The 72,089-nt window shown below is 48.6% G+C and overlaps 1 protein-coding gene across 1 annotated transcript; it reads left to right on the top strand.

Moving 5' to 3' along the window:
- Positions 1-33,048: 33,048 nt before the first annotated feature.
- LOC122375694 (serine-rich 25 kDa antigen protein-like) lies at positions 33,049-34,294 on the top strand. Its single transcript, XM_043355184.1, has 2 exons — positions 33,049-34,099; positions 34,284-34,294. Exons 1-2 carry the CDS (start codon positions 33,049-33,051, stop codon positions 34,292-34,294), a joined length of 1,062 nt encoding a protein of 353 aa, XP_043211119.1.
- Positions 34,295-72,089: the final 37,795 nt, after the last annotated feature.

Raw genomic sequence — 72,089 nt, 5'->3', positions numbered from 1 at the left:
TAAGTTGAGTCTAGGAGTCTAGATATGGAGTCGTATAGACCTCCGCAACTGCATGTGCGGAATTACGATGCCGTCTCACCAAAACAAGCCTGCCTTTAGCCGAGTCTATGAAACCACTTTAGCACAACGCCCAGGTACAACGTAAATACACTCTAGTATATAAATGTCTTCCTTATGAAAATCCGATGGACACGGTCCGCACTTAGGCTCTTGGCTACGACTGTTCCTCCCATTCTGTGATGAAATATCACCCTGTTTGTCGATAGCCGACTCAGCACGATGCTATAATGTTTGTATGAATGTGGAGGCGCCGCCCTGGCCGCTGCTGCGCCGCCACTGCCGCTGCCGCTGCTAATGCTAATGCTGGCAACCAATCAGCAAGTCAGATCTGTTCGACGGTAGGATAACGGCGCGTTCGATGGCTGATTTTGAACAGGAAGAGATAGGATGACGGGAAATTGGCTACCGGTGGAGAGGCCTTGTATGGGACATGAATTCACTGATATTCATTTCGTAAGTTCGTCAACAGGGGTAGCACGAATTTTGATTTTTTTAAGTGAAGGATTACATAGTGTCTTTAAATCCAATTTTATAACGCAACATACTTAAATGTCGGAACTATCCAGCATTCATACGTAAGTGGTTAAGCGATTTTCCTGGTAAATTGGCTGCTGGCTCAACGCAATATCCAACTAGTTACTGCCGTCGTTATTTTGAGCCACCTTCGTTGTTTTCAACAAGCGGGTACCAAGTCAACTTCCATCCTAAATTACTGCGTATGCAGCTATCTTGTCAGCAGACAGCGCTTGCACAGCTGGGGTTCCGGCCACAAGGCGCCCGCTCTAGTACATGGCGATGCATTGCGCAACACTCCCTATCTGCGAGGGTTGCAGCAGAGCGAACTCACCACTGTGAGAAACGGCGAGGAGCGGTGAGAAGTGGTGGAGAGGTCAGATGTCACGAGATGAGAGGGCAGTCAGCGGCTCGGCAGGGAGAAGGGAGAAACCACCGCGATGTGGCTCTGTGGCTTCGAGAGGAAATAAAGCGGTTTTAGGCTACTTAATTGCATTTGTAACGCAGGTATTATTAAAATGATGTAATTTAAGTGCAATTTGAGAACATCGCTTTTTCTACGGATGATGATGACATGCAATGAACATTAACATACACGAATGATGTAAATGTGCCGGGATCCCTGAACACGCAAAACTCTTAAAAACGGCACAAAAAGCTACAGGGTGGTAAGTGGTAACGGAGTGGTTGCCGAGTTGTTCGTCCAAGCAAAGCACCAAAGCACGACCGTGGAAGCTACATACCAGAACAATCCAGCCCCCAGTCGTATACACTTCCATGCCGGAAGTCGGGACGGCTCCGCTCAACTGCACTATGCGCAAGTCTTCCGGGGAAGAACACGCGTTCTTACTTACGATCTGCACTAGCGGAGTGCACCACGCATTTGTGAAGGTGCATACAAGAATACAAATAAGATGGGTTGCGGAGAGCGAAGCGACGACGATGGAATGTGCTTGAAGCGAACCTGGGCTTTGAGTGAGGATGAAAGTTACCGATTGATTGGAATTAATCGGCTGCGTGTAATAAGTCTACTGCGTGAAAACGAAGTGTGAATTTAGGACCGATGAAATGTTGATCATTTGATCATCACAATCTGAATGATCCATGTATCTGGAACATCAATTGTGTTCATTTTGTGTCTCAGCATGCATTGAACATGAACATACAGTCATACACGAATGATATAAAAGTGCCGGGATCCCTGAACACGCAAAACTCTTAAAGACGGCACAAAAGGCTATAGAAAAGTAACGGAGTGGTTGCTGGGTTGTTCGTCCAAGGAAAGCACCATATCACGACCGTGGAAGCTACATACCGGAAAAAATCCTGTGTTAGAGGAAGGTCTTAATCGTGCCAGACCAAAATATATCTAGCATATATCTACCGTAACTGATGTGATACAGTTGAAGATTGTTGCGCATAGTGAAAAATATTGATGTCAACATTGTAATCTACGTCTTCCTCAGTACATGAATGCTCATTGCTGAAAATGAGAATAGGTACATTATAAACATAGGCTTCTAAAATGCTCCAACTTTGAATGAATGCAATTCGATCTAACATATACCCTGTGTTGATTCCCAGCAAGTACCGAACTACTCCTCTCACCAACAAACTTCTCGAGCGCCAGACGTGTCCGGTTAAAATCACCACGCCTGTATAGCTGGAAATTCGTCTCCGTCGCGTCACTGCACGCCACAGTGAACTCACCAAACAAACCACATCGGAATAGTGCGGGCGTGACATTTTTCCAGGCGGCCGGATCGGCCGACTCGGAGCGATTTACCCGACGTCAGCCGAGCGAGAAGGTCTGACCAGATGTTGAGTTGGTCAGTCTGGGACAGTGTTTGTGGTCTGATCGTGCAGCTGCTGTTTTTAGGAGGGGACAAAGCCAGATGACAAGACTGCGTGGATGCATTTATGACTGTGTGTGCTTTTGATGTCCTTGTTTTATTTCTGATATCACGACGGCTCTAATATGATATAGAACATACTTTTGAAGAAAATGTTTATACGTGTTTTGCTTTGAATGTTGCAGTGCGTGTCATCTGTCAAATTTGTGTCACATTTCAAAATGTTATCCAATGTTGAGATAAGTTAACCGTCAACAGTCTGATAAAGTGTGTCGGATGTTTCGTGTCACAGAAAACCCGGCCCGGGGTATTTTATCTGTTATGGCCACTGGTCAGCCGTTCGTAGTAATAAAACCCTGTTGGCTGTGCGGTCACATCGAGTCTTAGGTTATAAAATGCTGAGGCCATCCAATGACAACCCATTTGTGGTCAATAGAATGCTGTTAAGCCATGCTATGGCCTTTGGTTATATCGTTCTGGGAGGCTTTGAAATACTCTGCAGCTTTCAAATACGATGTCATTCTTTTTATAGAAGCACTGCTTTGTGTTTAAATGCTAGAAGACAAAACGTATTGCACAACCATCCGACATTTTAATTGTTTTAGTGCTCAGCTATAGTCATTTACATGGGCATTATAATAGTTATAATGTTCAACGCATACTGTACGGATCTGCTTCAACGCATACGAAGCGATGCATTTTCGTCGACTACACTTAATAAGCTTTGCGACCAGCTGTCCATGGAATGTAAGGTCGAAAACGGGGAGTGTCACATTGGCGAATATGGTGTTGAGATGAGGCTTTGAATCCGTTATTGCTGGGCTGGCCCTGTCATTGACTAAACATTGACAGTTGCAGCCCCTGGCATTGACTCTTCTGTTTATAGCTTACCGCTAAATTCTAACAATTAGCAATCATATGTCAAACTCCTAAGTCAGCAATATTTGTTTTAAAGTGTCAAATCTGCTATCCAGCGAGGTCTAAAAAATCGTTGGTAAGGCCATGGCACCTTGTTTTTTCCTGTGACTCAACTTTACTTTAATCAGTAATCACGGTTCTATTCGAATTGTCCTCCCCTTGCCCTCGACTTTTTATTCAAAGCAGTGCAGTAGAGTACTGAGTAGTGCACCTACGTCATTTGTGAGCAGTTTACTGCATCCTCTGATGGTGACTTATCTTCTCCCCACCCTCCTCTTAACCTCTGATCTCTAACCAGTGCTCTGATTTCCTGCTAATCCCTGGCTTATTCTGTGCTAAGGTGCTTTTGAGTGCCACAATACAGATTTAAACCTGGATTGCGGAGCGCGATGATTTAGCAAAGATCAATGGGTTTTTATGTGTTGCTTTGCTTAGCACTTTGAATTCAATTGATGCAATGGTGTTTGTTTTGTTATAAATTGCGTATAAATCTACAAATCATCGAAAATAGTGAGAAGATAGTAAGTGATTTATTGGCACGCCAATGTTTACCCGAAACAATAATGTCGTTTCTTCTTCTTGACAAAAACTGCACAGGGGAACATCACCAAACATGGGAGAAAGCGTTCAACGCTGTTCCTGTGCGTTTTTATGCATGTCGCTGCAGCCTGCGCGACCTTGCTGCTGCCTGAGTGCCCATCCTCATATCCTAACCAAATATGATGGCACCACCATACCCATGTTCCTGCCATTCATGAGCGAAGGAGACGTACCATTGTATCCATTTCGCCTTAGAACACAGCTGGCGCGACGCCCAAAAATGAAATTCATCTCCCATACTGAGTTTTATCGCCTTTTCAGAGGCGGCGATGTGGTCGAATAACGCTGCTCTTCGTTCAGTAGTTTGGCGAAACAGCCGAGCCGTGACTAATATAGAGAGAAAAGAGTGTCATGAAAAGTCGTCGAGGATGTAGTGGAGACAGTTTGCCATGTGAAACGGAGATGCGCATTGCACATGCAGCAGCCTGTTCTGTACTTCACTCAGTAGAGGCATACCCATGGTTGTGACTTGAGCACACTTCACCAATAATATGCTTATGTATGGAAGAACACCTTACCACTGTTTTGGTTTATGAGGCTAGTTTAAGTCGTCATTGGGTAGAAATTTGAAAGACGTTTATTTACTAATGGAGCTGTGCCATGTGCAACTTCTTTCGTACTTCAACAGTTAAACAATTCAATTCATGTTAAAAAGGTGTATTATAACACAAACAGCAATGAATTAATCTGCAATCAACTCATCCATTCCGGTATAGGTCCCGACCCAACCAGCTCCTTTCCAGATCTCTTTTCTTCATCATCCCTCCCTCCCACCAGTGTCCTCCCACCCCCACCCCACCCCATGTCCGCCGTCTGCAGCTAATATCCGCGTTCACACAGGCTCTATGTGCTCAGCCACGTCACCAAACACACCGACACTCTGGGACAAACACGCCGCAATGTCGGTAATGCGGCGAAGACGGCGCGCCAGCTGTTTGCGCTACACATCATCGCTGCCAGCACCCTGCCATCCCAGGCTCTGTTCCGTCTGTTCTGTGGGCGATTCTTTTGCGCCAGATACGACGTTATGCGTAATTTGTAATTTATTTCTGTTGTGAGTAAGGCAGACAGCTATTGTGGTGCCAATTTAATGTTGATTGCTCCGATTTTTCATTTTTAGCATATTTACAGAATATTGACAGTTTTATTTTACTTTGGCTTTTATTTACCTATTGCTTCGTGTTGAAGTCAAAATAATCGAATAGCAAAGCGTCCATCGTCATCAGCATTTTATCTTGGTGATGATTTGTATTGTGCATGCTCCCTATATAAGAACCGTTTCCGCATCATTCTCATTCACCATTCACATGTTTTCTGTGCCAGAAGGCAGAAACCACGAGCACTTCGTCTTCCTGTGCATAAATGCAAAAGACGGGACATAAGGTCTGCAATTTTCTCATAATCCGTCTCCTAATTGTTTTTACACCACAATAAACGATTCATTCGTGCCACAATTCCTAACCTCATTTTCTTCCGTCCCCGTTTTATGATGATGTTATTCCTCCAGCGCGCGGGTTGCTACGGCAAAGTTGCTCCTTTCGCATAACTCAGCCTTTACATGAGGCTGAAACTCGTCAACAGCGAGATTGTTGTCAACAGCAGACGCACAAACGGAGAGAGGAAACGTGACTCAGTCTTCCGGGCACTACTTGTATGCCGAGCTCGCTTCTGTGGATGACGGGTGGCTTACCCTGCTTCCGTTCTTCCTTCATATGCAGTCATAACACAAACATAATGTTACAAGGTCAGATGCCGTTGAGGCAAATGGAAAAAACTTACCTAGTTCTCGGCTTTGATAAACAATCGGCCGAGTTGGCGTTCAGAAGCATGGTATGTACGTAAAGCTTTGCTCCCAAAAATGCGTCAACACTCGTCAAAACCATATAATACATTGCAAATAAACTAAGTAAGGTTTGATAAACGTGGCCAAATTAACTAACTACGAGCTAATCCGCCAGAGCTCATCAAGCTGCTATTGTGTCATTGGCAAATGATTGGTTAAAGTATCACTTTTGTGAGCTTCCTAAAAAATGTCTAAACGCACCTACGAAGCAGCGGTAAACAACGCAAGCTACATAGGGGAGAGTGGGGTAATTTGGCCGGTGGTGTAAATTGGCCGCCCCCACCTGTACGAAAGCTGATAAAAGTGAATGAAATAACTTTAATCTCTATTCATTTGTCATCGGCAGAACTAACTCGAGAACAAATGTCAAAACTTTCCCCCTCTTAGTTTTATTCAAAATTAATAAAAGGTGAATTTCGTTAGAAAATGGTAATATATATTCCCGACCGGGGCTGGGAAAATGCGTTTTATTCACCGAGGTTTTTGTGCGGAGGACCGAGTGCCGGTAGGCACGAGGTCCGTAGCCAAAAACCGAGGTGAATAAAACTGCATTTTCACAGCCCAAGGTTGGGAAGATATTTACCACATGCCGTACCGGCGCAACAGTTAATATCATATTCATTTGGTATTATATATTATATTCTTAATATGGTGTTAATAATCTATTAATACTATGTTAATATTTATAGTCACCGCGATTATTTTTTGTGTTTTTCATTATTGGGCGGCGCTGGCCGTTGAGTATGAAAGATGAATTTATCTTATTTAGGGCTTGAAAAAGCTGAGGATGAAGATGGTGAAGCGCCAGAAGTTAGAATAAACTATAAAGATATGGAGTCCAGCAGGAGTGAGGAAACCGCGAGGAAAACTGAAAATTGGGTGAAACGCTGAATCAAACGCGTCTTAGATCCCAGCTGGAACAATATCCAAATGTTTCAATGTGGCTCGTCAAGATGCTTCGCGCATTTAAAGTGTTCGTTTTTTGCGTGCATTATGTTGTAATAATGAGTAGGTACTCTGACTATGTTCTGCAGCAATAAATACATTGGCATTGGAACGATACCTAACCTTGTTTAGTTGAATTACGTTGACAACAAAAGTAAGTGAAAACGCCGTCACTTAATTTTGCTCACTTCTGCTGTTGCTGTTAGTGAACACACAATCCGTAAATATCTTCTTTGGATTTGGTTCTTCCGCTCAGAATATTCAGTAAAACTTTGTCTGGGAAAATCAAAATGACCACGGTCCGAAATCGTTTCCCAAATACCTTCAACATTAGCCACAGCCGGTCCGAAAGCTTTTCCCAAAATCACGTGCTAATGCTAAAGGGATACCTCGGCATGTGGTAACTTTTACTTCCGTTTAAAAATTTGTATAACATGAAGTATTTGGGCTGTAAACGAATTCCAAAATTAAAGTGCCATTTTTGAGGGTGTTCAGCGGTTCCAAGAGCAATTTCATCTAGTTCTGTACAGCCATGACGACTTTATAGACAAACATTTTCAGAATGGCAATGTGGGGTTATTTGGCCGGGACTAGCGGGGCAACTTGGCCGGCGCGCTCAGAGTCACTATGCTGGGATGGCCGTGCTGTCATGGTCAATTATACCATAAATGACAAAATTCATGACCAAATTTGACTACCTTGATGCCATATTTCCTATTGGACAGCTGTAAGGGCATGTTACGTCATCAAAGTTTACCTAACGCTTGTTTGCTAATAAATACTTACAGAAAAAAGATACAGCCGCGCAAATGGTGTCATTGTGTTTAGCTCGTCAAGGCGCATCGAAAGATATACATGATGACCTTGGACTCACGTAACCTTGAGGTCAAGCGACCTGAGGTAGCGTGACCTGAAGCCAGCCTTTGACCTTGACCTCCCGAGGTCAACACATACATGTTTCGATGCGGAATGACGAGAGAATTACGATGGTACTTTTAGTTTTGGCCTAGCTTGATTACTTCAAAAGCTATTCGTAAAAAACTGTCATCGCATCTAAAGCCGCTTTTTTGACTATTTGCGACCCCTGTGACGGCTGAGTCAACCTCCAAAATGCTTCAAATGCGTCGTAGGACACACGTCATTGCTGAATGTGAAGCTGACTCCCCTATAACAAAAATCAGGGCCTCAAACTAACACCGGCCAAATTGCCCCACACACCCGGCCAAATAACCCTGCTAGTGGGGCAATTTGGCCGCTTTGCAGACCTTTGTAATACGTCACAATTTCAATATAGGTAGTTAATCTATCATTTCAAGTTTACTGTCCAATAAAGTAAAATGTATGCCACACCTGTCAGCGTTGAGAAAATGCAGAAATGTGTTGTCAATTTTTAGTTACATCGTTTTCTAAAAAAAGCGGCCAAATTACCCCACTCTCCCCTACATACAGCGCAAGCTACATCGCCTCCATTTGAGCGAAAGCTTAATTTACGCCATTTCAGCTACGGCCATTCATTGCAGCGCTCAACATTTACAGTAGGTACCTACAGCTGTAAGCTCATACCTTTAACATGTAACAATGCTCCTTCTTCAACACTTGAATATGAGGCAACCACCCAAGCAACAGCATCCCTAATGAGAATTATTTACGTCCGGAAACATTTGCATCTGCATTTCTGGTTAATCCTGGTACTCGACCTATCTCTCAACAGTCTCTTTCTACGCCCGATCCAGGCCTTTTATTTTAATCTCCTAAAAGCACCGTGCAGATCTCCTGGTGCCATTTTAATGAGACACCGACCGTTAAACGAAGGCCTCTATGGAACGCTCGCTCGGCACTGGCGTTGAAGCCAGGCAGATCACAAAAGTGGTCGTATTTTGCAGCGGAATCAGGCCCAAGCCGCGAATGGCACGCTGGGATTTTATGGACGGTACTTAGATGGATGCGTCGATATTGCTAGTGATGATGGCTTTATATGAGCCACAAATAATCCGTGCAAAATACGACGAGTTATTGTACTCGTAGTAGCGTTCCGTTCAACCCTCTTGCCAGTTGCACTCGTAAGTGAAGACAATCTCAGTGAGTATTATGGGAAATTAGGTTGTTTTGATTTTATAGTTACAACATACCCCAGATGATATCGGGTGCACATTTTTCTAAATCTGTTTAAAAGCGTGTTACTCTGTTGAAATCACTGTTACGGTTATGTAGTTTGGAATAGTTCTCAACCACCGGCATATGATCGTTTAATTCAACAGTCGCCTCACCTATGCTGCCGAATTTAAAGACATTCAACTAATAACCCATAAGTATCCAACCTTCCACCGCAGCTCTTGAGGATAGTTCACAGTATCTCTTCCAAACCACCTACCGTAATTGGTTCCTGGACGAATGATCCCGTGTCTTCCCGCCCCCCCCCCCCCCAAATCGTTCTCCGCTGAGTCATCTCACCTTTCGGCCGCTCTGCCGCCAACCGAACCGACAGTGCGCCCAAATCGGACCCGACGCGAACCGTGATTGAATTCCACCCGATCTTTGCCGCCATTGATCACCATTGTAAGATCATTGATCACAGGTGACCAGCGATGGACAGCACAGGCAGACCGCACTGCTGACTCATGGCCTGAGAGGGTTTATCGACATCGCACGTGCAGATGTGAGCTGAGCTCCGCTGCTGAGAACCAGCAGGGTTCTCAGCGAACGCAGCGGGGTTCTCAGTGAACTCAGCGGGGTTCTCAGCGGGCGAATGTGGTGATATCATGGGAAGGCTAAATGGGTGCGGGTTTTCGTGATGGGAAAGAGGGGGGATTAAATGGCAAAGATTCAATGAGTAGAGAGATCCAGCCACCGTGGTTTAGATTCATTCCAATTCTCCATTGGAAGAGACATATTCAATAGAACATGCGCTCGTATCGAACTTTTTGCATCCATTTACACTGTGTACTGATCTCAGAACGTCATATATTACAACTGAAATTATATGGCTTCTTATATATGGACAGAACACTATATCGACGATTCTTATTCATAAATAGGTACTGCAAGGGTTACTGAAAATCACTACGAACTTGGCATCAGTAGCCACCTCTTTATTGACTGTCCAAATTCAGTGCGTACATCTGGCCGCTGAATCACCTCCCATGAAGTCTTGTTATGGGTGAGTCACGAGCTAAGCCCCCTCTGTGCAACACAAGTTCGGGTTGCAGTTCCGGCACGGTACCACCGCTGCTGACCTCTGGAGAGAGGGGAGAGAGCGGAGGGAGAGAGGGGTCGGGTCAGAGGTCGGGAGAGTGTGATTCATGGTGTATCAGTTGCAATGGAATTGTTGTGTCTTGCTGAATCATTTGGTGTTGGTGCTGTAAGAGAATGACTGTGTGTAACAGAAATGATTACCGTGTCATGAAATACACCATCGCACGGATATATTGAGTTCAGGTCTTACGTGGATCTCAGCCTTCAAACGAAGTTCAGCGTTTCAAAATGAAAAATATATTATACGATCACTACTATTACATCTTTTTCCACTTTTTCATTCACAAAAAAAAATCAGCGTTTTATCTTTAATTTTATTTTGAGAGGAGCATAGCTTCACAAGGAAATTTTGCCCATTCCAACTCTCCTTACATATTCTGTTCATATCCATGCAGTCACAACACCAACACGTGTCAAAAATCTATGCGCATGATTTCCGCACCCCAAACACACTGACCTCCCATCTGATTCACCCCTGGGGCGATGACGCCCATCAGCCGCTGACCAATTCCTGGAATTCGGCACATCCAATTGCAGCCCTTCAGCGGCTGTTCTCGCTTCAGTTGACCCAATCAAACGGCTGCCCTGTGTGCGTTCATCTGTCTGATGTGGGGGTCGGTCATGAAAGGAAACATGTTTAGGGATGGGTTGAATGGTGGCCTGCGCGATTAGGTTGTATATTGGTTCAAGGAGTCGGTTTGTGATCACGTGCAAATGTTGAAACATGGGTTAGCATGTGAGAGAGGATGATGTAAAGCTGGAACATCATTTGGGATTCAGGATTTGATAGAGGCTTCTGATCCGCCAATCAGCTTCGAGAGAGAGAGAGAGAGAGAGAGAGAGAGAGAGAGAGAGAGAGAGAGAGAGAGAGAGAGAGAGAGAGAGAGAGAGAGAGAGGGAGAGAGAGAGAGAGAGAGACGTCATTGGCTCTATGACAAGAAACCGGGAGGGATCAAACACCAGTTCAGTGAAATATTGGCATTCGGAAAGACTTATAAACGATCGCTGACATCATCAAAGTGCTTCGTAACAGTCGTCATCAATGACGTCATAATTCATGACAAGCTTCTTAGGCTTGGCTCCATGCAGTAACTGATATTGTCTCATGTTCGATGCAGTATCTCTGAATAATGTGAACATCTAAGGCGCCTCTCTCTTCATCATGATACAAACTGTCGGGATGTTGTCATTTGTGAGATACGAGCTCAAACCACCGACCGCTAACTGTAGACAGGGATGATAAGCTGTTTGTTAATTTATGCTGTTGAATGGCCATGACTTGCCTGATTATGTGCTTACAGTTGCTTTCATCTAGACGAGTTATGCCGGAATAATTTTTGATGGGTCGCTCCTCTCCACTGTGCAACGAAAGCGCCCGTCGGTTATTCATTGCATATTGGTGGCGGCAGCTGTTCGGTCAATGTTATAGGCGTAACGGACGTCAATTGGTGTCGTATGTTCTCATTGTGGTTTCCCATCTGCTCTTCCGCAACATTGGGTCAGGGTGAACGGTTTTAGCCCATGCGCTGGCTGTTGTATGTCCTGAGATGTTGGCAGCATCAACATGAGGCTATAAAGCTGTTGCATTGCAGAGGCACAGACAATGTTTGTGTTGATCTAGTAAAGTCTAAACTATGAGATGAACCACACTAATTAAGCTAAGTAGTAAGCGAACAACACAAATCCTGCCGAGTGCCGACCATAACCAATCCCCACGCATTATCGGTAGCAAGGCCCTAAATACAATCGGTAGCTCCCAGCTGTATTGACGTTTCATTTACACACTGTTGACTCCTCATTTCTCATTTCAAAGCCACCGTTTTGATACCCACCGGCGCTCATCGCGGCGCGCTTTTGTTGTGTCCTGGAGAAGTTAGCGGCTGTGGTTATCTTTCCGCTGCAGACCGCTGGAGTTGGGACCAGAAAATGGAGCTGCCACCGGCAAACAACTTCTTCCCGAGGGAGGTGCTGGAGATGATGTTGACGAGTGTGTTTTCAGATGGGGGTTAACATTGAACAATCTCTATTTCGAATATCAACCGCAAGGTTGAAATACCTTTGATCGAATCTTGTCCATAAAGGATCATTATTTACTTTATTCCCCTTGTATCTTGAAAAATGCGACGCAGCGATAATGTGCCAAAAATATTTAGTTGGAATTAAACAATGGTTTGGGATATGTAGAGTTGCCATGAATATAAAGCTGAAGCCTGAATGTTCCACTTGTCTTAATATTTTTGAAATCCATGTAAAGTCACCTGAGACCGGATCTTGAGCACAAGAAAATGTTTCTCTAATATTTTCACATCTTAAACTCAGGCCCTATTTAGTTAGTTAAGAAGCCTAATTATATGACTTATAAGGTATCTCCTGCCAACCCACTTCTCAAATTGCATCATTCATGAATGATATACAATTCACCAATGAGCATACCTCCAGCAAGACCACTCTCTGCGTGCCACTTATTGAATATAATCAACCCCAGTTCCCTCTCCCATGATTGACCCAACCCACTAACCGGCTTTCGCAACGATAACGGTGATAACTGAAGCACGGGGACCGGTCAATTATCTCTCTGTGCGCCGTAACAAGCCGAGCAATAAACTTGCAGCGCATTCTACCACTGCAGATCGTCTGATAGCCACATCATACGAACTGATAGCCACATCATACGAACTGATAGCCACATCACGCGGACTGATGGAGACCCGACGCGTTGATGGCATGATATAATTCGGTCGGATGTCTAGGAGAAGGCGGCTGGGAGCTGTAATGAAGCCTGTCTAGTCGAGGAGTGGTACTAATTATCAGAAATAATCGGCGCCAAGAAGCACTGCCGGTGGCAAGTCACGTTCGGCTGAGCAAGATTCAAGGGGAAGGGTGTGCTGAGCTTAATTAACACGTGTGTCTGCTCGAGCTTATGCTACATTGTTAAGGATGGCTGGAAGGAAATGGGCTTGAACGGGGCAAAATGCCGTTTTATTTGTTCGAAGTCTTAGAAATAATCAAATGTATAGGCACATGTGTCATGTATATCATACACATTACAGTTACTGCACCGTTGCAAACCAAATCCAGATTAGATCCAAAACAAACCAGATGCAGGGCGGTAAAATAATAAGGGCTCCCTGCTGACACAGTTTAAGGGTTAGCAAGTGGCTATCACTTATAATTGTAACTTAAATTAACCCGTTTAAATTAAATCGTTAATCTGCTCTTATCATCTTTGACAACCGAAAAGGTCGATGACTCTGATAAAAATTAGTGCACTGCATGAATTGAGCTATGTGAGCTTACGCACTCCTTTGTTACGACTACGGATTAAAGATGCAAGACATATTTCAATAAATTTCCATTAGTGGCAACAAATTTTCCACGCACAATCCAAACGTATGCACGTGCGAAGCTGATAAATGCAGCTTAATAAAGAATAACAAAATTATGCATGCCTCGCTTTCTAACAGCGAGCAGGCTGCAGCATCGATGAGTGTCAAGATGCTCTTGAGAAATGGTTGATGTGTATTGATGCTATCTCGCATGTGTATTCTTTATTACCGTATAATAAATGTAGAACATGTTCCTTCAAAACTGATGTGACAGTGCACTTGATCTTATCAACACATTCCGGACTTATGAAATAATGGTTGATCACTTCGTTTCACATTTGCTAGTGGGTCTTTTTATTTTAACTGCTTAGCTTAGCCGTCTATCTTGAGTCCAAATCCCGCCTTACTCTATTTTTAAACGTCTTTTTTTACATCTGCCCTTACTTTGGGCTGAAGTCTGGCCTTATTTTACCATCGAACGTGTACCTAACTCAATTTGTACAAACTGCTATATGTAGAGCCCGGCCCTCCCAGAGACTTCAGTCGTCATTGCACGCGACCACCACGGACTGTGAGTCACGCCTACACAGCAAACACTTCAGTCGACGCTCGCACTGGGGTAGGGGAGGGAGTGCACGTGCAGTGTGTAATGGGCAGGGGAGGGGGCCACACGTGCAGAAGAGTCGAGTGGAAGGGGGTCCGCTCCCCCTAGGTAGACCCTGTGCCAGGGTAGTCGGTCACGGGGAGATGTGAATTGCAGTGGTATTGGTGGCCCGTGCTGGCTAGGGAATGCTGCGTGATGTTGCTTTGCAGGAAATTCAGAAAGGATGCTAAGCATGCCTCCTCCCGATAGACAGCTGATTGATCTGTGATTCTGGAGCACTGTCATTTGCTCGAGTGATACGTGGAAAAAGTTGTGCATTAATAACTTTTTGTTTTTAGTTTTTCACTTACTCGACCGCAAGAACAATTATTCAATGTGAAAGTGACTCCGAGCACTTTTCGTTTCCATACATTGCTTTGAACGAGTGTCTCTCCTAAATAAAAGCGCAAAGCGAGAGGCGGTTCCCTCGAAATAAGCCTCGCACATTCTCACTCACTCACCTCCACACCCACATCTACCCTTGCGGAGTTCTCACTCCCAGTCGGTCTCACTCATTTCGCTCACTCTGCCCCTCCCCTACTCCACGCCAGCTCAGGATCGAGAATCTCCAAATCAGCCGTGAAGTCCGCACATATCACATTGAACGGATCTATAGGGATAGGCGAGATCGCCCTGCCCTGGCTCTCGGGGATTGTTCCGGATCGCCAGGGGGACAATACTAGGGGAGCATAAGGGGATTGACAGCGTCCACTGGTGGGGGCGTAGCCAGTCAGCCGGCCACAATTAAGCCGTTACAGGGCTGATAATTGGACAATGTGCGGTTCATTTGACGCTGTGAGTCCCTCCCCATGAAGTGTCCTGTTGTGTTCGGGGAGGGTTTGACAGTCAGGGGAGGGTTTGGCGGTTAGGGGGTGCAGCGGTCACGTGGTCACTAATGATGTGGTGATTGGTGACGCCCTGCAGCTGGTGACGATGGATGATGAAGTGATAGTGGAGTGGACTCCGGTGATGGACAGTGGCCGGTGATAATATCAGTTATCAGCGATGGGCGACATGGGGGTATTTCAGGGTTCGGTACTGTGACCGACCGAAAATAGCGGGCAGCTGCTGACATAAGCGCATTTGGTGGAAAACAGCCACACGCGTATTTGACTGCGATTGAAGTGCTGATATGTCTAGGACTTTTACGTTGAGCACAAGTAGCGGGCACTTCTACTTCAGTTTTTGCATTCTACGACCGGAATTAATTTGGCTCAATCGATAGCCATTTCATAACCAGCTGATCTAAGCAGCGCATTAAATATACTAGGGCGCTGTGATTAATCAGATAAACAATAAATCCAGTCTTCTTTTCGGAGCTTTGATAACAAATCGTTGAAGTGATATGCCTAAAAATTGAGCCATATTCGGACTGAACACTGAAGAAATAACTGACGGAAAGAAAATGCAGTCACTAAGTCGTATATCATTTCTGATATCTTCCCGGTTTACGTCAGATCAACCGTTTTGAAGGATGTTCTGCGCATTCTATTCAATTTGTAAAATTGTGTTTCAAAAGGAAACGCCATACATTATGCACCGCAGGAAGTTGTGGAGACTGTCTTCGACAGATAGTCAAAAACAGGCTTGAAAAGTCACGTTTTCCCATATGCCACATTGGTCAGTCCAATGGAGACTGACCACGTGAATTCAATATGAACATATTCTATATTGACGTAAATTTGTTTTTCGTTCGGAATGCTCCAGTCCTTCACCTGCCTAAGGTTTTTAGTAGCATTTGTAATGTAACACCTTTTTTTTCCGCAAAGTATGATCCTCAATCCTGAAGCAGTGGATTCTCCTACGCACCCATGTCCGTTGTCGGTCATCTTGGTGCCATGGCACTATAGAGTTTCCTTATTTCACCAAAGTTTCCCCGTTTTTTCCAACTCCAATATGATATTCTGAAGCTGCATCTCACAATCTAGCATTAGCAGACATTAGCTGTCAGACGATATGACTGTCTGGGCCGTGCTTTGCAGTCACTGCTACTGTCATAGTGACAGCGGTTGAAAACATCTGCCACTGCCATCTGCTGCGTCTGTTGGCAGATTTGTCATGTGATATACAGTCAGCATTGGTTACGATATGCACTGCAGTGGTATGCACAGAATAGCGGGTACAGTGGTTTATCGTGCTGGCTTCGAATTCTCAATTTTCCCTGTCTTTGGGGTCTTTTTAACTGTAATGTGAGGATTCTTCGTCGCTGATTTCCTGCCGACTTCATCGCCATTTCATCATCATTTATTCCATTCATCTACACTCAGCTTTCAACTTTAAATAACTTTTACCGTATAATGTGCAATAGCGATCAAAGGCGCTTTTGTGGCCAAAGCTGCTGACAAAGCATAGCATCTGTTGGTCACAAACTCGCCCAAAAATTCATCCCCATCTGATCAGTGAGTAATGGTCGACCCTATTGATAAACGGATTGTTTCATATGAGACACATTTACAGAGCTGGCAAAAAATGAAACGAAATAGATATGGTAGCTATTGTTGATGTTCACAATCCTTATGTGGCTTAATGCTGTCATGAACGAAGTAGGTTCAATACATCCCCAGATCTCTGATACGCAGCGACTCTATATCATCCTAATGTCTGCAAGACCCCTTTGATAAATCAACTGCCGACTTGAGCTCATCTATTGTGTTGAGTTGCCACAGATGGCAGGCCGATGGTCCCTCTCCGCGGACGCGTCTATGGCGGCTATAAACTCATCCACTCGCCATCAAAGCGACCGCAGAACATCCTCCCCCAGAACAGCACACCACGTCTATTTCTTGAACCAAATAGAACGTCTGTGATAGCATCAGATGAGCAGTATTTTGTCCAGCGCCAGCCCCCCAGAGGCGGCGGCCAGCAACGGCAGTGGCTTATCCGCCATCCCCGCAACGATCGGAGGGTGAATTTATGGGCGAGTCCATCGCTGAGACGAACAATGGCGCAGTGGACACGTTCGTGGCGCAGGCGACGCGCGCGTCGTGGCGAACGGGGCGCGGCACGGATTTGTAGCGGCTTACACGACGCACGGCGACAAACACGACGCAGAGCGGCGAGAATCTCGATGCTGCCGTCAATCGGCGCTGAGGACGAGATTTATAACCAGTGACGTCATCAGCATTGACAGTCAGCTGGCGGCGCTGTTCAGCCGTCATGGCATGCTGAAGTGCTGAAGAGAGGGTATGTGTATTGTATCCAATGACATCATCAACCCTTCGCTCAGCTGTCGCTGCCGGTAGACATGTTGAAAATGGGAGATAATGATCCAATGACGTCATATATCAGCTGTCAGGTAGTGCTGCGGATTGACGAGCGTTGATACGACCTTTGACAGTGCGGCGTGCCGCGCTGACACCTTCTAAGGACATTGAACAGACCGCATGAAGACGGGGAATGAGACAGGTGACGGCTGTTGATGAAGAAGGTGAACCAGTTGTTGGTAAGAGGTAAGGCTTTGGGAGTTCCAAACCCTAACCATGGGCGTAACCACCGCGCTGGAACGCTGGAAATTCCAGCCCATTTTTTGGGAGCTGAAATGCCGCCCCCGGTACTCGGTAGAGGAAGTCTGCAATTGGGGGGCTTGCGGACTTCAAAACGAAGCAAACGAAACGGCACTGCTCGCAGGCGCGGATCCAGGGGGGGGGGGGCGGCGGGGGCGGCCGCCCCCCGGCAAAGTGGCGCCCTTTCAGCTGTCCGGTCAACGCTATATATAAGACCCATGCAACGGCGCCCCACACAAACCTCCGACGCAACAGTAGATGGTAGTGGATTGCATACGCAGTCGCTACCAAGGCAAGGCGCCCCTTTTATCGCATGGAGGCGCCCCTATAAACTTCATAGGCGCCCCTCTTTCACATAAAGGCGCCCCTCTTACTCACCCCATTCCCTTAGGCAATGGCGCCCCCCTTGGGCGATGGCGCCCCCTTGAGGGATGACGCCCCCTATAAGTTTGTCCGCACCATTTTTAGCGTGGTTACACCCCTGATCTGCAAAGCATAAAAGGCGCCCCGCCCCATTGAAGATCACAGGCGACTGGGCGCCCCATTGAAAAAAAAACATGGCGCCTCTCAGCCTCCAGACCAGAGGCGTATCAAGCATACGCGGGCAAGTCCATTGCCCTCTACTTTAAATTTGGGACGCCCCTTTGGGCCCTGAAGGCGCCCTCATTATTATGTCGTTGCATGGAAAGACATACCTTGAATTTTGAAAACCGCTGAGTTCACTCCTCCTCAGTCCCCCGGGGACTGAGGAGGAGGTCTTTGCTGACCAGGTCAGCAAAGGCGCCCCTCCAGCCAAAAACGGCGCCCTTCTGGCCAGCAGCGGCGCCCCTCCCGTCATCCAGAAAGCGCCCTCAGAGTCATGCACTGTACCTACTTACTTTTGGGGATCCCTGCATGCACCTCTGCTCCTGAGCATCGGGCTAAAATACCTAACCCGTTAGCCCGTTACTAAAAAAAAAGGAGACATCTATTACACCAAGGTTTATCAGAAAAAACAACATGCAATATCTTTATCTTAATTTTAATACAAATAATACAAAAACAAAAATCGGTAAAAATGCCCTTTAGTATATAAATTTCCGCAGTCATTTTTACTAGCCGCATTCCCACATCTCCCGCATCTCCGGAATCAGAGGATCGCGACTCCCTTTATTGTTGCTATGCAACAACGTTCGGAGTGCGTATGCGGTATCTTGGCGAATGCTGGCCTGTGGCCATATGCCGTATTGATGCCATATCGCTGTGCCCTGTCGGGCCTTGCTCTGATCCAGGGGGATGTCGTCTCTGTGTTACTCCATAGGCAAAAATGTGACTAATGACGTCACAATATCGACAGCTCCTGCGCGGATGTTACGTTTAGTGGCGCGTTCCGCCGCCATTTTTAAAATTGTTTACTATCCGTGGTCCTATGCCGTTATTGTTATGGTGAATGCGCTCGCTCCCGCGGTCGTTCAGATTGAGACACATATTTGGTGGATTGTTATTAGTTATAAGTGTTATTAGTGGTTTGTTATGAGTGTTTGAGGGTATTTGATAGTCAAAATGCCACACTGCGCCGTTTCGAAGTGCTTCAACAACAGTAGGAACAATCCGGGACTCTCCTCAGGGGCGGCGCCACGGGTTTTCGATAGGGGGGGACGGGGACTGTAGCTGTCCGAAAATCCCAAAAGTAGATACTGATCGTGTATGCAAAAAAAAAAAAACGAGGCACGTAACGCCACGAAACTTGGCAAAGCCCAAAACACATCGAATGGTGCATCCCGTTTCCAAACTTATCCTAGGACACCTAAGATCGATCACCTTTTCAAGCATCCTTGCCTCTAAATCAAAATTTGCAGTCTTGCCAACTCAAAGCTGGTTTCCTACAAGCTGCGAATTGCTTAGGGATACTGGCCGCGTGGCCGAGTGAACTGGGTGTCCGGCTGGAAATCCGGAGGCGGGAAGTTCGCGACCGGTCGGTCAGTGTCGAGTAGCAGTGCCAACTATTCTTACGTTTCGTACTTTCAAATTTTCGATCTTACGTCTGGTCAGCTTCATGGCTTCACCCCCATATAGTCATGGAGGAAAAGTGGGAATGTCTTCTGCTCTGACAAGTGCGCCAAAACTGCAATATACTTTCAGAATCATGACATCACCACCTGATCCATATGCAACGGGCAGGGTGCAGCTAATGGCTAGCCGTCAGTGGTCATGTCATTGGTGGTCACTCAAAAGGTCATGCTAGGTCATGGAAGGTCACCAGCCGTTATTTGATCACACTTTCTTATGGATTTTACTTACCAAGAGCTTCGCGGGAAAAACGAGCGCATGCCGCATGCACCGTTGAAAAAAAAAAATGAGTGAAAGGGTCTCAGGTCCGGCGGCCTCTGCAGGTGAAATGCCCCAGGGTAGGATTCCGGTCCTTGTTGATTAACTTCGTCAAAAATGGCAGTAGAGCTGTGATGTCGGCACCATTGTGTTCGTCATGATCGAGCTGGCACGACCTGCATCGTTCTCATATTCACCCTCCAATCGTAACAACACAGCATGGGGATTGGCAAATGGCGGGGCACCCCCTTTGGGAGGTAATGAAGGTCTCTGGAAACCTCATCCCTCATCTCTTTAGACTTTAGCATTAGTGGCTCTCCTTATGGAACAGGTTTCTTGACTGGTCTGTTTCACCCCAGAATTCAAAGACTAGTCAAGGTAAAACCGAGCGTACCACAGTGAGCACAATTTGATAAGCTGGTGTATCTCAGTTTCCATGTAGAACCTTTCACGTATCACGTACCTAAAACACTTTCGTGCACTCATGCAAAAGCAACTGCCATGTTTCAACAGCTGGTAATGGCATTTTCACAGCCGCTGACGTAAGAAGGGGAGGGGGCTCGATTAGACCCCCAGCCGTTCGGCCGCCGACCGAACTTAGTTTTGCAGAAAAAAAAACGAGTGCTATCGAACCCCTTGACGAGAGGGAGCCGATGCTACCCAATTATAAGGTCTTGGGCTACTGCGTGCTTTTTTGGTCCTGCCTATGATCTATCCGAACACTTCTCCCCACAAGTGCTGGGGTTAAATGGCATAGATTTGAAATGGTTCCTGTGGTAGAACTGCCATGCTTGAATTTGACTAATTAGGAATGGAAAATATCCATATAGTAACGGAAATCTATGGAATTTCAGTTAACTTGGTTTTGTCGGCAATGGGGTCTGGCAGTGGGGTGGGGAGGTAATAACCCTGCCTGGCGCCCCAAAAAAGGGGGGGCACGATCCCCGAGGCCCTGCCGATCACCTTATAGGCATCACAGCTCCACACCTTTTGCAGATGGCCAGGACCCCCTGCGATACATCCCAACAGCAATCTTTATTCAGAACCTGCCTTGATTAACCAACGATGCATTAAATGCGACGGATAACTTTACAATGCATTATTATCAACTATTGAACGGGCCTCGCCGATAGGGGGGTACTGTACCCCCCTAACTTTCGATAGCGGGGGACCTGTCCCCCCCGTCCCCCCCGGTGGCGCCGCCCATGACTCTCCTTCTTCACATTTCCAAAAATCAGTGACTTAGAAGCGGAATGGGTGCATAGATGCGCCAGGAAGGACAAGATCAACATCAAGACTGCTCGAGTTTGTGGAAACCATTTTCTGGATGACGACCTTGATGAATCCTATAAAGTTAAGCGATCTCTCATGCCAACAGATGTGAAATTAAGGCCCAGGCTGAAGACAGGCGCAGTGCCGTCCATCAACTTGCCGTCGTCAACCTTCAGGCAAGCTGCATGAATTATCATTTATGATGATGATGCCACAGTTTTGCATGGATATTTTTCAATGAGATCAAGATTGTTTGGTACTTATTCTTACAGCTGCAGGCAGCTCAGGTGCTGCCAAGTGCCACAGGCCCACGCATGCTTCGTTTTTCCAACAAAGGGGAGGCGCTACCTGGAGATGCTTCCTTCTAACTGAACCAATCAGAAACAAACCTAACCTAACCTGACCTGACATACAAACCTATACACCTACACACCTACAATGGGCCAAAAATATTGCGTGTGACCGGCTGTGAACCCTAAACCTATGATTCACGAGCGTCAAGGAGGGCACCCTAACCACTAGGTCACACAGCCATGAGCCAGCTGGTCAGAACTGTGATGACACAGTGACTGAGGTATTCTCTTGATAGTGCCTCTCCTTTGTTGTGAAAATGAAATATGCTGCTGCTGCTGCTGCCCCATACTGCCCAGTGTGGCTTGCATGTCGACGAGGCGCACGTGCTCAAGTTCAAAATCCGCACTGACCTTTTGAACAGAGCCGGAAAATCCGCACCAAAGTGTGCTGAGAGTAAAAGAAAAAATCCACACCAAACCCAAAAATGACTACCGCACACTCATTTGGACCCGAGAGCACAATGAATTACATGTCAATTGTCAAACCTCCAGCAATGTTTTTCGATTTTCCTCATATATCTCATTTGGCCCGCTAATCCATCACCAAGCCAAATCCACACTGCACTACACTAAATCTACAACGCATCAAGCCAAATCCGCACCGCACCAGATCCGCACCAGCTGAACAATCCGGCACTGACGAGATCTCGTCGAAATTGCCATGCTTTGTACTTTGCAGACTAGCTGCTGCCCACTTGTGAAAAATTACTAGAATCACCAGTTCTTGAGACATTTCCATGAACTTTGCGCTCATAAAAGTCTCTTACTGATCAAATAGTCTTACTGGACAAAACATACTCTAACCTGACCCAACCCACCTACCAACCTAGGCTTCAACCTACCACCTTACAACCTACAAACAAACCTACAACCTTCCAATGGGATGTGCAATCTACAGCAAAATTGGTGTAAATATCTCAAGAACTGGTGAGTGCTGTAGGGTCTTTTCAGAAATGGGTGGCATCACCTGAGATGCCTGCTATAAGATTACCATAGTTTCTTATTTTATTGCTGTATATGACAAAGCAGGCACATAAGCAATTAATGCAACCCTAGCTGATAGCTACTAAGAGACACACTGAACCTAATTTGACCAAATCTGCACCAAATGTGCACCAAATGTGCACCAGATGGCTGTTGGTAAAACGGCTAGTGTTTACATTAGGTTGGACTTCATTGAGGCAATTTTTCCAATGCCAGTTGCATCATTATTCTTTGTGCTGTTTTTTTTTTTGTATGCATGAGTTGATAAGGACTTTTTCTATGCATGTACCTTTAAAAATGACTTCATAAGAATATTGTTTGGCAAACTTTTCATAAAATTTCAGTTTTGGCCCACACATAACTCATGATGACACCTATGACCTAAAGGTAACTTAAACGTCTTGCAACCATACATCAGTTACGGTATATATTATTCTACTTGATCTACAAACAGGATTCACTACTGACTGCTGTGTACATTATGCAATTTGTGTTGCTTCATCAAATCGTTATTTCCTCGCAGGAGACAAGAGGTGACATCTGCACAGCGAGATGAGCGTGTGCAGCAGCGGTCCCTCAAGAAGCTGAGTGACGAGCTTCTGACCACTGCGGGCTCTGGCCAAGAACTGCCAAGGTATGATATGTTCACCTCATGATTTGAGATTGGTTGGTAGTACCTACCTAGTCCTACATTTGTTTATGCATGACTGAACTGACATTGCAGTTTTGTGATTTTTGCAATGTAGTTTTGCCAATGTTTTGCAAATGCCTAGAGTGGTCAAGGAACTAGGAAGACCCTGCAGATCACTTGTTTCCTTTAGGTGATGATTTTTAAACAATGGAAGGTTGTACTGATTAGCCCCATTGCAGTGCAGCTTTAAACACTTCATAAATTAGCTAGAAGCCTATTTTTTTGTATAGCTGCCTTTCTGTCTTTTCTCAGCGTCCACTGAAAATTTCAAGTTTCTGTGGTTTTTAGTTTCGGAGATATGACATTGTTTTTCACGTCATGTCACGACCCAAATGACCAGTACCCAATACCTTGCGTTGGCTATGGGTCTTGTGAGCTTTTGATACCTTGATTTCGGCTATTTTGTCAGTCTTACCTCCCCCTATCATGGAACATGTTCGACGGTGTACAGATGTCATGGTCAGGGTCAAGGTCATCTAAAAACTGTCTAAGGGTCAAGGTCATCTAAAAATTTTGTCTAAATATGACCAGTTTTAACATTCACTGTTTCTCTGTCGCTGCCTCCAGGGACAGTGACGGCGGCAGCCCGGCTGTTGATCCTGGGCCTGTTCCCGAACGCCCTGGACCTGATTGCCCAGTGATCGCCATCGAGGAGACCACTCCTCTTGAACAGGTTGTGCGCCTGGAAGGGGAGCTGCAGGACGCACAACAACGCCTGTGGAAGTTGAGCAGGAAGTGGCGGAACGAAAAGAGGTCGCTCCAGCGCCAGTTGCGGATCGCCACTGAGAAGGGTGCTCAGCTGGACCGTCTTCTGGAGTCCGGCGTTCTGTCCCGTGGTCAAGTGCGCCAGGCGGCGACAGGGCGCCGGATCCGCTGGTCTCCTGGAGACGTGTCCAAGGCGCTCGGTCTGCGGTGCCTCACGCGCAAGGGCTACAAGTACGCTCAAGGTGTGCTGAAGATCCCGCTGCCCTCTGTGAGCACCCTATCCCGCTGGACCCGCGCGTTCCGCGTCACACCCGGTGTGATGGACGCCGCTGCTTCCGTCCTTGAGGCTGTCACGACTGACATGAGCGACATGGACCGTCTGTGCGTCATCAGCTTCGATGAGATGTCGCTCGACGGCCGCTACTGCTACGACAGTACCGCCGACCAAGTGTTGCGCGGTTCGAAGCTGCAGCTACTGATGGTGCGGGGACTTTGCTCTTCATGGAAGCAGCCCCTGTACTACCAGTTGGACTCAGCTATGACGCCAGGCGAGCTGGAGCACGTCATCATCCGACTCGAGGACATCGGTCTGTCGGTGGTGGCAGCAACGAGTGACATGCACTCCTCGAACGAGAAGCTGTGGGAGCAGATGGGAGTCACGCCGACCAAGACCTGGATCAAGAACCCGCGCGATGACAGCAGGTTAGTGGGAAATGTTGGCACTCTGTATTATATTAAATTCGCACGTAACGTAATCCCAATATCCACAGTATCTACATTACATGCCATGGGCGCAATATGACCGCAGTTGGTGCGGCCGTAAACCGTAATTCACTAGCTCATAATTTTCATTTTATGTGTGATCCTGTCCTTATCATCCTTATTTCGACATTTTTAGACCGCTCCAGCATCGTTGCTGAAATATACTACCGAGACGCATCAATCAAAGTTGAATTATATTTAAGTTTATTCCATTGCGCTATCCACGTAGCAACCGAATAAAAAACAGTCCTTTTTCACCAATCCTACCCTTTATCCTACCCATTTCCCACATCCCAGGAACATATGGATCTTCGCGGACGTCCCGCACGTCCTCAAGCGGCTGCGTGCCCACACCGTGGCCAACGATGGGGGTCTGGTGGTGCCGAAGGACGAAGGGGGTACCTTCCTGCTGAGCCGCCAATCCTTCTCCGAACTCCTCTCCAAGACTGCCGGAGAACTCCGTGTCGCTCCCAAGCTTAAGGCGATGCACCTTGAGGTATGCAGTATCAATGTCTTTTTTTGTGCCTTTTTTGCAGCCATAAAAATCAAGTTTTGTCTTCGAGCAACAAGTTTTGGAAGTTTTGTTATGCAGCACGACAAAAAGTGACGTAAAATTCCACACGAAACTTGCAAAACCTTATCCCGATTGAATTCGGGGTTTCCTGACAACTGCTTGAGAGATTCGGCTATATTTTTGTTTTTTAGCTACTGGATTTTAGTGACTTCTTGTCACAGTATTTTTTGTTAAAATTCACAACAATTGGAATGTTCGTAGACAATCCCTTTTTGGTAAGCAAATTGCAAATAAAGAACGTGTCTACTACTCGTACAACAGTCAACAACAAATATCTGCATGTCCAGTGAAGCCCATGGGACGTGTCTGCCAATACCTACTATACGCCTATGACGTCAAATAGATTATACACTGGATCCGGCATAAGTTTTTTTTCCTCTAAAAATACGTCTATTAAGTAGGTGTGTAAGAGGCAGCAATTCTTGTTCGCGTTCAGCATATTCCACACGAACAGGGATTTACGCACGAACGTAATTTGGCATGCTGGCAGTTAGGTTGTGCAGCACAGACGGCTTAATTTTCCACCATGCCCGTTTGAGCTGTAAGGGCAGGGCGCCGAGGCTGGCCGCCGGCTTCTGTGTGTCGCAGGTGCCGCAGGACGATACCCCAATGTTCTTCGATCAGGATTAGGTCCAGATGGTAGCCGGCTAACCCTTCCTTCAGAAGCCCGGCGGGTTCGATTTGCATCACCGCTGGGCCTTGAGCCAGGCCTTGGCAGAGCAATGAACTGGCGCGTTTTTGTCACCAACTGGACCCTCTTCCCGGCATCCTTTTTCAATGCGATTCCTGTCGCGGTCGAAAGGGTGAACAAATGCCCGATCTGGAACGATTTCCAGTGCTGCCAGCAGCCGTGTGCTATCCCACTAACGCCGGACTGTGCAAGCAGATATCCCAACTGATCAGCGATGGCACGCTGTGTCATTTCAGCCTGGAGCATGCCGACTGCCTGGTTCAGTCCCCGAGATAGAAATTTCTTACCTTCATTTTGCGACGCGAGCGTCCAGGTGAACAATCTGTGTGAAACTGGCCGTAGCAAGGACTGTGGATACAGGGGTGCAAGAACCGTTATTCCTTAGGGGTATTAACGATTGGAAACCGGAAAGTGTCCTCATAGGTAGAGGTCAAAACTTGTACTGGACCCTGTAGCTACTGAATAACAGCAATAGGCCGGGTGCCTCTCAGTCATATTTTTTTCCGGCTAAATACGGAAGACTTGCTTCGCACTCGCTCTTAAGCAGACTGCCTTGCGAATTGTGTCATCTGTAACATTCGCTAACTGATCCGATATTGATTCGCGGGCGACCTCCGTGTCATACTTATCGCAGTATCACGTTTTCAAATTCGAATATGTACTTACAAGCCATGAAATGTTCACCTTCCCTTAAAGTCCTGAGAGTGAGAGATTACGTCCGCACATATCTTACCCATCGGTGGAATATCATTTGAAAAGTTGGTGTGGCCAAGAAGACTTCCCAGTGTTCTTAATGTGTGGCTTATCAATACATATTCAGTACAATACTCAAATATTGGCGAGGCCTTGTCAAAGCTGATGTAGTATATGACCGCACGTCCTGCTATGCATAATGCAACATTCTGAAACCATGTTCTTACCTGTGATTTTGCGTTTTTCTACTTCCCAGGCGACCGGACAGTGCTCTCAGCGGGTCAGTTTGGCCTCCCAGCTGTTCTCGGAGACTGTGGCGGCGGCCATGGCGAAGTACGTGCCGATCCGAAGTCGGCAAGCGGACGCAATTCGAACCATAGACGCCTGGTTCGACGTAATGAATAGTCGGTCGCCCATCGACGCCAAACAAGAACGCTGTGCGTACGGCCTGAACAAGGACGTCAAGGCTATCCAGGATGCCGCGCTCACGAAGATGGAGAAGCTGATCGGAGCGGCCAGGAAGTCCACGCCAAAGCATCCTGGCGGCGTCTCAGCGATGCTGCCCTTCCAGGTTGGAGCCCTCCGCAGCACGGCTTCTCTGCGGGGCCTTCATTCCGAGCTGTCTGACAGGGTGCCGAAGTTCAGGTACGTTATGTCAGCCCGCCTCAACCAGGACTGCCTTGAGAATACGTTCTCTCAGCTCCGGGGGATGTGTGGACAGAATGTGACGCCGGACGCCGTCGAGGCCCGCTCGAGACTCCGCATCATGCTGATGGCGCCGTCTCCTCTCGTGGCCACCTCGAGCAGTGGCCGCGCAGTGCGCCTAGAGCCTGACACGGCGTTCGTTAGCACCGGCCAGCGGCTGGAGCCCGACAACCTCACCAACGAAGCGCTGGAGGGTCTGCAAATACAGGTAAGTCGGCTTGCAGCTTTGACAATGGAGATGGTATAACTTGTATTAATTACGGAACGTGCGAAGCGAGCGGAGTCTTTTCCATATAACGGAAACATCTCAGTATGAGCGGCCCGGCCTGTAACGCTTTTGAGAGCCTAATAGCTCAGCATCAGCAACCGCTGGACCGATTTACTTGCGGTAATTTTTATAGGGTAGCTTGATTCCTTCTACCAAGTATTATACAGACCAAATTTGGAGGGTGGGTGGGGTGGTAGGGATCTCTATTGTGTGTAAATTTCATGACATTTAATATCTAAGGTCAAATGAGGTCAAACGTGGTCAAATTTTCCATATGTGGGTAAGTCAAAAAGTTACCGGCCGCTTTTCTTATTTCCTTCATTATACGTCAGCTACATTTTTGAGTATATATTAAGAATATCTAGTTAATCCGACTATAAATATGGCAGTTGGGAGGCAAACGGGCGGGGTGGGCGATATTCGCCCCCCCCCCCTTCCACTGCACGTGTTGACTAATAATCATGCGCACACAAACGGCTCCGCCAGTCACCACCGCGGGGAATCATAAGTGCCGCCTAAAGTTATACGATCGGTCCCTTTTCAGATCCAGCGTCCAGCGGAGCTAACGGCAGCGGTGGAGGAGGACCAGGTGGAGGAGGCGTTCCGGGCCGTCACCCTGCAGCCGACGGTGCCGCAGGTCATCCGAGAAGAGAATGAAGACGGCGGTGCGGCGACCGACACCGCGAAGGCGAAGGCTCGTGCTGCTGAAGACGCCTGGCTAAGGCGGGAGGGCCTGGCATTCGTGGCCGGGTATGTTGCAGCGAGCTGCCAACATATCGATCCATCCCTCGGTCTGCCGACGCGTGTGGCGCCACCGAGCAGTGTCCCACAGAGTTGGATCCGGGCGGTGAGCAGAGGAGGACTGATGGTCCCGTCAGAGCGTTGGATGTCCGTGGTGGAGGCGTTCGAGGTGCTCTTCTGCATCCTCATGGGCACCTCTGCGGACCGGAACCCGGGCATTGTTCGGCGGCTCATGGAGCTGCTGCGACAGAAGGAACCGGCCCTGGACCTCCGGATCGCCAGGAAGCTGGTACGTACCAGGCTGCACATCCGGCTCAGATTCATCAATCAAGCGCTGGCTGAGGCTGCCGCTGCCAGGAGGGCAGCCAAACAGGTCCGCCAACATGTCCGGAGCTCTGTTGGTTCTGAAGCAGGATGTCAGGCTTGAGCGGTCGCCGCTCACCTGGTCGTCGTGGCTGGCTGGCTCGACTGCGCTGGGCTGGCCGTTCTGCCGCTGACCTGGCCGTTTGCCGCTCGCCTGGCTGGCTCGACTGCGCTGGACTGGCCGTCTGGCGCTGCCGCTGGCCTGACCGTCTGCCCCTGACCTGGCTTGTCTGCCGCTCGCCTGGCGGGGTCATCTGCCGCTGACCTGGCTTGTCTGCCGCTCGCCTGGCTGGCCTGTGCCGCTCGGCTGCTGCTCGCCTGGGGCCGTCTTCCGCTCGCCTGACCGTCCGCCGCTCGGCTGGCTGGCTCGACTGCGCTGGACTGGCCGTCTGGCGCTCACCTGGCTGGCCTGTCTGCCCCTGACCTGCCCTGTCTGCCGTTGACCTGGCCGTCTGCCCCTGACCTGGCTTGCCTGCCGCTCACCTGGCCGTCTGGCGGTCACCTGGCTGGCCTGCCTGCCGCTCGCCTGGCCGTCTGTCGCTCAACTGGCTGGCCTGTCTGCCCCTGACCTGGCCTGTCTGCCGTTGACCTGGCCGTCTGCCGTCTGGCCGTCTGCCGCTCGCCTGGCTGACCTGCCTGCCCCTCGCCTGGCTGACTCAGCTGCCGCCGCCTGGCCTGTCTGCCGTTGATATGGCCGTCTGTCGTTTGGTCGTCAGCCGCCCGTCTGGCTGACTCACCTGCCGCTGACCTGGCCCTGTCCACCGCTCAACTGGCTGGCCTGTCTGCCGTTGACCTGGCCGTCTGCCGTCTGGTCGTCTGCCGCTCGCCTGGCTGGCCTGCCTGCCGCTCACCTAGATGGCTCGTCTGCCGCTCAGCCGCTCGCCTGGCTGGTTCATCTGCCGCTGACCGGGCCTGTCTGCCGTCTGGTCGTCTGCCGCTCGACTGCCGCTCACCTGGCCTGCCTGCCGCTCGCCTGGCGGGGTCATCTGCCGCTGACCTGGCCTGTCTGCCGCTCGCCTGGCTGGCCTGTCTGCCGCTCGGCTGCTGCTCGCCTGGGGCCGTTCTGCCGCTCACCTGATCGTCCGCCGCTCGGCTGGCTGGCTCGACTGCGCTGGACTGGCCGTCTGGCGCTCACCTGGCTGGCCTGTCTGCCCCTGACCTGCCCTGTCTACCGTTGACCTGGCCGTCTGCCCCTGACCTGGCTTGCCTGCCGCTCACCTGGCCGTCTGGCGGTCACCTGGCTGGCCTGCCTGCCGCTCGCCTGGCCGTCTGTCGCTCAACTGGCTGGCCTGTCTGCCGTTGACCTGGCCGTCTGCCGTCTGGTCGTCTGCCGCTCGCCTGGCTGGCTGGCTCGACTGCCGCTCACCTAGTCGTCTGCCGCTGACCTGGCCGTCTGCCTGTCGCTGGGCTGGCTCGGCTACCGCTCACCGGCCCTGACTACAGTATTCGTCTAGCCGCGGCCGCTTTGGGGTGGCTGCGCGGTGGTACCTATCGCGCCGATCCGTCTTACGTCTGGTGTCTGAATGCTGATGATTGCTAACTTTATGTGGTATATGCTATGTCTCTGGTGATGGTTGAGGTTTCTGAGCTGCGCACGACTACAGGTTCGGGTACTATGCTGCACTAACAGTTTGCGTCATTTAGTTTACCTTCGTTTGATGTTTGGAGCTCGGTCGCGTGGCGTTTAGATGATTTCGAACGCTACAGCAGACTACAGGGATGGGACTAGGATAAAAAGTTGGATATTTTTCCGCTATGTCTCGTGGCTACCGCAAGGGACCCGTTTGATTCCCTGAGTACTGATCAAAAGGGCACATTCGCGGGCGCGACTGCCGGGTTCTGAGCCAGCTTTTCGGGCCGCAGTTCTGTGGTCATCATGTGGCTCTCGGGGCTCTCCTGTGTAATCGATCTGTTACTGTTTTCTGCATCAGTTGACAAAAGCAATTAAAAGGCAACGGTCATTATATGTGTGTGTAGACACGCCGTAACACTCGTTGCTGTGTATTGCGTCAAGTCACGGATCCAGGCACAACCGCGGTTACAGCTCCGGGTCCAAGGCCGCTACTAGCACGCTGCTATCATACGTGGCAAATTCAGTGTCCATGGAGACATCAACAAAGTCTGACACTCCGATACTAACACAATCTGAGACGTCATCTCGCGAAATGCGCTAGCATCGTGGTAGCAGCACGGTAGCAATGTTCGTGAAACACCGCCCAAGAATGCCGGACCGGCGGCGGATCGGGGCCGTCTCTGACCACGTGACCGCCTCATGCCGATAGAAAGTGAGATGCACGTCGCCCTTGCGTTCCATGATCAGTCGTCAGAGGGGCCTTTGACAGAAATCGAATCGCTTATCGAGAGCTCTCGTTCGCCGCCTCCTTCTGATGCTTGGTTTGGGTGTTCAACGCTCATAGGCAGAGAAGAAGTGGTGAATTCCTAACCACGGCACGATGGACTCGGTTAATAACACAATGGTAATAGCCGGTCACGGCCACACTAAATCAGGAGGCGTGAAACTGACAACAATAATGAATAACGGGAAGTCGAAAGTGGATACTGGTAAATCATCCGCGTAGTTTCGGAAAAACACTGTCCCGGGCCAGATTCGAACCCGCCCCGCCCGGGTGGTAGGCGAGGATCATAGCACTGAGCTACTGCAGCCGCCACCGACGAAGCCGAAATGAGGGGTCGGGGCAGGGCTGAGGACTAACATTCTTTATCAGCTCATAGCGACAAATGTGATGTAGATAGAGCAAAAATGTATTTGAATAAAAGATAGAGCTTGAAATGGTCTATTCTATGACATGAACAGAATATTGCAGACACAAATAGGTTTTCCGTACCGGGCTTCAGAAAGTGACCCATTTCTACGTCTTTCATACGGGGAAACGCGCTTTGAGCTCGTGTGACGTCACAGGTTTACGTAAAATCCCCGGATGACTCTACCTAGTATATAGGGCCTTGCTCTGATCGGTATTTGTGTGGAGTCGGAGGGGTGGCGGGGGTTCGCGCGAGGTTAGGGACTAGGGTCTGAGAGAATACCAATCGACAACCTGTTTAGTAAAAGTGAAATAATACTTAGGTTTATCATAAATATAAGAAGGTAATTGAGCCAGTATCCAGACAAAGGAAATGGAAGAACCGAAAGGGAAACGCAGAAAGAAATCAGGCGCGCAACGGCGAGCGGAAGACCAAAAAGAGAAACTGAATCGACTGCTCGCAAAAAACAGGTCGATTACTGACTTTTGGGGGTAAGTAGGTATCTGATGTTTCTACAGATACTCATTCAGTGTCAAGTACGTATCTAAGATGCGATCAAGCGGAGGGCAGAGGTCGTGTTGGTCGTGTCCATGAGGGGTCCCAGTGTAACCGGGTAACCCAGATTGCAGAGCATGGCAGACGGCTCGACGGACCGCGTGCTATTTGATATATTTTCCATGCGCAATCTGGCTCGATTGTCATGCGCACCTTGCGGTTTTCTTGTTGAACGGCAGGGGCGGACCCAGCAAACTCCAAAGGGAGGTTCATGAATCGCAGTGGTGCCCCTACTTTATGCTTATACCCAAAATTAAAAACAACGGATTTCGGCCACTATTTTGGTGGTGCCCTATTTTCAGTTCTTTTTTTGTTTTATTTATTTTCTATTTTTTTGTCAGTGCCAGTGGTGCCCCAGCCCCTGGCAGGCCTGTGTTGCCAATGTCAAGTAGGTATGTGGTCTGCTCGGTCCACTATACGCCTGACCTCAACGTGCCATTCCTCACTAAAATACCTAGGTGCCCTCTACATGCCGCCCCTCCCAGAGTTCCTCGGAGCTCTCTATGTGCCGCCCCTCATAGAACCCCGCCACCCTCATTGTGCCGCCCCTCTGCACAATGCTACATCGCCGTCTGTGCCGCCCTCCCCAGATGACTTCCGCCCCTCCCTAGAGTACCTACCTCGGCGCTCTCTATGTGCTGCCCAGTGCTGCCCTCGCCACAACTTCCCGCCGCCGTCAATAAGCCGCCCCTCCCCACAATGCTCCATCGTCACATGAAAGAGAGAGAGAGAGAGAGAGAGAGAGAGAGAGAGAGAGAGAGAGAGAGAGAGAGAGAGAGAGAGAGAGAGAGAGAGGCGGTTTATTGAATCACATGGCTGCGAGGATAGCTCATATGTAGCGCGGCCTATGTGTTGCCATCCCCCCTCCCCCAAAGTGCCTCGGCGCCCTCTAGGACAATGCACCACTCTCGGCGCCCCTCACCACAAAACCCCGCCGCCCTCAAAGTGCCGCCCTTCCCCACAACGCTTTATCACCGTCTGTGCCGCCCTCCATAAACGCCTGCCTCCCCCCCCCCCCCAAGAGTACCTCGGCGCCCACTATGTGCCGCCCCTCCCCACAACGCTTTACCACTGTCTCTGCCGCCCTCCATATTTTCTATCACAATTTTCTATCACGGTCGGACCCCCTTTGGCGAAGCCTAATACAAAAAAAGCTTAATCAGCAATGAGGCAGCAAGCATCTTTTCCTAACAGGTCACGTCCTCATCCTGCCTCCGGCGGTCTCTCCTCCCAGCACCAGAAGGGAGCGACTCCAGAGACCTCAGACGAGCGACCGGAGGGCGCCTCCGGCGGTCTCTCCTCCCAGCACCAGAAAGGAGCGACTCCAGAGACCTCAGACGAGCGACCAGACGGCGCCTCCGGCGGTCTCTGCTCCCAGCACCAGAAAGGAGCGCCTCCAGAGACCTCAGACGAGCGACCGGACGGCGTCTCCGGCGGTCTCTCCTCCCAGCATCAGAAAGGAGCGACTCAAGAGACCTCAGACGAGCGACCGGAGGGCGCCTCCGGCGGTCTCTCCTCCCAGCACCAGAAAGGAGCGACTCCAGAGACCTCAGACGAGCGACCGGAGGGCGCCTCCGGCGGTCTCTCCTCCCAGCACCAGAAAGGAGCGACTCCAGAGACCTCAGACGAGCGACCGGACGGCGCCTCCGGCGGTCTCTCCTCCCAGCACCAGAAAGGAGCGCCTCCAGAGACCTCAGACGAGCGACCGGACGGCGCCTCCGGCGGTCTCTCCTCCCAGGACCAGAAAAAAGCGACTCCAGAGACCTCAGACGAGCGACCGGACGGCGCCTCCGGCGGTCTCTCCTCCCAGCACCAGAAAGGAGCGACTCCAGAGACCTCAGACGAGCGACCGGAGGGCGCCTCCGGCGGTGTCTCGTCCCAGCACCAGAAGGGAGCGACTCCAGAGACCTCAGACGAGCGACCGGAGGGCGCCTCCGGCGGTCTCTCCTCCCAGCACCAGAAAGGAGCGACTCCAGAGGCCTCAGACGAGCGACCGGACGGCGCCTCCGGCGGTCTCTCCTCCCAGCACCAGAAAGGAGCGACTCCAGAGACCTCAGACGAGCGACCGGAGGGCGCCTCCGGCGGTCTCTCCTCCCAGCACCAGAAAGGAGCGACTCCAGAGACCTCAGACGAGCGACCGGAGGGCGCCTCCGGCGGTCTCTCCTCCCAGCACCAGAAAGGAGCGACTCCAGAGACCTCAGACGAGCGACCGGACGGTGACTGTCTCGATCGTTCCAGTTTGCTTATCAGCGCATCTCATACCGCCAGGTTAGTGGACATTTGCTGTTTTTCTGCTGAATTTTCAATTGCGCAACTGTAGAAGGTTAATTGCATAAAGTTAATCAGCCTCTATGTAAGATGCGATGGCTTTGTCAACCGTACATTGTTTTCTTCGTTCAGTCAGCTTATAACGGGATTAACATATTAAAAAATATTGTTTTGTCTACAGTCCAGCATCGGCTGGTGAGGATCTCGACGACCCGGACATTGATCCGGAAAGCTCTTGTGGCGCTTCTGGCCAGGAAGCAAGCTCCGAAAGTTTCACCAGGTGAGATTTAGTTTGTGTAAAAAAGCGTTCTATCTTATTTGCTTGAATCTTTTTGTGCCACTCTATTTGGAGAAATTAACCTTTTGGAAAGAAATGCACGCTTTTGTGCTTCGATTGCGGCTTTGGATCTTTTGCAAGATAGGTATGAAAAGGTAGCAAAAGCATATAAATCATATTGGTGATCACTGGGTGATCATATTGTATCTGTCAACACCTTTTCTTTAACCCGCGCCTGTCTGTGGTCCGAAACTGCTGGATCGATTTTCAAAAATTTAACGGCGCTTGAAAGCCCTGGAGAATCTGTCGAGGTCAGGTCATAGTTAAAATTATTCACATTTCGGGCTCACACCAGCTTTCGGGCTCCATTGGGGCCCGGTACGAATTCCGGGATTACATTTAGGCCATTAGGAGTTCCGGGAAAACTGTCGTTAAAAGCTTCTAAATGTAACTCACGGTTTACTTTCACTGACGTAAATTGAAATCCGAGTGTTACTGTAGTATCAAGAGCCGTTAACCCTATTCCTGGCGGGGGGGGGGCCTCAGGAGCCCCCCCCCTGAGGTTTTTTGGTTATATCTCCCAAACGCGTTGAGCTAGGAAGCTCAAATTTTCTGACTTTTCCTAAAAGGCTTCTACGCAACATGTCTGAAAATTTTAGGTTGATCTGACCTCAGGTCAGGTCACCAGAGGCGGTTTGGTGACGCTACCTCAGAAAAGTTTGCAATCACGCCAGAGCTAGAGTTTTTGACCGATCAATTTCTTCTCTTCAGGGTTTAGTTAGGGTACCAGTATGTGCAATTTGTATATCTCGGAATTTTGATATCGGTGACCTAAGGTCAGGTCAATTTCGCGACCTCCCCATTATAAGTCAATGGGGGAAAAATCAACTCCCTGTTTTTACCACTAAAACGGGTCGGAATGGCCCCATATACCATACATGACTTCATATACGATCAACCTTCACTACCTTGAGGTCTGTTTTGCTGTTGGGCAGCTGTGAGGTCATGTGACGTCATCAAAGGTCACCAAAGGTTTTTGGCCAATAACTCCGTACAGGAACAAGATACAGACGCGTGGATGGTCTCATTGTGTTCAGCTCGTCAAGACGCATCGAATGATATACATGATGACCTCGAGGTCACGTGACCTGAGGTCAACCTTTGACCTTGACCTTTCGAGGTCAACATATATATCATTCGATGCGGATTGACGAGAGGATCACGATGATGCCCTTAGTTTGTTCCTATCTTGACTAATTCGAAAGTTATTCGAGAAAAACTCTCTCCATATCTAGTGCCGCCATTTTGACTTTTTCGACCCCTGTGACGTCATCTTTGACCTGACCTGAAAATGACCTTAGTAAAAATTGTAGATCTTGGCCGTGCGTATCCGATGCCGTTTACCGCTTGTCGCTATCTTGCTTCGTTCTCGAGATCTCAGGGGGGGGGCCGAATCGGCCCCCCCCCCCGCCAGTTTCTTGTCCCGGCGGAGCCCGCCAGGAATAGGGTTAAACGAGTAGAAACGGACGCGTAGAGCATACAGCGAATAGAAAGTTCATGATTGTATGTAGGTGTGTGTGAAATGAACAAAAGCGCATTTTATGTTTCGATCGAATTAACAATGCTTTCATTATTTTGGCAGGAGCACGGATCACGATGGCATTGAGACATCCTTGCCTTCAACATCTATCGCCGCGAATCTGGAGACGAACCGTTGGCCAGAACTCCCTACAACGCCATATCACCCCGAGCCAGCTTTGATTCCGAAGCACAGCCGTGAAGTAAAGGGGAAAATCCGGAACTCATACTTTAAGAGAGAGTGGTTTCAGCAATATCCCTGGTTGCACTACAGCGAAGAACTGCATGGTGTTATCTGTTTCCGGTGCTCTGCCATGTGCCGCAGACCAGGAGCTTCAAATTTCACCTCACAAGTCTCACCAGCTTTCGCTTGGCAAGGTTTCAAAAACTGGAATGATGCGCCTCATAAATTTGAAGCCCACGCTCGCTGCAAAACCCACACTGTGGAGACTATCGGTGACAGCGAAGGTGGAAGGCTCCTAAGGCAGGTGTGTGTGACAAACCGACGTGAGCAGGACCTCAACAAGCGGTGCCTGCGCACAATCATATCGACCATTCAGTTTCTAGCGCGACAGGGCCTCAGCTTGCGAGGGAAGACCGATGACAGCGGGAACCTTCACCAAGCTCTCAAGATGAGGACTGAGGACATACCAGAACTGAAAGGATGGATGGAAAAACGTGTGTCATGGACGTCGCCGAAAATCCAAAACGAGCTGCTGCACCTGCTGGCTAGAGAAGTATCGCTCCAGATACGGGATGACGTGGTCGGTAGACCGTTCTCTGTGATCTGTGACGGCACAACGGACGTGTCTGGAGCTGAGCAGGAGTGTGTTTGTGTGCGGTTCGTGGATCGCCACCGGCAAATCCGCGAGGAGTTCCTCTGCGTCGTGGAGCCGCCAGATACCTGCGGAGCCACCCTCGCTGCCATGCTAGAGGGAGTATTGAAAGGCTATTCCCTGGATCTGAAGTACCTCCGCGGTCAGGCCTACGACGGCGCTGCAAATATGGCCGGTGCCTACAACGGGACGCAGGCTATAATCAAGCGCACACAACCACTTGCACTCTACCTGCACTGTAGCGCTCACTGCGTGAACCTGGTGACAGAGGCCTTGTGCCAAGCATCAAGCATCATCCGAAACGCACTGGGTGTATGCAACGAAATAGGCACCCTCGTAAGCAGCAGTCACAATCTGAGACGACTGCTGGCGGCTTCCTCAACAGATACGCCCTATATCAAGCTCAGGCCGCTGTGTCCGACGAGATGGACTGTCCGAGGACAGTCAGTGAGGGCTCTCCTCGGCCAACTGGACACCGTCATACCAGCGCTAGAAGACATGCAGAACACGAAGGGAACATGCTTGGCAATGGCGAACAGTCTACGATCCGGCCTGGTGATATACGGTTTGGTCGCCGCCGATCGCATTCTCCACATCATGGAGCTGTGTAGCCGGCCTGTCAGAAGAGGGGTGCCACGGTGACTGCCACGCTCACTGCCATACAGGTAGTAGTCGACGAACTGGAGGTGGAAAGAGAGGAAGGCTGGAAGACAGTGGAAAAAGAAGCCGAGAAGAAGGTAGAAGAGAACGGTCTGGAGCCCATCAAGCTTCCAAGACAGACGAGAGCCCCAAGACGCTACAGTAGTGGAGCCACGGAGCATCAGCACAATAATGTCAGCGAGTACCTTCGAAAGGAGTATCGTGCGATGCTCGACACCGCCCTGCAGAAACTCAGACAATTCTTTGTCAACAATAAAGACCTCCTCCAGTACCAGGCCATGGAGAACGTGCTTCTAACAGGAGCAATTCCACCGGAGACGGAGGTACCGAGGGAGCCCACCATAAACTACAGTCGGCTAGAAAACGAGCTCAAGGCGTTCCATCGGCAGCACCACTTCAAGACGACCGAAGAAGCTGCTGCCATCCTGCTGGACTCTAACCTAAGGGACATCTATGTGGAGACAGTCAAGTTCCTGGACGTTCTGCTCTGCGTGGCCGTGTCTTCAGCCGAGGCGGAGAGGTGCTTTAGCAAGCTTCGGAGAGTGAAGAGCTGGCTACGGAGCACAATGACGGAGAAACGTCTATCCGACCTCCTGATCTGCCACGTCCATCAGGAGCTCCTAGATAGGGTTGAAATCGCAAAAGTCGTGAAGGCTTTCGTGACGGATGACCACCGCCGGCGAGTCGTTGGGGATGTGTGAAAAGAGGAATCAGGCGTAGCCGGAAATTCGAACCGGTGTAGTTTACTGTCGCAAAAAAGCATGTACATTGTACAGAGATCATTTGCATCAATTCGGTTATCGGTAATACATCTGACGAAGACCAGGATTTATTTTTCAATGGAAGCTGACCGCTTTCATGCAAACTTTTAACTTAATAAAAACAGACAGGGTATATCGGAGCAGTCAGTTTGTGTCGGGATTGTCGCGAGTCTGATCTTCCCGTAACATTCGGAAAGCCTTTGCAGATTAAAAAAAAGCAAAAGAGATAGATGCAAATAATATTGGGCTCATTGCATGCATTATTTCACGTGTGTGTGTGTGCTTATTTGAAGATTGTGCCTATCATTTATCAAACCGGTGCATAGTAGCAAAGTCAAACTGCTAGCAACGGGCTGACCGCCCATCTTACGCATACATATCTACCGCATAAAGTATCAATAATTCGAACACCAGTGCCGTGGCGGGTTCTCTGCGTCTGCCCTTATAACGTGTAGTCTGTTGACTGCTGATTATTGTTCTTATTTCCCAAAGCGAAAGTACTTGATGCACAACGGCCCTCAAACCCTCGCCTCTGGCTCCCAGAATATGAGTGCCGCCCCTCCCTTCGCATTTGATGTCGCCCCCGGAGGGAGATTTCCAGCCCATTTTTTAAGGAGTGATTACGCCCCTGACCCTAACCGTCTCAACAGGTGTGGAATGCATAGGTGAACTGGAGAGCGAACTACTTCGGTAGTCACTCATACATCTCACCCGTCTCAGCTTTCTTTTTGCAAATTGCAGTTTAACCCGCGCCCCACTGGGGTCTGCGTATAACACGCCCTGGGGGGGGGGCTATTCATAGCCCCCCTCCTAACTCCGAAACTACTGGGCCGATCGTCAAAATTCAAACGGCGTCTGATAGCCCCGGAAAAACTGTCGAGCGAAACCTAATTTCATTGACCTCGAGGTCACCGATGACGTCACAGGTCAGGTCAAAGTAAAAATTATTAGCATTTTGGCTTCTTCACGTTTTGGGCTCTGGCCGCCGTCTTACAAGTCCGATCAGGCTCATTTTTGGTTGACACACTCGTGAACAGATGCTCTAGATACTCTGAGGGTACCAAACTTGTACTTTGATTTTCAGGTCAAGGTCAGGTCATCACAGGTCACGAAAATATTATATCATCCGTCGGTCACGTGACACATGTTTTATGGTCCATTTAGGCCAAACATTTCGAATTTGATGTCGTCTGTGTCATTTGAGGTCATTTTGAGTCAAATTTAGCTCAGGTCAGGTCACTTTCAGGTCAAAAAAGGTCAAATTTTGAAGTTATAATTTTTCAACAAAAAAGGTGTCTATTGGATGCAGTTTGAGCTCAGGAACACGAGGGTGCTATTTATATTGGCGTACGATGTCAAATTCGTGCTGACAAATTGATTTGAAAAATTAATAATTGTTAATTTTTTGCAATAATGCGTATAACTTGGCCATTTTTGAAGATATTTAGCTAAAACTTGCTAGAGTTAGTCATAATAATGCGTTCTATCACATATATTCCGGTTTTTTTCGAAAAGTCAAAAAGTTTTTGAAAAAATGTAAAAATATAAATTTTGAATTTTATTATATTAAATTTTCGAAATTTTCAAAATGTCGAAAATCCGAGATAGCAGTTTGATAGCGCAATCTATTCTGAGTCCTCTCATGCAACGAAATTGGATCTAGCTTAAAAACTGAGCTCTTGGGAGCGATTGCCGTGGTTCAATGTTTTGCGTCGAAATCGGCCGAACATGACGTCACTCTGACGTCATTTCCGGCTGACATATGGTAGGTACGAAGTTCAAATTTTGACACAAGGTGTCAAATTGATGCAGCCGAAGGTGCTGAAAGTTTGGCGTCGATACGTCAAGCGCAGGGCCTCGGCTAAGGAATTTTGACTGGTGGGCCACTTGGGCAGCGACATGGACTGACCTTCGTAGCCATAGCCCCCCCCCCCCAATTTTCGATTTCTCCCCAGATTTCGGCCACTTTATTCTGCAAAAAACGTCAGGATGGCATTCAAATAATGTATAAAAAAAACGGGGCTCGACCCCCCCCCCCCGACTCTTCAGAGAGAGAGAGAGAGAGAGAGAGGAGAGAGTAGGGACCCACAACCCTCTCAGTGGTGATACTCCCGCGGTGCACATAAAATCGCACAAGCACGGAATATATAGTCTACGACATATCGTAGTACATATCTACATATCATTATCAACATGTCGTAGACTATATATATTCCGTGGCACAAGTATGCACACAATATTGACGCAGATTATATGTAAAACGTTGGACGATAACTTACGGCCGTGAGTGGATGGCTCGCCGACTAGTCGGAGATTCAGAAGCGGTCGGACGGGATCGGGCGTTGTTGGGTGGATCGGGAGGAATTGTGAACAGCACGAGTGCAACTTTATATATGTTGCAGGCACTTTAGAAAATCAGTCATTTTGTAAAATGCCTAGGCATTTTGCAAAATGCCTGATTTTCCAGGCTTTTTGCAAAAATCCTAGGCATTTTACAAAATGACTGACTCTCCAGTCATTTTGCAAAATGCCTAGGCATTTTACAAAATACCTAGCCATTTTACAAAATGACTGAGCAGCGTGTTGAAGTGCTCATGCAGGAAGATGTGCACAGCACGCTGTACGTGCAGGAAGCATGGACTAACGTGCAGCAGCCGGTGCCATCGCAGTACGCACTGCAATAATAAATAGAACTGACAGCGACGATGTTTCTTAAAATGTGAGGATGAGAGAGAAGGAGTGGGAAATTATAATTAAATTCGAAAGTGTTTTTAATGTCCAAATACATAATGCAGTTTTGTCCGTAATGGCACAATCAAACAAAGACTACACTCATTCGTTAACATGTAATTGTACATCAACCGGGCCTGCCTATTGACTAGGGCCGGTCTCCGGCTGGTTTTGTAAGGTCTAGTTTCAGGCAGAACATGAACGACGTTGATGTACTTGGGAGTTTTTACAGCGTTAACTAAACAATGCTTTATGCTACAGCCGAGTCTGCAACTCAACCTGGTCGTTACTCAGCATTATCGTCATCACAGAGCTTCAAATCGATCAGCTACAGGCTGAACACGTGCCTATAGGGTATAGGAAGACGTCCAAAAACTGTTGGCCATAGTATCTGTAGTGGGATCTACGTTCCATGCTGGTCAAGCATTTTGCAAAATGCCTAGTCTTTTTGTAAAATGGCTAGCCATTTTGAAAAAAGCCTGGTTGCGTTCAGTCATTTTTCAAACAGCCGTCTTTTTGTAAAATGCCTAGGCATTTTACAAAATGACTGATTTTCTAAAGTGCCTGCAACATATATAAAGTGGGTTGTAGCAGGAACCCCAAAAGGGGGTTGTAGCAGCAACCCCAACATCTCTGAAAATGATCATTAAGCCTATTGGTGTCGCATGGAAAATAATTGACTCAAAAGCCCAAGCGCACTGCGCAACCCTGATATTTTCTTTAAAAAAAAAAAACTAAGTTATGTACACGTTCACTTCTGGTGAACAGTGTCCCAAACTTCAGATTTCTCTTGGGTGTCTGAGGGGAAAATTCGAGCCGCCAAAATGTGAGAGTGGAAAATTATCCATTCTTATTCTTGAGTGTCATCTTCAGCCCAAATGAGAAATTTTTGGAACGCTGACTGTGAACGGTTCGAAATTCGTCCAACTGGTCAGATGTGTGACTGCAAGCATCATACCGGTCGTAAAGACGCATAATATCGCTTGCAGACTTCAATCTGCTGGAAGTCGCCGACACTACCTCTAGTTTGACTCTGGCTTATATCGTGTCTATCGGCGAGCCGTCTGAGATCGCTCGCAGGCTTATCCCCGACCGTCTGAACTGGTCTGTTCTTTATTCGTAGTTTTTCTTGTAACCGACTGGTCTGCGGCAGATGCTTATGTGACTGCAACCACTCGATCGATCGGAAAGCTTGCAAGAACTCTCGCAGACCTCGATCGGCTGGAAGCCGCCGACACTATCTGTAATTGACAGAGGCAGACGTCTTTCGCGATTATTGCATAAAATTTAAAGCCTCGGTCACACTTCACCGGATTGGACCAACGGACGAGAAACGGACGAGAACTGTCAGCGTCCGGTGATGTCCGTTTGTTTCCGTTGGACGTCCGTTTGTCATCCGTTAATATCCGTTCCATGTCCGGTGGTGTCCGGTTGAGCACACCGGACACCACCGGACATGGAACGGATATGAACGGATGAGAAACGGACGTCCAACGGAAACGAACGGACATCCCCCGGACATTAGGTACCGGACGCCGTCCGCTTCTCGTCCATTGGTCCAATCCGGTGAAGTGTGACCCGAGGCTTAGTCCACTTAGTCCACTATAGTTCACTTTTTACCCCAAGAGGATATTGCAAACAATAGGTTGAATTTTTTTTCACAAGAATATGTTTCACCGATGGGTACTTTACAGCCTGAAAATGTACGATAAGATCTGCTAATTCAATTTGAAATGTGAAAAATGTGGAAACTTTGATTTTTCGGAAAATTACTGGTGGGCCAAATCTTTGAGGCTGGTGGGCCATTTCGGGTCACTGGTGGGCCACTTGGCCCACCAGTTAACATGTTAGCCGAGGCCCTGGTCAAGCGGTTTGGAAGTTATTGCAGAAAAACGGGAGGGGGGGCTATAAATAGCCCCCCCCCCCCCAGTGGGGCGCGGGTTAAGTCTGTCTGTGCTTGACATCATAATGAAATAAACACTCTTTGTCATTTAGGAACGATGGGAAGCAAAACGTAACGATATCGGACTAAAAATTCGGTTAAAAAAACTAATCACAAGATGCAAGATGCTGTGAGATGTAAAGGACGTCCATTGGCAGCAGAGGATTGTTAGCAAACGTTTGTGGATACTAAATTGCTGCATAGCTAGAGAATTGTGCTTATTGTTCACTGCAAAGGCAGGTATGTAACAGCACGTCACCGCGTCGACATGTTCCTCTAGACCCCTACACTACATAAGCATCCCTTCCCGTGCTGCACTGCAGAAGCAAATCCCTCCTTACAAGCCCGGGTCATCAGTAACACATTGAAAGCCCGTCTAAGACACCCTGCAGCGCGTGCCTCAGTGCAATAGCTCCCATCATTTTCAGCAGTCCACCTCCGCACTTTGGGGTGTGTCAACGGAAGATATCCTACCATTGTCGCTTCTGCTAGCCGGCAAATACTGCCTGTCAAACGCATATTCAAGCCGTCGCGTCCGGCGCACACTGGCTACACTGTAAACCAAATCTACAAGTTGGCTCCTTGTTACAAGTTTGGTTCCAATTCGCATAGGCGTCACCTTGTCGATACCTTGTCGATTCACCAACCCCAGGCTTGTTGGCCAGCAAACTATCAGTTTGTCTACAAGTTTGGTTCCAATTCGCATAGGCGTCACCTTGTCGATACCTTGTCGATTCACCAACCCCAGGCTTGTTGGCCAACAAACTAACAGTTTGTCTACAAGTTTGGTTCCAATTCGCATAGGCGTCACCTTGTTGAGTACTAGTCTGGGCCTTGTGAACCTACCAACTTCTGGATAGGCATAGCCGTTTCCTTGTCGGTTCAACAACCCCTGGTTTGTTGATGAACTAGCCTTTGACTGGGCATTGCTAGTTTACAAATTGTCAACAAGTAAGTGTACTAACGCTCAGTTCGAACTTGTTCTTCCTTACAATCGCTTTGTTTGCGTTGATAACCTTAAGAACTTACGATTCGCGTTCGTTTTCAATTGCCACGATACTGATTCAGGAAATATTTTCTATACGGACAGGTCATTTTTTGGCTGGAAGTGTTGCACAAAACCATGACTGGCATCAGTTATTGCTCAAAGGCTTGCGCTGACAAGAAACAAAATACTGATGGGTTATATAATCGATGAATGCATACACCACATCCATTCGGAAGTTTCTGGAATCATTAGTATTTATTACGGTCACGTACCTACATCACGTAGTATGTAATTAATACTATTGACTGGAGACAATTCCAAGTGCATATTTTCGAATGGATGTGGTAAATGCATGAGGTAGGTATACCTATCGTGCACCGTCAGCATATAAGTCTTTGAAGCAAGAACTGCTGCGTATGTGGAAGAACATGGTTTTGTGCATCGCATCAAGCCAGAAGTATAACATGCCCGTATGACGAATATTTCCACATTGACCATAACAATCATGGCAGTTGCACGATCACGCAGATAATTCGAATAAATCATGATCGCCAACCAGATTAGCTTTTACAGCCCATATATGTCCATCAGTTAAGTTAAAAATACAAAGAGTTGAATTAAAGGCAAATAAATGTATTAATATATAAAAAACACCGACCGCAAAACATCTGCTCACATGTGCATGCAAAGGTCTGGCCCACTTACATTGCGCGCGCAGGGGAAGGGAGGCGTCTCGACCGCGGGTATAGGCACGATTAGTGCGTCCCGCAGGCCAGAGCGGGCCTCACTCACAGCACGAACACCACAGTTCACAGATTTCACTTTTTACTGCACAAATGCTGGAACAGCCCTCGTCGCTGATCCATGCTGCACGGCGGCCGCGCGACAACTGCTGGTTTGAACGGTTTGAAACCGCCGCGCCGGGGCCGGACGGCGACCGCTGATTGGTCCGCCAAGTCTGACGTCACGGGCGCAGCTGACCATGTGTATGCTGACCAGCTGACCAGTACAAGTTAGGCGCCGGTTAAATAACCATGCGGCAACAAGTTTCCAAAACTGGTTAGGAAACAAACGTTGAAACAAATGTAGAGTTGGTCTGGATACTGAGAAGTTGGTGTGCATAGTAACTATTGACTCGTAGTTGTCACCTGACAAGCAATGCACCAGACAACGGCTTGTTTGAAAAGTATCAGTTGGTAAACATACCAAGAGAATAGAGATGATTGGTTATATTACACAAGACTTGTCAATTTGGTTTACAGTGTACATTGAACTCACGTTGGGGCCGCTTTGAGTCGTCTGTAGATCCGCTTTTAATCCACGTCAGATTATGCCATATGAGGGTGCGTGGGTCGTCCATACGCGAGTTACATGGAGGCTGTCACAGTCGTGCGACAGTTTGCCTGTGACAGTTGGCGTGACAGCGGCCCCTGTGTCAGATGTGTGACAGCTTCAATGGGCCGGTGTGACAGGTAACGAGACACACCGGACCGCCCAGGTGATTTTGTGACGTCACGATTTGGCAGCAAACACTGAGGTTTGGCAGCGCGACACAAAAGCGACTCCCACGTAAAACGGTGTCCTTACAATGGAGTGTATGTTTCCTGTCATGTAACAACTTCTGTCGCGGTATTAATCACGGTAGATGAGGCCTCATGCATTAGCTAATCACACAAGAGTTAATTCTGATCATTCCACTAACTAGCATGTGTCGTACAAACTTTCTAAGGAATCAAAGTCACATTTGTCAAACGATAGTACTCTCTTCAGTCACGGTGCTGTAGCATGACTCAACACAACCGAACCAACTTATCCTGCCGTCCGGCTTGCAAATCAAATGCTCATAAGCCAGCCGTCTTGACTTGAAACGTGGTTGGGGACTGGGGGAGGGGAGGGGCAGGTCAATTCGTCAAGCTATGCAGAACTTTCTCGTTTTTGGTAGTAAATGGCCTTATTTTGGGCGTCCGTGGTCCCCTTTGATGTGGACAAAACATTGGTACGCTCTGCAATACTATAGATCATGCATCTTTGAGCTGGTAAAAGAAAACAAACTGTGTTTGCCTTCCTATTACAGTTTCACTCACATTGTACCAACCATCATGCTATAGCATCACCTGTTCAAACACTGCACAGCACGGGGACCCCAAATCCGCTCTATCATCTCTAAACGGCGCGTCGTTTCTCGTCTCTGACGGGGCGGAATGCTGCGCCCGTACCGACAGTATCCATTCCGCCTCTAATTGATAATCGGCGACCCAGCGGGGGTCGTGGCGCATGCGCAGCAGGGGGCAGTGAGCTGAGATGCACGACACGGGGCTAGTCGGTATGAGATTGGTGTGGCGAGGAGTCTAGCTGTGCGGTGCGTGTACGGAGATTAGGGATGTGATTTGATTCAATGTTAGTTATAGACAGGGTTGCAGATGGACTCTGCATTGACGAAGGAGATGAATAAGTTGTTGGGAGATGGTTTCCTGTCTTTTGTCGCTATGCCACGGCAAGCATTTTGTTGAAATTTCATAAGTTTTTTTTGATCCTTCACTTAAACGCTGTAGTCTAGTGAAATGTTTTTTACTTGAGTCTACAAGAAAAGCCAAACATGTTTTCCATCCAGATGTATAGGAAGGATCGGACCTTCCGGCACTTCAGTAAACTGCCTTGGATATGGGTTACACGGTAGAAGCTGCCAAAAGATCCTCTCGGGGGCAATGTAGGATGTTGTGGCCACGCATAACAGGCCACCCAAACGATGTCCATAACTCCAAAAGACGTCCGTTCAGCTTTGACGGCTCCCGGGCGGCCCACGTCCTTTTTCTACGCCCCTCTCCGACCTCCCACTGACACGGAAAAAACGTACAAAAAGACGTACCTGATCCGTTTTGTGTTCGGGGTCGTTCCACGTTCGTAGGGATTTTCGACAAGAATAAATGCCGGGCGCCTCCCGTTTGGGGGCAGAAAGGTAATCCGAGTCCGTTTCTGACGGTTCGTTGGTTTTTCTCGCGACCAAAGCTGGGCCGCAGCTCGGTTGGGGAACGATTAGAGGTCGGCGGTGATAAATGGCACGTCTCTCCGTTAGCGGCGGCTTGTGGCAGTGGTGAAATACCGGCTGGGGGAACAGACGCATCTGCAACTGGTTAAAACTTAAAAATGGAAATGGACGCTGGCCATGAAAACGAAGTGGGACTACTGCGGACCGAATAGGTAACATGTTATAGACAAGGGTTAGCTAATTTACGTTAGATATTTGTCATGACGGACATGTGCAATGCGCATCTATTCAGTGACTCGAGACGGATGTTTGTTTGCGGTCATACATCAAGTATAATTTACTTTCTAACTACATTTTATTCTCAGCTCCGACAGATCAAGTCCAAACAGGACGAAACACGTCTCTGGTAGATAACTGTAACACTGGTCGTTTAGCACGAGCCCACGACATGTGTTGACTGAAGGGGTCTCTAGAAGGTCAGGAGGGACGCACCAGTGTCGCATAGGCACCCCTGGCTATAAACGTCGGCATGCGTGAACGACGGGACGATGCCCTAAATCGATTTATCAACGTCGAGACGCTTCTGGTTCGAGGGGACCGGTGGCGATCACGTCTAAACATGTTCCCAGCATGCTACTCATTTCTCATACTTATCACTTTTCAAAATGTGACAACAATATTGACTTGCAATATTGGGTTTCAAGTAAACAATACCTATTTCATTTTATGATTGCGCACACAAATCGTAAGTTTATATCTGCAATATTTTGTTCCTGCACTCAATTCTACATATTCGAGCTCTTACTCGCGTATTGTTACGATCAGTTAATTCTAGTTACTGTTGATGAATTCACTGGCAGCTCCAAGAGGGAGGGCATCTGGGGCAAATATCCCCCTGGCAGCGCCCGAAATCTAGGAAACATTCCTTTTTTCGAGAACAAAACGAAAACAGGCAGCTTCTTTAGTAAAAGGTGGAATCGAAATCCGATGAGTTTTTGGAATTCGGAGAAACTTTTTTGGGGGCATGCCTCCCCTGCAGCGTCCAAGGTCGCCTTTCTGGATCCTTCAGTGGATAAATTGCTTCCCCAATATGATGTTAGCGCAACACGTCTGCAAAGTGCGATGGAAGACACATTTTCAGAACCAGGGTACTGTCAGATGAAAGTAATCAAATAAAAGTAATCCAATAACCCATTCATCTGTCTTGGTTCATTATTACTGCAAGGACTTGTGCTTTTGCAAAGTTCCTGACGTTTCAAAGGCATTCTGATGAGATATGCGTGTTCTATTAGAAAACTTTGGTAACCGTCCAAGTAAGCGCGCATTTCGCTGAATCGGAAGCGATTGGAAACTCTGTCAAATAGATTTAATGCGGTGAGGAGATGCGTTGATTGCGTACCACATCCAGATGACAAAAATATAACCAGTGGTTTACTTGACAGTTCTGGTCCATCCAGGAACCTTGTAAATTGTCACCAAAAGTTCCCAATGTCTTGTATTAACCTCATGAGCCAATGCTAGCAGAATAAATTATGTAAAGTGCAAAAAGTAGGCTGAAATTCACACCTTCGCATGGCACCACCTGGCACTCGAAATCGGCAGTGCTGATTTGGGTACGGAACTCTGTACCGTGTAAGCATGGGTGTATTAGTTGTATGGCATGAATGTCTTGATACCGTTATCAGAAGTTATATGCATAGCTTGGTGCCATATTTAAATGTTTTTATCCGCACTGTACTGTAAAATATGTAAATGGTGGTAAGAAAATATCACACTTGCGACACAGCCAGCGGGTTCACGCTCATTTCGTGATGCTGGTGTCTCAGAAACATTTTTCGCTGATGCAGCTGCTTAGCACTGACCGACCTCCGAGGACGTTTTTCACATACAGGCCAGATGGCTTCACGCTACAGCTCAGCACGTCAAAGTAAGATATAAACCGCCGATAAACGGACGAACGCTATCAGCCTGAGTGCAAGATATCGTCACCGAAATCATAACACAACCCAGAGCACTTCACCCCACCGTCCTTTGAAGGGTCACTCGACACCAAAGGCACAGTTCTTCGGACCTCCCTCGCTCGTGGTCTGGACCCACCAGCTCTGTAAAAACACCCCCCTCCCCCGGCGCGTGCCAGCACTCTCCTGGGTGCATTAACAACGGCCATTCTGCCTAAGAGGCGGGCCATGTGGTTTGTATCATTTCCACCGCTACAAATGGAGGAGGCAGATATCCTCCCGCCGAGGAGGGTCGCCAAGATGGCCGTGGGCGTCTGGACAGACTCGGCTTCAGAGGTGATTTTGGGGGAATGGGGAGGTCGGCATTGTGCAGTCTCAAGGCGACATTTTTGTCTGAAGAAACACTGCGTGATGGAAGCCGGATGGCTGGGTAACGAATGTTGAAACGCTTAGCTCCTTCAAAGGCAAGGCAGTATGTAGTTCTTTGCCGAACTAAGGGCGTTGCAAAGTAAATGAACCAATAATTTTTTGTGCGTGTTTGTTTCTGCATGCGGAAAGAATGTCTTATTGAAACGCATTACGATATTTTTCGTCCTTTGTTGTCCCAGTGCTTATGCGGGGATGTTCTGAGACGAAGAAGGGAAGAAATCACTTAACATCTAGCTAACCTGCGATGTGATTCATACTATTTGTTGCTTCTACGTTTGAAAATGTTTAATATCTCACCAAAGACGTTACAAAGACTTAACCCGCGAGTTGCTGGGGGGGGGCGTTAAACGCCCCCACTTTTTTCGCCGGGCCATAGCATAAAAACGGCGCGCCGCAGGCGCGCCAAATTTTGGGTACCTGTAGGGAATTGATTGAAGTTTATTGTGCCAAAGTTTCAAAAAAATCGGTCGGAAATTTTTTGAAATATCGAGGTTTTAGTGACGTCATGATTTCTGAGTTTTCGACCAAAAACGGCTTATGTTCAAAAAATCATATAAAATCACAGAATAGACATACAGACATGCCGTAAACGACATTAGACTGCCAATACCATGAACAATCAAATGGCTATCTTCGATTATTGATTATCGTTCCGCATTTTCCAAAATCTTGAACTGAATCTTGGCAATTTCTCGTGACCACTTCACGACCATGATACATGCATTTCTTAAATTGAACTTTTTGAGCCACACACGTACACATATGATAAAATGAATGTCACCATCGTGTTCTACGCCCCAAATTACCCATAAAACATGTGTCACAGGCTGCGAATATCAGTTTTGATTTTCGGGGATATGTGCCTACCCGGTGGACCTGACCTTGACCCTGACCTATGCTTGACTGACCCCTACATGGAGCTGACACTCTTGTAGGCTTTATATGATGGATTGTGCACGGTTTTGACAGAGTTTGTGACGAGAGGCGCCCATTGCAAAGTCCTGAAGTCCATGCTACTGAAAGCCCGATTTCAGGTGTTTGACCTGACCTTGACCCGACCTGTGACCTCAAAATTCAACTTAAAAGTATTCATCTGAAGCGTCTCGTCGCGCTCTTTCGTTTGCCGCCTCGTGCGTTTCGCTGTGCCTATTGGTTCTCGAGTTATCGGCTGGGGGCGTTTAACGCCCCCCCCCCCCCAGCAAACGGTGGGTGGCGAAATACCTCAGCAACTGCCGGGTTAACAAATATACCTATGGATCGACAACTATTGTCCGCTGTATCAGGGTCTATAAATTTATTTCGTGCCCCAACATTATTTACCAAGACGTTGACCTCTAACGACCAAAGTATTTCATGCGCGCTCACATCGGACATTCGGCACAATCAGCTCTGCTGTCGCTGCCTTTCGTCTGAACCTCACAAAAAGCCCTGTGTGCCTTTGACGCCTCGCGATTGGCTGATTTGTCGCTAGTGACAACTGTGTACAGCCTGCTCCGAACAGATCGAATTAGTCGACTGTCAGCGCCAGACGGGCGGTCACTGCTCGGTCGCAAGGCGGGACAAATAACCGAGTTGCCATAGCAACGGAGAGTTGATAGAGAAGTCGACTTCGAACAGAGAGAGCTTGAAGATGGAGTGCCAGACGTTTATGTGACTCACCAAGATGAACGTCTAGTTAGCTTCGGGATAGTGTTTCCGGGGCATTGTTCTTGTCTTCGGGGCATGTCACGCTGCCTCGTACGTCGGTGAGATAAGGCCCGATTTAGAAAATTGGCTACATTGTTACCATGTTATCGCTGCTCGTATGTTTAGGGTCGCCCGTATGTTTTCATGGCAGAGTTATGTGTCTAATCGTGGTGCGCTGCTTAGATAGGGCCAATTCAAATAAGTGGACTTGTTCGAAATCGCTGGCTTCTTATTGAAGACCAGAAAATCACCAGCAAGACAAGATGTGCATTAGGCTCATCCGTTCTGCTTGCAGAAAACAGTGCATTCCATTTTACGATCTAGAGTGCACCAAGACGCTGATTTGCACAATGCATTAGCGTTGCTCTGTATTTACAAGTCACAAAGAAAGAAGAGTGGCGCTAGTGCACTTCCCGGGAGTATTCCCGTCACGTAGAGACTGGGAGCTGCCCGCTACCCTGCGGGGCTTCATCTCCGCTCCGACCAGCGCGGAGATAGACCCCTGGCCACAACAGCGCGAGCAGACGGCTTGGAAAATCGGCAAAGTACGCATAGGGAAGTGATTCGGACAGACGTTTGAAGTCAAGCAAATAAGCCCGGCGAAATGAGATGGACAAACTGCTGAAGTTGGGGGGGGGGGGGCGATGTTTTCAGCGATGTGGAAGGAGGGCCCGAGGCCGGCGGCGGCAAGATAAATGATGGCCAAGATCACGATGTCAACAAGCCGTCCCGAGGAAGTCGTAAATAAATTAGCCAGTTGTCAGCAGTTCTGCGACAAAAAGGGACTCGCTCCGTTGCAGTTTCGCTTGGCAAGACGGCTTTTGGGATAGCTGGTCTAGGGTAGAACTGACAGAATGACAAATGGGGGATGCGCCGTTCTTCGTATCATTATCGTTTGCCTTGAAAGAAACTTTCAGTATGCTCTACTAAATTGAGCATTGCCTGGAACATCAAGCCTGGACATCATTCATTCCGAACAACTTATGTGATGCTAGTCTGGGACGTCTTCACAATTCCCCATTTGCTCTTTGTAGCCCCAATTACTCAAATTCCTCTAGAAGCCCACATAATTCCCTCAATCTCCGTCATAAATCTGGGATCTCGTCGTCGGCAGTCTGTCTCTCGTCGCATTTGAATCCGGGTCGTGTTGCAGCTCCCTTCAGCGGAACGTTCGCCCGGGGACAGGCGCGGGCACAGAGCGCACATTCCGCCCAATTATGGTGCGTAATTGGAGCCACGACTTCCCGGCCGGCCGGCCCGCCGGCGGCGTTCGTTTCGTCAGGAAATGTGTCGCCAAATGTGGCGCGGCAGAAGCGATAGCGGCGCAGTTAGCATGCGGAACACGTGTGGCGGGGCAGAGAGGAGAATGGGGTTTGCTCTGACACTGGACCTGTTCCAATCAAAGATGACTCGAAAGTGAAGTCCGTGCGATTTTATGTTGCCAGCATCTGGGTGACGACGAAACATAACAACTTTAACTTTTACTGCAACTTCGTATTTGTTTCGGGGTGTTTTTTCAATACATTAAGTTGTTTGTTAGCACTACTGCATGGCAGCATGTGTGTATTACATGCGTATTTTCATCCAGTAGTCACATGCAGGAAACCTTATGCAATTGCATCATTATGTAACACATGGACCTGACACGAAAGTAAGTGCTTGTCCTGAAAAAATATACCAGCCTTTTTTGCTACATTTATGCATTATAAAATAGAAGGTTAGTATTTGTGGACATGCCGCATGCTTCATGACACTCGCGGGAAAGTGCCAGCTTCCAAAAAGCAGCAAATATATTAGAAATAATTTCCATACATACAATAATTTCCATGCAATTGTACATACAATAATTTCCATGCAATTGTCATCATTTTGCTGTCACAACAGTGCTGAGACTTCGTGCAGCTTCCCCACCCGTGTGAGAGACGACAGATAACTAACGGTATGGTCTGAATGATGATATTATCCCTCAAAAACCCACTTTGCATGGATGGAAGCGGCCTTCATGATGCACCGTTCTGTACTCAAGCTACTGTTCCCGGGTGATTACAGGGTTAATGACGGATAACTACATCCCCATGTGCCACGAGGCAAACTACCCCACTCATCTCTTGCTTCATCGGACATTGGACGTCTCCTCTTCGCTTGCCGTACGAAAGACGCCGCAATGGACTCATCGGCTCTACCTAATCCGTTCCAACTGGTAACCTCCTTACCTAGCGAGGCAGCTCAACTTCAAAATCATCTCACTCCAGCCTCAACTATCAGTTGGAAGCTGAGCCATGCCCTCTGGCCAGTATCGTGTCAGTGGCTCATTGGACGCTCACTAGAGCTTCAAAGCAGGGTGCGAAGACGGTAGTCGTCGCTTTGGGGCGTGCTACCTGCATGGTAGCCTGAGGTCATGGCGGGAAGCGGTCGTCGGTGTGGGCTGAATGACCTCAGCCTCCGAGCATGGAGGATGATGGGTGGGGAGACGGCACGCAACGTGTGCTGAGGATGGACCCGGTTTGAGGTCGGAGAGAGGGAGATGGGGAGGGAGAGAGAAGAGAAGAGAGAGAGAGAGATACAGAGAGAGAGAGGGGGATAGGGATAGAGAGAGATACAGAGAGAAAGAGAGAGAGGGGGATAGGGAGAGAGAGAGAGAGAGAGAGAGAGAGAGAGAGAGAGAGAGAGAGAGAGAGAGAGAGAGAGAGAGAGGTGGGGAGATCTTCCATTTCGGAAGATCTGAAACGGTGAACGGTGAATAGAAACGGTGACCGTCTTACAGGTCATTGAGGGTCAAGTGTATGTACAAGTACATATGTAATCAATGGTGACATGACATGGCCGCTGTTCAATTTGTCGAACAGCGTGGGCAAATGTCATGCCTAAGGCTTTTCGTGTATGCTCTGCTCATGTCGGACCAATGTGCTTAAGGGGAATGCATTGAGTCTGTTCCTTTGGCTCTTCAGAAAAAAGATGAGATGAGCTTTGAGGAGGTTGGAGGAGACCGTATTGTGTCCCGATTTCGGTGACCACTGGAACGCAGTTCGGCGGGAGGTATCAGCTGTTTGTGGAAAGAAAATGTTTACAATCCTGGCGCATTTCTTTGTTTTTACTATTTTTTATTTTTTTTTTATTCAGGCCTCCCTCCAACGGGCACTTGTGGCCCAATGAAATCGTTCCAGTGGCTCCTCCTCCTCCTGGCCCTTATTCCCCCACCCCCCAGGCTACGGCTGAAGTGGGAGCCTACCCCACACCTGGTGACACAGCCGGGGACGACGCCCGCGGAACGGGCGAAACCGGGAATCGAACCCGAAACCCGGCACCGCCCGCACCGCTGGTCGACGCCTTAACCGACTGCGCCACCAGGGCCGCGGTTAAGGCGGCTTTCATCACAATTTTCAAAATTTCACTCACAAAAGCTCACGTCTGATATTTGCGCGTCACGATCTTTGCACGACGATTAATAAAATTCGTTCGAATGTCGGCTAACTTGCCTTTTTTTAATTTTGCATCCCGGTTGCACTAAGGCATACCGGGGAGGGGAAAACTTGCCTTATTTTTTCCGATAACTACGCACACCGATAACTAGGCAGCACCGTGCACCTGTTTTGTATTTGCCGCGCCATTTGTGTCGTCCATAGCCTCCTCCGAAAAACCACCTTTCATTTCGGAGCAGGCTAGAGGAGGTTTGAGGCGAGTTTCAGAGGAGCTTTGAGGAGGTTTGGAGGAGCCACTGGAACGATTTCATGAGCTTTGAGGAGGTTAGAGGAGTCAATGGAACAAGCCCATAGCCTGCAGTTAACATGGTATCCTATTACTTTATTTTCTCGTTGTGCTCTCTTCCAACCACCTTCGAGGAATCGCTTGCAAATGTTTTGCCATTTGTGGAAATCATTATGTTAAAGTTTCGATAGATCTTCCCAAGTTATTTCTCCAGGGAATGTGAAAACCTCTGCATAGTATGGTCCCTTCAATGCCCTATAATTCATTCCTCTCTGTCCCTGCTAAGGATCACGTCACGGATCACGATACCACCGCCAGTGACCTCTCTGTGGCCGTTACATGATTAGGAGCACCGCCTGAGGCCGGCGCCGTGACTGGTTAGGCCTATGATTGCCATTATGTCGCCTTGCAGCAATTATGCCGGCTCAGCCGTAAAATACCTGTTCACTTACGGGCTAATGACGCTGCTGGAAGGGTCGATGTACGTACCGTGGTCCTTGGCTCGGGCCGGGCCTCGGCATACAAACGCTTTGGCTTGGGAGCATGGCGAGACACGACCGGTGTGAAATGATTCATTTTTATGAAAACCTCTTGTTTTTTGGATGAAACGTGTTGTTTCGGAGAAGACTTGCGGTGCTCTTACTTTGAAGGGTATTCTGAGAATATATTTCACGATTAGAAGCTAGTATACATACATATGCTGCTAGCGGCCCTAAATTACTCATTACCAGACAATCAATCAGCGAAATTCCAGCGGAATATAAACATTTACGAGGAAAAATTGAGGAGTGATCAGTGATTACACGGTGCATTTCTCATGCTGACCTGTTTCCGGTGTGATGGTAATTGTTGTCTGCGAGGCGTAGTGCTGAGTTTCGCACGGGGCAGTGTGTTCGGAATTTGATTTATTGGCGTGTGAACTAACCGGTCAAAATTTCGGAACATAGGTGTATGTTGATGGGTGGTATTTTATTTCGATGACAACGCATAAAGCTTGAATATGATGTAGTGGGTCTGTTTAGTATCTTGTGTGGGCGAGCGGCGCTATATTTAGGCGTGGAAAGTGAATATTTGTAGCTATTAAGAAGTCATGAGGCTATGATTGATAAAGAAGAATGGCCAATTCAAAGGATGACACACGTAATGTAAAAAAAAATATTTTATTGTTTGAAGTTGTTCGGCTGTTCACAGTGCAGTGAAAATAGTGCAGCCTTGTCGGCAACAACATTCTTTGCCATTTCTTTCGAGGGTATATTGTCACGTCATCGTCAATAAAATAGGTTTCTTAATTATTTTTCATCTGACAACTTTGCAAAACAACAGGGAAAACACCGGTCTAAGACGAAGTCATTGACGCTTGGCATAAATACTTTAAAAAACATTGAAGTTTGCGTACACAAACACATGTATGCTCTGACTACCCCCACATAAAACTATCCCTATGTGTCATGGCTAGTCTACAAACACTTTTCATTTTTGCAGAAGCGCTAACGAAATGCCACTTATGGTCGGCATAATCCTTTTCCACGAAACACATCTAGAATGCTGGCCTCAAACGTCGGTGACAATAAATGGTTTCACATTATCAAATCAGATGTAGGTAAGTCAGGAATCCATTTTAAAGCGTTATGAAACCTGGCATATCATCACTGAAATCTTGCTTCATTAGTTACCGTATTTAACCAACCCAAAAACAACGAGCGCAAAAGGCAATACTTTCTCTCAGCTCCTCAATTAATTTCATAGGAATTTAAACGTCACCGTCTATTTTAGTAGTCGCGTTTCTGGCCACACCCATACGCTGTATCGTCCGGTCACTTGGCGTGCCTCTACGTCCATATATTCCCTCAACTTTGACCCCATGGGCTGTGAGAACGTGGGACCGCTCAACTCTGAGGCTGCACTCCGCGACCCGTGCTGCAGTATTGCAATAAAACTATTCACCGCCGTAGGCCATACGCCTGCGCGTCCTGTGATTACATTGGATGTGATGGAAAAGATGCGTTATGCCTCTTTAATGGGAGGTTACGGTAATTGAACGGTGATTGAACTGTGCTAATGGGATGCTGTTTAGCGTTAGGGAGATGCTTTCACTCGTTATTGACAGGTCTACGAGACTGATGCGTTCATTCGTGAAGTCCTTTTTTCACAGATGACAAAGTCCGTGGATAATAGTATAGAGGCGCCGTAATAGAGGCGTCTCATATTTTTTATTCAATGACGTTGCAGGCGTTGGACACCACACGTTTTAAATTGGGCATTTTGTGATTATTTCTGTGGGATTTTGTAGCATCTGAGCTTAATTATCATTATTTTCAACACTGAAATGACATGTTTTTGTATGTTTGTCGGTGTACCGTTTAGCGTGTTCACCTATCTCGTAAAACGAACAATATAGGTATCTTGTAAATGACAAACGACACATGGGGAATTGAATAGTTAGGTCAAAAGACATATCAAAAGCACGACAATACACGCATCAGTGACCCGCACACTCACCATTGTACGGTGATCGCCACAGTTCCCTCCCCCTCCCCTCGCCGTCCCTCTTTTACGGCCCGTCCTTCCCGGTCCCGTATGTCCAGAGTTGGTGAGCGCGCATGCGCAAACAGCCGAGCGGCGGCGTCCGCGGTCGGCGGCGCGGCAGTCGTGTGTCGTTGGCGTGGAGGGGTGGTGAGTACTTCGGGCTACTGTGGCGCGTTCAGTGCCGATGGGCTGTTGAACGATCGAACATTGTTCATGCGACTGTGGGTGTATGTAGACTGCATTGTGAGATAATCGAACACAGTGGTGACTGAGTGACCGGTATCTGGCGTGAAGCAATCGGGTCGGATATCTGCCGTGTCTTCAGTGGGATTGCTGGAGCAAAGCGGTGAGGTCAAACCTCTCACTCTGTGCGGTGTCTCTGACCGAGACATAGCGATACAGAGACTGGCAGTGAGGGACACAGTGACGGTTGTGTTTCTGAAGATCTTCTGAGGGAACTTGGCCTATGGGTGAGTGTTACTCAATGTGATCTTTTTATTGAGTGTGACCTTATCTTTCAGACACGCCGATGCTTTGTCGGCGCTATTGATAATCGTCATTGGCAGTAAGTCCCTCTTGTTTCTCTCCGTAACGAGATATTACTGCATCCCACATTCCTTATCCACGCTCTTGAAACACCAAACCAGCTCGACAAACGAGACCGAAAAGCGTAAAAAGTTCTGCGGTCCGGGGTGGACATCTTTCTCAGCTCAGCAAACACTGGGACCAGGGGACAGCAAACACGGCCTCACAATCAGCGTCCGAGCAAGCAAACAGACCGCTCCGTCCGAGGGCTTCACTCGGCGGTCTCTGGAACAGTGGAACATGTTTGTCCTCTGGTGGGACGGGCCGGACGGGCGGTCCCGACCCGTATGTCAGGCTCTGTTGACAGGACACTCGGAGGGAGCTCGGCAGCGTTTGAACAGACCCCGGGGACACGCGCTGGTGGGTTTAGCACACACACACACACACACACGCGCACATACGCATACATGGGAGAGGGTCAGGAATGTGCAAGGCTTTAGGAGATGAGGTAATTGTGTGATAACGTGTGGTCACGGGACGCTAAACGAAGGCCTTCTATATTGAGGATTTTGTTCGCCGTTCTTTGCATTGGAAGGCTGTCCAAAAATATTATTCGCCTTTATGATAGGCGCACACCGCGTTGTCTTATTTTGTTCCTCGACTTGAGCAACAGGATAAAGCAAATGCATTACTTTTCTTATTGCTAGTGAAATAAAAGTCGCCGGCCAATTTTGACAAAGAAAGGCTAAAGCTATCGCGTACACGGTTCAACTGCTAATTTACATGCGCTTTGGACATCAGTCGATGCCAAAACTTGTTTTTAAATTATGTTTATCAAAAATGCCGTTTAACGCGGTGCGTGGGTGACGCATCCGGTCATGGTCAAAAGCTATGGACAGAAGTCGTGACCAGAGTTAATCATATTAAAGCCGAGACAACATACCTTTACACGGGTTACATAAACTGTAACCGAAGGTTTGTTGTCAATAGTTAAAACACTATTCTTTAGAATTGTGTTTTTCTATTGAAAAACAAATCTGAGTTCCCTGACAATTTGGCAAAATAGACTGGAATTTTTAGGTGTCCCGTAATCAGTAGAGCCTATTTTGACCCAGCTGGATCTGCCATTCATCGCGGCTGATGAATTGTGGGAAAATATTCTAGTGCCGTGCATTTACCGTATAAAAGTGTTCAGCTTACACGTAAACTGCTGTAAGACCCTAATTCAGTGTTATCGATGGCATCCGATGTTTCCTGATGATGATAACATGTTCAATGCTCATTCATACCAGCTTTGTAATGGACGGTGACATGCGACAAATGTGCTTGCCGAGTTTCCGCACACATTCTTGCAAGTTATACCGTTACTGCTCACGATGATTAACAACTATGCATATATGGATCTTCAAATTGACTAGCACACCTGCACACATTTCATTCAAACTTAACGCTTCAATGCTTCCGAAATACCCGTGCCTACAGCATGTTTCGACTCCTGGTCACGTTTAAACACCTCATAACACCGGTAAGAACCCGTCGCATTTCAGTTCTCACACATTAAAGCGAGCACCGTGCATGCGCTAGGAGTTATCACCGGGTTGCAACGTGCAACATCATTGACCAAAGCTAACCCGCGGGTGAGAGTTGGACTTGTGTGACCTCCGCGTATTGCCCGCGCCTCACCGCCGACCCGACACGGCAGCAGGGGCGACCATTCGCTCCGCTTTCTCGACCAGCTCGATCGGCTGTGTCGGTGTGGTGTCGGTCTCCTTGCTGGGGTAGGAAGCCATCCACCACCTGAATAAACCCTTGTTTAAGTGACTTATGACAAGTGACTTATGACGTGCTTATGACAGTCGCGGTCGTGAATTGTAGCGTTTCCAAGAAGCGCATCGTGGTGCAACAAACGTCTTTTTTAATCGACTCCAGATGCTTGATCAGCTTCAGAAGGAATACTTTTCATCGCTGGATGCCCTAGCAGCTGGCTGTGCCACAAGTGACCTGGTTGACGTTGGCGTCTTGAGCAAGAAGTGCACGCATCATAGAGTCCGTCTAAAGACTCCTTGAGAGCGACCCAGTTAAGCACGCCCACTGGTGTCCGACTTCTTCCAGTCGTGCGTGTTCTCTGTGCGTTGAACTGAATCATCCTCTAAAGTCCCTGTCGAGTAGGATGTTCGGGACAAAGACCACTTTGTGTTCATCATCTCCAGAAGAGATGTTCTGTCTCCAAGGCCTGTCATAATTGGGATGGACACGCCAAGTGGTGTCTTGGAATCAGTCTGTGCACTGATGTGCACTGGTCTGCACGCTATGCTGCACTGATGTGCACAAAGCGATGCACGTCGCTACGCACGCCATGTTGCGTGTCACAGCGGTACACGCAACGTGGGCGAAGCGTGGGGAGACATCAGCGTCTCTTTTTGAGCCGCCGATGCGCCCGTTAGTGGTTAGAAGTCTGGATGACGCTCATCACTCATCGTTCCAAGCGAACCTCGTTGTGTGCTGCTAAAGGCATTCACGGCGGACCATCGCTAGAATTAGCGGTACCCAATCTCGTATTGAATCGTGAGCCTGCTCTTATTGTTCGTATGTGCCATAATGAATCACTGCTCAAATGGGTGTCATATACGCACAGAGACAATGGCAGGAATGTCCACTGATCCCTTTCTTTGTAACAGGATAATGAACTAGTCGATGCAACTCAATGACCTTGATCAAAACTATCAATTGATCGTTTGATACTGACCACCAAGCCATTTCAATCAATCACTGCTAATAAAATCTTCCTGTCCGGCTTGAGCCTCACATTTACACCGGGTGACTACTGTCTTTGCCATGCCATCTTGACCTGTCATCCAGTCGAAATCCAGCTCACAAGCATCACTGGGCCCAACTCCGGCTCGATTGGTATGAACTGGCACTTAGTGGCGTCGCTATCAGATGCTACTGGCATCCGCCAGCTGGGCTCTGCCCTGACATTGACCATGGCCGAGTGGCGATGTCTCCCAGATAGCGCACTGGCCGCACACTAAGTATGTCTAATTAGTGATGGTGGACGGTGAAAAAGCGGCAAATTACACTGGAATTATCGGCCAGCGATCGGACCGACCCGGCCGCCCCTAACGACGCTTGGACACGTGCGTCGGTGGGTTTGTGTATCTGTAATTCCGGGCATCTGGGGGACTGTTGGAATGGGTATTGGACGGTGGGGCGGCGCTCCAGGTAGAAAAAGGCATTTCATAAGGAAAGTTGTCGCTTTTTCCCTTGTCTCGATTTTACTTACCGTTTTTGGCGTATCTTCTACTTTGTATTATGCAGTACGCGAATAACATAGAACCACTTGAGTGCCACTATGGACGATTCTGGGATTACTTTGAGGTTGTTTTCTTGGCAAGCCTCCACAAAATTGCGGTGCGATATATCTTATTAGGCCTGCCTTTATCATGCATCGGCTGTCGTACGGTTATTCCCTAATGAGGTATGCGCTCTTCATCAGTGTTGGCTGACGTATTTGGCGATTATATCGCCCCATGATTATTGATTCCCTTAATGAAGGGTCTTCCTAATGGAATGGTGTCATCATTTTATGTTTGTATTCATAAGACGTTGGTATTCGTAGGTGAACAGCTTTACGATTGGCCGCTCAAGCACATTAACCATCCAGACAATCCAAAGTGACAATTATACGGATTTGTATCGTTTGCTCCCTCGCCGCCGCTGGGTGCGTTCGGTGCTCCATTTTCAGCGCTGACATGCGCAGGGCGGTGCCGCGATGACGTGCTACATAGCGTGGTATCGGGAGCCGAACCTCCCCGCTGTTTTAGTGCCTCCCTGCCTCCCCTCGTGTGCTTCCCCCGGCCGGCCGGCTTACCTGGCGGTGCCCATAGCCCGTAATTCCTGGCACAAAAAAGGAGAGGCAAAAACACACAGGCCGGTCGGCTACCCTGCGCCGCGTGCAGCGGCGGGTCAGAAGAATCGGTGATTATCGGCAGGGGAGGGAGAGGGGAGGGTGGGGAGGCATGGTGAGGTAGGATACAGGTGGGGAAGTGGGGTGGACGGGGCCGAATTTCAGTGGTGGAGCAGCCAGCGCGAGTGGAGCCTGGGCCCCTGTTGAGGGATGATATATTAGAACTGTGAAGTGGGTGCTGGATTGTAGAATAAGGTCTACAAAATGCCGGGTGTAGTATTGTATATCGTTTGTTAAATGGACACAAACTTCATAGTTTTTCTTGTAAACAAATGAACACTTTAAAATATCCAAACTTTCCAGGGTTTGTCCATTGTCCAATCTTTTTCCACCCTTTCCGGCGCGGGAGTCAGCCAACAGTCCGCTGTGCGCTAGTCGCCCTATCCTCTCCCGGCAGGCCGTCCCTCCTCCATCCCTCCGCCGTTCCTCCGCCATCCCTCCTCCGTCCCTCCTCCATCCCTCCGCCGTCCCTCCGCCATCCCTCCTCCATCCCTCCTCCATCCCTCCGCCGTCCCTCCGCGGTCCCTCCTCCGCAGTCCGCACCCAACCGTGCGTGTCCAGAGCCGAGCTCAGACGCCGCCGTAATTGAATCTCTCCGGTCGTGCTTCTTCCCGGACCGTCTCGGCTGTCGACCCGGCGGGGGTCGGACCGCCTCTACCCAGCGAGCACCGCTGGACCGCGCCGGGAGATTCGGTCGAGCACCGCTCGGACGGAGGAACTGGGCAGGGTGAAACCCATCCCGGGACGAAGACGTGAGGGCCCGCTGCCGCGGCGCTAAAGGTCACATCACAGCTGGGAGAGACCGATGTGGAGATTGTATCGCTGTCGATGGGTGTCCGCATTCCAGGCGGCGGATCGGGGTTCCTATTCCGCTTCCTCGTGTTTGTGGCGTATTCTTATGTCAAAACATTTATTTTGATTTGTCTAATATCTAACCCCATTTTAATCCCCCATATAACCTTTTATCTCCTTATGCTTCTACTATGCTTTGCTGTGCCGGGCAAGCGTTCTATGACGGTAGTTTGGGACGAATTTCACAGATGATCAGGTTCTATCCCGGAAAAGTTCGTCACCACTTTTGGAGAAGTTTTACGGACTATTATGTTCCTTCGTTTCCCATCTCATCGAGCGCCTTTCAGACAGCTGCTGGGGCCTGGCCTGTTTCGTGGCTCGAGAGCTCTCCTTTATCGCCAGCCGATTGGATTTTGATAACACTCCTGTTCGGGACCTCACTAAATCAGAGAACTCTCGGCGCCGACTCTGTGCCGGCTGGACCAAATCGGCCGCGGTGGCCTCTGAAGAGACGTTTGGCCCGAACGGAGCGGCAATTAAACTGGAGGTCTGAAGCCGTGACCGGGTCATAGGAGACCGGCCGGCGCTGGGGTGAGACTGGACCAAGATGGTGGCCGCTGGCGTGAGACTGTACCAAGATGGTAGCCGCTGGGGTGACCGGAGACGAGGTGAAGGTTATTGTCGGTGAAGGCAGCCGAGAAATGTCCGGAGTGCCTCGGGTCATAACTCTGGGAACTTCGTCGTCCGTCGCCATGGGGTTATTCGCGACTTTAAAACATTTTTGTGAAATTGGATCTCAGTTCAGTCGCAGTGTGGTCAGTCATAAATTACAATTTCATATCTCTGGTTAATAAGCAGAACATGTGATAAATCAATCCTATAGGGCATGTCTATCAGATGACAGGTTATAAAGTGTGTTTTTATTAAATGTTTTTCAGCATGCTCATTCAGTTGAAATTTCTTTTGTTGTATGGTAAATTTATGTTTTGCCGAAGAATATTGTAGATTAGTCATCTTCTCATCCCATTTCTGAGCTTAGAGTACCCAGCTCTTGCTGACAATGACCACATGTCTACTTCTTGCCTCAGGACATGACCAGTGCGTCCAAAGTGTCCGTCATTAGCGTAATCACAGCCCTGGATCTCGCCACCACATGATGGCTACGTGCTTCCGCGCCGGACACGTCCAAGTCGATCTGGGCGAGGACACGTGGGCGAGTCTCGATCGAAGCGAGGGCGAGGTCTGGAGGAGAGGGCGAGGGCGAGGGCGTGCGCGTGTCAGTCGGGCGAGGGCGGACGCGGAGAGGGCGTGGGCGAGCACGTCACAACGGCCTTCTCTCAGACGTTTGCCGGTTGTCACTGGCACTGCTGCTGCTCTTGCGGCTCCTGCTGGGTGCACTCAGCAGTCAGCATTCAGCAAGCCAGCAGGCGGTAGTAATCAGCAAACGACCACCAGCAGGCGGGCTGGCAGAAGCTAGACAACAGAGAGCCGCGTACACGGCGGTGAAGTGTTTGGATAGAACAAACACGAACCACTTGAGGCTCACAGACCTTACGCCAGGACGCCGGTTACCGTTATTACCAACTGTGGGAGGATTGCTCCTCAACGGTTATGATGAGATCGATTGTAGCAAAGCTGCAGCCATGCAGGCACCCGCAGCTTTCGCTGCTGTGATGTCCTTTGGATTCTGTCATCAGATAGCGAGTAATGTATCGCCGGGCCATGCATTCTGTTACGGTAAACCGATCTGAACCGAGCTCAGATTGAGGTACTGCAGTGCAGCGCTGCTTTACTTTTTGGCTCCTCGGGATATGGTAGCTGACCACAATGGGAATAATAGACGTCAATAAGGTCACGAATGGTAATAAACATCGGGCATGACATGTTTTTCGGCCGTCTGGGTTATATTTTCCGATAGGCGATATCTGTGCTGCTTTAGACCACAAAAAGATATCGAAAAAATAATTGCATAAAGGTTCTCTGATCCCTGCATCTAACTGATGAATGATAGTCATTAGGTGACAGTTGTGGCATTTAGATAGACACCGAATGCTGCCTGACTTTTTTGAACCAATACACTATTCAGTGACCTACGTTGACTGCAACGTTAACTGTCACGATCTTGACATCTGACGTATCATAATCCCACTTCTTTCCCACGGGGGAACCCTCTTTTAACGATACCCCGGTCCGCTGTTTCACAATACCCCCGTCATCCCTTCCCGCAGTCACTGCGTCGCCTCTGTCGCTGCCGCGCCGCCATTGTGACTCTATTGTGGCGCGGCTGCGGCGGCAGCGGCGCGTCGGCACTGAATGTGACGCGTCAGTTATGAGTGACGTGCTACCAGCTGACGGCGAGACCAGGGGAGCTGGGGACGCTGGCCTGACTGACGGTGACGGTGCAGGGCTTGATGTTTTCATTTTAAAATTTAATGAAAACTTGAAGCACAAGATTGTGCATTTCTGATCAATGTATCACGTCAGGCATCGTTATGCTTATTCACATCCGATGGCAGTACGAAAGCAAGTATTTCAAAAGGCTAGACAGCAGACTAATTTTTACTGTAATATTTTAACCAAATAATATTTTGTAATAGCAAATAGGGTATGGAAATCGCTACAGAATAAACAAAATGTATTTTGTCACTTTTTGCGATAGCTCCCGAACGCTTAGGGATAGGAAAGCGAAACTTTCAGTACCTTTTCTCACATCAATTTGACATCTTCTGAAGTAAAAAATTTGGACCTAGCCCCCTTGATGACGTCACAAGGTCCATTTTTCTAGACCCCTGCACGTCAAACTTCGGCGTCACAGACGCAAACTTCAAATAGCTGCTAAAAATAGAGTTTTAGAGATAAAGACAAATTACGAGCACGGTTGTGTAGCGTTTGACCTAGAGAAAAAATAGAAAAAATAGTTTTGGTGATCTGAGGTCAGAGGTCAGGTCAACGACCCCGAAATGTGGTTTTAGTTTTTCGCAAATAACTTCGACAAAAATGGTCCTAGAGCTACGGCAGTGGTACCATCGCATTCGCCTTGTCAAGCCGCGTCGAATGATATATATCTTGTTCGGAAAAGGATGTTGACCTCATGTGACCTCGAATGACCTCTGGTTGACCTTGACACATGAAAGGTCGTTTATGATAGATTTGTACCCGCTGATCACGAATCTGGTATTTATTTTCCTCTAAGCCTTCATTTAGAGCTTCCGGATGACAAAATTGTCTTATTTATTATTACTAGCTTGAATCAGAGAAATAGCCTCTAGCAGGGATACTCTTCTCTGACCTTGACCTTTGAGCAGCCTTGTATCGTAAGATGAACCACAAATAGGGAACTGATAAGCCTCAAAACATTTCAAAACATCTTGGAAGTTTGCACGCAAGATGTGCGAAAAAGTGCCAAGTTTGAGGTCAATTTTGAGCGTGACCTTGACCTTGACCTTTGATTTAGAGCACATTTTCGGAATTCTCAGATTCTCTTCTTTTGTTTGACACCCAATTTTGCCGGTTTGATGCAGCCTGCCGTCCTCTGGAAGGCTTACTTTGAGATCACTACACATGTGCCGGTTTTTGCCTTGGACCTTGACCTCTGACCTTGAAAATTGACCTGAGGTCAAAAATTTTAGGTGCTCTAGATTCGTCTCGTAAGGACCTTTCGTTTGGTATCGCTTCTGTTTCCGTAGCTCCCTTATTTACGGAGTTAGACAGGGGGGGGGGGGGCGAAAAACGCCCCCCCCCCGGGCTGCGGTGGTTGGGATTACCCCCCGGGCCCGGCCGGGTTAAAAACCAGTGCTTCGCTTGGCGGCAGCTCTGAGGAGCTTATTGTGATGGGAAATCATGGAGACACCGTAGCGCCGTTTGGCTGAAATATCTGCGTCGATCTCACGGTTAGCTGGACGGTTGTCACTTTCCGTTACTCTGTAAAGTCATTCGTGTCACACCGATGGTCAAAGTGTTTCACATTACGCCTACAAGTGGTCCGAACGATACTGGCGTACGATTTGCACTGCGCCATAACACCAATGCTCCCAGACACCGTATGGCGTAGGTATAACCTAGTGATATGAACTGCCCAGCAGTGACTCTGAAACCCTCGGCATGCTGACATTGATTGGCGTTGGTAGATTCTGTGATGACACCGGCAGGGCCAGCTCTGTCACCGGCTACCTTGTTGCAATCGGCTGTCCAGTGCCACTGTCAGATCTTTCCAATGACCCTGTCAGACCTCTCCGATGACCTTGACACGTCCGACATCGACTGGCAGACTTCGATCTGCCGATGTCTGCCGCTGCAACCTCAGGAACGCGCCACACACCTCTCACAGTTTGGCTATCAATCTCCCCGACTGCATCAGATACGATCGGTCTGTGACTGAGGCAGTGCCACTCAGCCAACTGTTGGAGCGACTGTTGATAATAAATCAATCAGGCGCCCGCACTGTGGAGCTTTATATGGCGAATGGTGGCCAGTGCCGGTGGTGGCACCGGTTATGACTCATACGAGTCGTTCTGCAATGATGTTGAGGGCACACCTGGACGCTTGAATCGAGAGAGGGACGCTGTTTTGTGGCGAAATTTGATAAGTTGAATATGCTGTGTTTTTAATATTTTTGAAAATATTTGAAGTCTTATTTGATTCACTTATAACTTTACTCTAAGACAGTAACTTTGTGATCAATGATAAAATAATTTTGTTACAAAACTTTTTTATTTAGCAGGAAGTTCATTGGAGTTAACGGATGGTAATTTCAATGATTGCTGTTTGTATGAAGACGTGGGTCACATTTTCATTGTGCCGTGCCAGAGGAGGCACCTGGCCCCGTCTGCTCCTGAGACGAACCTGGCGCGCCGGCGGCGCCACACGGCGGCGAGTCTGGCGCACCGCTGACAGACGTGGCGCGGTTCGGGCGCGCCGATTATCCACAGCGATTACCGCGCGCAAAAAGCGCGCGCCGCCCTGCGTGGACGGACGGAGGGGAGGGGGGGGGGTCTCTCAGGGTCAGACGAGCTTATACAGCGGACTCGCCCGTTTCCCAGGGAGAGCCGTTTTCCTCCTCCTTTGCCTTGTGACGATGAAGGAAGACGGTAGAATTTGTAGCATCACCAGTCCTCAAAAGATGGGTCTCAAGTCTGCGTTTTGGAAATCCTCATGGTTCATTTTGCTCCTTACATATTTTGTTGCAATTCTTGTGAAATTATTTGGGATTTATTCCCCATTTCCTTTCATTGCATAATGTCAACGTTGGAACATGGCTCTCCGTGCAATCGTCTGTGAATTGCTCGACAACAGAAACGGCCACGCCTGCCCCGTTTCGCTGCCTGGGACTGCCCCTTCCACCCTCCCTATTCGGGCCCCTGGGACCGCTCCTGCCACCCTAGAGGGTCGGGCGCTCGGCCCCCAAACTGCCGACAGAAAGTATCAGATTTCCTCCCTGTCCCGGTCTGCGCCGGTCCGGCGGCGGGGACAGTTTCCTGTGGCAAAGTGGGCATGAGAAACAGGATGGGCAGGCATCTGATGGCCCAGTGGGCTGAAGGACCGCCTTTCATCTGGGTCGCTGTTGGGGACCGGTAGTTCAGGAAGGGGTGAACAAACTTGGCGTGTCAACTGTCATCCCAGTATTGCATGGCTTTTTAGCTTCATGACTATAATGCATGTTTTCCTGTGATGGGCTGAAGTTTTCTGTAGTTGTCTGTCGTATACCAAAGTAACCATTTTTATTCACGAAGTTCGCTGCTGCTGGAGTAGGTTACAGCTCGGCCCACGTTACCATTGGAGTGACGAGCAGGATTTTGCCGCTTTCAGCTGACATGCACGGGCCTTCGTTTCCTGGACGATCCCGTTGCAGAGATGGCTATCTGACAGAAAGTGACATGCCGCCATCTAGTATTCAGTAATGGCTGTCATACTGGCAGTTGATTTATTCAACAGTTCTGAGGATCAGAAGATTTCTGTCTGAGGCCCGACCACCCGCGAGGAACGCCAACTGAATCTCTGACTCTCTAACGCTAAATCGGCGTCTCTCGGTCTTTAGTCAGGCCTTTGAACCGCCACAGAAGCGACGATTCGTTTCAGCTTCAGAAACATTAGCGACAATTGTCGCGGTGGTTATCGCGTCTTTTGGTGAAAAACGATGGTGCATCTACAGTTATCTACGAAGCAATCGTGCGCGATTCGCTTGACCAGCTCCGTTGACCATTCTTGTCCGAGAGTGCGGTGGCCATCTGGTCCTATTAAGACGTTCGACGCTTTTTCACCGCAAGGTGCTAGTTGATAAACGACGTGTCTCCGCACGGGCTCCCATGGCGACGTGATGAACTTCTCACAGGCAGTCTGCGCCGGAAATACAGTCATATTTCACGGAAAAATCACGCGTCGTTTCGAGCACAGCTCTCGCACGGTGTGTCGCTCGTTGAAATGAGCTCGTTTATTGGCGTCCTGGCGCAGTTGTCCTTGACATTTCGGGTTTTGGATGTGATGGTATTACTGGGTATCGTAGATCAGGGATTGCCAATTATCGAGCTAGATGCCACAGAAGTTGATAATGGCAGGAAGGTCACCAGAAAGACGATATGCCGCATCTTTCCTACGGCTTAGAATTAAGATCTCATGCTGTGATTGTATTATCAAGTTATTTACGAATTAAATGTTCATTATTTAATATAAAACTAGCCAGGGGCAGATGCGCATCATCGCTGCAATATTGCTGGACAGTGGACATCCACTATCCCTCTCTGGCTGGGCTTTGCGTCATGCACTATCTGATTTATGTGTTGCCATGATTACAATACGTGTCTGGCCATTTTGCGGCGAATGTGTGTCTGCTGTTGACTGGATCTGACACTGAATGTGACTGATGTGCGGTGACGTGGCACGGAACTGGCCGTTTATCCCCGGTATGATTCGGATGTCAGGATGACGGTGGACTGCTGTCATACACTGGCGACCCGGAGCGTAGCAAAAGAGTTGAGATGTGGGACCAAGTTTTTGGGCAAGCGAATTTGATGTAAAATTTTGAGAATGACAATCTACGTAAAAGAGATGAATATCTTTGTATTCATGTATTCAGTGTTAAATATTCAAAATATTTAGAAAAGAAAGCATCTGAAAGCGCCATAAAGACACTGAAATACGACTATTGAGAGCAGAAAGCAGTCACTTTATCTCCTCTCTATACTTTTGCCCGAATGAATTAGACGCCAGCCGTCGCGCCTGCAGAACACCCTCTCGGCTGTGGACGGTAGCAAATTATGGACGTTTCCCCGGCGGCCGGGCACGTATTAGGGCCAGATTTTACCCCACCATCCGCTGGCCGCGGCTCATTGGACGCGCTCATTCTTTGCAGCCAGTGGCCTGATATTAGCTCTGCAGCCGGCGACGGTGGCGGCGCGGCGGTGGCTGAAGCGGCGCGGCGGCGTGCAATGGCGCGGCGGTGGCGCAAAGCGGCGCGGAGCGGCCCGCTCTGATCCCAACACACCGGGCTTAGTGGGTTAATGGATGCAGAGGGCTAATGCCGTTGCAGAACGGTTACGGGTTTAATGATCACTAATTGGGTGTAGGTAGCGGTTCGGGCATTGAATGGAATTCCTCAGCTGCGGTAGGTGTTGCGGGTTTGTGTCGTCACGCGCCGCACGATTGGATAATCTAGGTGGGTTTGGACATATCTGGCTTAGTCACGACACTGATAACTTACTGCTTCATTTTTAGTCAGGCTGCCAACTAGTTTTCATGCATAAGTTGCTATGAATGGCTTGCGGTGTCGCGAAGTTTTCTTTGCTGCTGAAACTAGTCCCGCTCCAGCAGCATTGCGATCTTTTTCAGCTGCGACGTCTCAATGAAAGCTGTATCCACGCTACGTTCCTGCCCACTATCACTGCCCGTATTCACCTCATAACGTCAAACAAAAACGTTGGCCCTGAATGGCAAGGTATGGATCTATGAAAACACGCTTGGGACGCGATTAGGCCGGCAATTGGAGACGCCGGAAGTCCTAATGGGTATTCAGGGGAGTTTGGTGGATAGGAATAGCCTCAGCTGGGTCGAACAGAAATATATTCCCGCTAATGAGTCCCATTATCTAAAGAGGATGCCTTGTAGATGGATTATCATCGGGGCGCGAACATTACATAGTGATTTGTTGGTGGTATATTTGCATACACAAATCATACGGGTTTGTCAGTTGCATTTATTTATTGTTTGTTCTGCTGAACGTTCATCGTTTTAATGAGTGATAAATTAGCTGTGAAAATAATTAACGTCTGTAGTTTGATGGGGTTCCCATGCTTCGGGGCTCCTATTTGTCTAAATTGTTTGCTGATTGACTCTGCCGCAGGTATTCTAGTGGCGTTGTTCCTAGTGTTCGATTACCTGTGGCCTCTGGCATTCGTTGGTTCAGGGCATTTAGCCACCCCTACCCACCAATTACAGTGCTAAATGGCTTTCATCTGTCTTCTCCTCACGGCGAGAGCCCTGGTGGAGTCACGTGTAGCTGGTTGCAGTTCTTGCTGCGGCTATCCTATTCCTTTAGCTGGAACTATTTATTCAACTACTTTTGGCTAGCTGCAATTCCTTCTCCAGCTCCTATTGGCTGGCTGTAACCCCTGTTCCAGCTTTTTCTGGCTGCTGGTAGCTGTTGCTCTGGCTAGTTCCAGAGATATTCCAGCACGAAGGGAGAGCTTCAGCTCCTTTTGGCAGTCCAGAACCCCAGCTTCTTTCGGCTCGCATGCTGTCGCTCTATCTACTTTTAGGGCAGCGGCCTGCTGCAGCTTGATATCTAGCTACTTTATTCACCACCGTCTGCCGTATCAGCGTAGAAGCTCCTCGCCTACCATTACACCTCATTAGGCTACCACCGGGACGACTCGCGCTCAGAGGCTCACATCTGGTGATCAGAGCACCCGAGCGACGAGACACCATCAATGGGTGTAATTTGAGACCCGCCAGTGGCATTGAGAGAGCACCGCCGTCTCTCTCAGCCGGACTATTACTACGCCGAAGGAGGAAGTGCGGCTCGGTGAAATGACAGGGCTCCTGAAGCTCGCACGGGCTTTGAAGGCGCTGATACAGGGTGTCCAGAAAAAACGGATACTATTATTTTTTGCTGTAATTCCGAAAATAAACACCTTACATTTTAAAATGGCACATGCTTGTATTCGCCAAAATATGGCAAAACAGACAGCAGGTGCCACATGGCATGTAAACTCTTTGGTTAGTTGCGGCAGCTCCTCAAAGCAGATACTCAATGTGAGCGGCCTTACGGCGGATCAGCTCCAGCACTAGCACAGTCTGCAGGTGACTGATGGTCATGTTGACCATCTCGGAGGGCAGGCAGACAACTTTCCAACGACGCATTACAGTGCTCATGAGTTTTGCCAAATCTTGCACTATAAGCACATGAATTTGGAACAAAATCGGCACGTGCGTTAATGAATGCGACTTAATTTCCGTAGTATCTTTTTTTCTGGACACCCATGATGTCCAATTCAGTCGGGTTTTGTTGGTGGTTCAGGTAGGCGCATGGTTGCGACGTATTTACTAGAGTTGCAAAATTTCACTACCGCACTACCGGCATGCCGGTAATTTTTCACTACCG

Source organism: Amphibalanus amphitrite, unplaced genomic scaffold, assembly GCF_019059575.1.
Source record: "Amphibalanus amphitrite isolate SeventyFive unplaced genomic scaffold, NRLGWU_Aamphi_draft 001897F_arrow, whole genome shotgun sequence".
In the NCBI taxonomy this organism is placed as follows: Eukaryota; Metazoa; Arthropoda; class Thecostraca; order Balanomorpha; family Balanidae; genus Amphibalanus; species Amphibalanus amphitrite.
The sequence above is the reverse complement of the archived record's forward strand: the minus strand, read 5'-3'. Positions and strand labels throughout refer to the sequence as shown.

Excerpts from the sequence above, each read along its gene's own strand:
- LOC122375694 (XM_043355184.1), top strand. The coding sequence starts at position 33,049 with ATGAGGCAGCAAGCATCTTTTCCTAACAGGTCACGTCCTCATCCTGCC.